Source organism: Felis catus, chromosome D1, assembly GCF_018350175.1.
Source record: "Felis catus isolate Fca126 chromosome D1, F.catus_Fca126_mat1.0, whole genome shotgun sequence".
NCBI classification, from domain to species: Eukaryota; Metazoa; Chordata; class Mammalia; order Carnivora; family Felidae; genus Felis; species Felis catus.
The window spans coordinates 111,522,713-111,591,030 of record NC_058377.1 but is presented as its reverse complement, the minus strand read 5'-3'; the positions used below and the strand labels follow the sequence as shown (position 1 = coordinate 111,591,030).

General features: G+C 58.0%; 3 protein-coding genes across 4 annotated transcripts in view; 2 read left to right on the top strand and 1 right to left on the bottom strand.

The window, feature by feature from the left end:
• Nucleotides 1-741, top strand: part of FGF19 (fibroblast growth factor 19) — a 5,353-nt gene extending 4,612 nt beyond the window's left edge. The window contains exon 3 of the mRNA XM_003993764.3: nt 1-741. This exon is cut by the window's left edge and continues 951 nt beyond it. The gene's annotated coding sequence lies outside the window, so the exon portion shown is untranslated.
• Nucleotides 742-11,940: 11,199 nt separating this feature from the next.
• On the top strand, nt 11,941-21,565 carry LTO1 (LTO1 maturation factor of ABCE1). Of its 2 annotated transcripts, XM_023240181.2 has the most exons (6): nt 11,941-12,071; nt 13,966-14,071; nt 16,516-16,586; nt 19,423-19,540; nt 19,831-19,943; nt 20,465-21,565. In XM_023240181.2, exons 1-5 carry the CDS (start codon nt 12,022-12,024, stop codon nt 19,897-19,899), a joined length of 414 nt encoding a protein of 137 aa, XP_023095949.1. In that variant the 5' UTR covers nt 11,941-12,021; the 3' UTR covers nt 19,900-19,943; nt 20,465-21,565. The 2 variants fall into 2 exon arrangements, with proteins under 2 accessions (XP_023095949.1, XP_023095948.1); XM_023240180.2 differs by having other exon boundaries at nt 19,831-21,565.
• Nucleotides 21,566-29,148: 7,583 nt separating this feature from the next.
• Nucleotides 29,149-42,288, bottom strand: CCND1 (cyclin D1). Its single transcript, XM_011287102.4, has 5 exons — nt 41,868-42,288; nt 40,097-40,312; nt 39,407-39,566; nt 35,198-35,346; nt 29,149-32,615 (listed from the first exon to the last, which is right to left on the bottom strand). Exons 1-5 carry the CDS (start codon nt 42,063-42,065, stop codon nt 32,451-32,453), a joined length of 888 nt encoding a protein of 295 aa, XP_011285404.2. The 5' UTR covers nt 42,066-42,288; the 3' UTR covers nt 29,149-32,450.
• Between the last annotated feature and the right edge of the window lie 26,030 nt (nt 42,289-68,318).

Sequence of the window (68,318 nt, the reverse complement as noted above, 5' to 3'; positions counted from 1 at the left end):
CTACGGCTGGTTCTGGGACAGATCACCGTCACCAGACTCCTTGGCAATCTGCCCAGGGCACACTGGGAAGTCACTTGCTGCCCCCCGGACGGCCAGCGCCCTGCACGAACCCACCGCGTGCCGGGGCTCAGACTGGTTCCCCCAAGTGCACGGCCACCTGGCCACCTGCTCAGAGGGACGGGATGCGAGGACAGTGCCGGCAGCCCTTGCCGTGACGATGCGGGTTTCCACGGGATCCCGTCTGCTTGGGTCACGTGGGTTTCCCACGAGCGCCCCTCGGGTCGGAAACCCACAGGCCTACCCCCTTCCCGCTCCCACACACGATGCCGTGGCTCTGGCGTTCTCTGCCCCCTTAAGCGCCGTGGGTACGGACCAGAGAGGAGCCCACACCATCTTCTGGGGCTGCTTCCGTTTCCCCAGCCCCGTGCCGGCTCCACGTCTCGCTGTGCCACGGGACTCGACGGCCTCCCTCCTTAGGCAGACCGGCACATTTCATTCAAAGAGCCAGAGGAGGTTGGACTCGCAGCCCCGGATCTCGGCCAGTCACCTGCGGAAGCAGCCGGGGAGAGGGGGCCTTTTCCCCAGCACTTAGTTTCCCACGCGGTATTTATGAGTAATTTATTTTGTTTGATATGTACATCTCTTTATTTTCTTACTTTATTTATACCGCCCCCCAAGTTGTATTTATGACGGACGTGAGTTTTGTTTTCTACATTAAAGCACAATTTGTACCAGAAGTTACATTTCGTTAGCCACCTGGGTGTCTGTGAGGAAGAGTGAGGGGCCGGGAAGGGAAGCGATCCCGGCGCTGGGCTCAGAGGACATGCTTCGTGCGCGGGCTACGTTTAAAACTGCACTTGGTACGGGAGCTCCTGGGTCATTGTCACCGTCCCCTAAGCTGAGGCTCGGGTGGGTTGAACGATGGATTAGGTTAAACCCAGAGGTGGAGGCTGGTTGGAGCCGGCTTCCCTTCCTGCCTGGGTGCCAGCCTCCTACACGTTAGGGCAGCCACGGCATAGGAGTGTGTGTGTGTGTGTGTGTGTGTTCAGATGCCTGAAACAAGCCCCAACTAGCAGTGGCCTGACTGTGTCTCACCCGCAGCATATTGACATTCGTGGCCACAGTATTCTCTGTCGGGGGCGGGGGCTCCTGAGTGCTTAGATGACGAACAGGGACCCTGGTCTCCAGCCTCTAGATGTCAGCAGCAACCCCTCATTAGACAGCCAAAAACTGAAAGCAGTTAGCTGCAAAGTTCCCCTACTAGCCGTTCATCCTGGAGCAAATCCTCGACCTCTCTGAGCCTCGATTTCCCCACCTGTAAAATGGGACGAGGACGGGGAGAGCGGCCAGGAGAGGAACAGCCACGTGGTGGTGCCTGATGGGGACAAGGGTCCAGTTCAGTCCTTCAGCCGGGAGTTACTGGGCAGGTTATGTCGGCCGTTGCTGCCATGGAGATCGTGGTTAAAGTCTACTGACGCCTCTCACGCCCCTGGCGAAGGGCCCTCACTCTTGAACGTGACAATGTGGGCTGGACGACGCCCGCTGTGACCAGCAGGTAGCATCGTCTACCCCCTTGTTCCACAGGTGAGGGAGGACAGGACCAGCGAGGGAGGGCACTCATCCGAAGTCGCACAGCATGGCAGAAGGGCTTCGGGGTCAGGCCGTGAGCCCCCCGATGTGTCACCTCCAGGAAGTCCGGCCAACCCTCAGCCTGCATCCTGGTGTGGCCGGTGAGATGAACCATGTCTGCACCGCGGGACTGTTGGGAGAATCGAATGGAATTATGTCTGCAAGATGCCTGGTATACAGTGGGCTGCCAGCCCACAGCAGCCCTTGCCAGGACTAGAACTCGTGGCCCTGGACGATGATTTCCACTGGCTCTTAAATCTGGTTGCACGTTGAAATCACCCGGGGAAAAATACGACAGCCAGGCCCCATCCTCAGAGGTCCTGGTTGAACTGGAATGGGTGTGGCCTGGACATTAGGACTCTGTAAAGCTCCCCGGTGATTCAAATGTGCAGCCGGGAATGAGAGCCACAGGAAGACAGTTTCCATTTGATCCTTTGTGCTCTGGAGACCAATGCTTCAGGGGCAAAATGATGTGGAGTGTCCTCCCTGCAGCACAGCTGACAATGATGAGTAAATGCACAGCTTTGTAAACTAATTCACACTAGAGTGTTGATGGTTGGTACATTTTCACTGTCTCTGTGGAGGGCCGTCCATCCATACGAATGGATGACGTGGGCCCTCTGGCAGGAGACGAGGATTATTTTTCAAGGCTGCACCCTTGTACTCACCCCCACCCCCCGACCCGCCTCTGCTCCACGATTCAGGAAGGAGGGTTTGCCTTTTTGCTGCATCTCCCTTCCCTGCCTCGGACAGCGTTGTCAAAATGTAGCAAATAAACACACAGCAGCGCCCGCCGGGTTCCATTTGAATTTCAGACAAGCAACACATTTTTTAGTGTAAGTCCGTCCCACGCAGTAGGAGATATACTTACACTAAGAAACGATTCACCGTTCACCCGAAATTCGGATTTAACCGGGTGCCCTGGATCGTACCCAGCAGCCCTCGCTTTAGACCCACCGCACCGACAGGGGGTCAAATGGCGAGAGAGTCGCGGGGGCAGTTCAATTGGATAAGCCTGTCCAGGGGTGAGATCCCAGAAGCAGAATCCAGAAGACTTCTTCCTTTGGGCTGTTTCCCCACCTGTGAAGGGAGGATCCTTAGGTTATGTCACTCTTGGGGGTGACGCACCTTACTGAACGGCCCCACCTGGCTTCGGGCATGCTGCAGGGGGGGTGGGTGGTGGGGGGGGGCGGGAACTGCTCGGCTTTTGGCGTCTCCTCCCCTGGAAATGACAGATGGTCCCCAGCAGCTCCAGGCTTTTCTATCCTCCTGCAGCCTCAGCAGGGAAGACACACGTCCTGTCCCAGCAACAGCTCCTACCAGGGTCCCAGAACCTTCTGCTGTCCCGAGTTTATTTATTCCCCACCAGATCTCTGCGGCCCGGGGCCCGGGGGGCTCGTATTGGCCAGCCCTGACTCACCCTTCCCGACTGTCCTTCAAGAGAAAGGAGCCTCATGGTCTAACACGCTTAGCCCTGGCTTTACCAGTCTGATGGCCGCCGTTCCTTTCTGAGGTTCCGAGTCTTCTTCTGTTATTATTTCTTCAGAGAACCCAACTTTGCCGCCCTTTGGAGGCCAGGATGGCAACACCTTGTCCCGATTCCCCCTCCGTCTGGGCCGGGCTGTGTTTCTCCTTCATTCCAGCCTGTCTGCGGAGGAAGGCTGTTCTCCACCACTTTCCTCGTCCTCCGGCACCCCAAAATGTGACCGGATTTGGAGATGGGACCTTTAAACGAGGTGATGAAGGGGGCACCTGGGTGGCTCGGTCAGTGAAGCGTCCGACTTCGGCTCAGGTCACGATCTCACGGTTCATGCGTTCGAGCCCCCTGTCGGGCTCCGGGCTGACGGCTCGGAGCCCGGAGCCGGCTTCGGATTCTGGGTCTCCCTCTCTCTCTGCCCCTCCCCCGCTCACGCTCTGTCTCTCCCTCTCTCAAAAGTAAAGAAACGTGTAAAAAAATTAACATAAAAGGTGATTAAGTCATGGTGACCTCATGAGAAGAGAAGAGCAGGACGCACAGGGAGATCTGTCCTTGAGCTGGGGAGAGAGGCCTCCTGAGCGACCCAACCTCGGCCTTCCAGCCTCCAGAACAGAGACAACAAACGACTGTTCGAGCCTCGCCCTCTATAGCATTTTGTCCCTGGGCTCGTAGCAAACCCCTGTCTGTCTCCATGTGGTCTGTTCGTGAAGACACGGTGGGGGGGTTTGAACCCGCCCCATCTCCCCGAGAGGGAAGTCTCCCCGAGCAGGTTCCCTGCTTCCCCCCTCCACCAGGCTCACGGAAGGCCCTGGAAGGTGTTGTGCTGCATTGCAGGCAAGAGACAGAGTGCCCCGGGGCTCTGGCTCCGAGGCCTGTCTCCGGGACGTGCCCGCACGGTGAGGGCTGGAGGGACACCCAGGTGAGGCGGGCTCCTTTTTGGCCAGGTGGAGAAGGTAAACTCTATTCCTAGGGCCACGGAGGGTCACAGGGGGTCACCCGGCCCCGGGGATGCAGGTCCCTGGGAAGTGCCATCCGCCGTGGGGTGTAGAACAGAATGGGGGACCTCATCGCCGGAGTCCCCCAGGCCACGTGGGTGGGGTGCGTCTCTGTGGCAGTCAGGGCTCAGGGACAGCGGGGGGAGAGCGGGGGTTCTGGGAGCAGTCCTCACCGGCCCCAGGTCTGACACTAGCGGCTGACCCCCTGGGCCCTTCGGGGGGGCCCCATCTTCCCGCCTGTTGACTGGGGGGGTCCTCGGATTCCATTTAGAGGGGTGTGTATTTTTCTTTATTAGCCAAGGTGTGGGCAGGGCCTCACTCCCTCCGGAGGCTGTAGGGGGGAGGATCCTTCCTGCCTCCTCCAGCTTCTGGGGGGCTCCAGGCGTCCCTGGGCTGATGGCTGCGCCCCTCCGGCCTCTGCCTCTGGCTTCATGTGGGTAATCCAGAACGATCCCGTCTCAAGATCTTTACATCTGCCACGATACTTTTCCCAACTAAGGTCACATTCTTTGGTTCTGGGGGTTAAGGGGTGGACACATCGTCTTGGGGAGCATCATTCAACCCACGACCGATGGAAAGTTGAGAGGAATTGCCACGTCGGAAAGGGTACACACGTTACGTGTCTTTCCAGAGGCCGCCGGATTGCACTCTCAATTTGTCCAGGGGCAACGCTTATGCACACGTGTGCAGTCAGATCCCTCAGAACCACCGCAACTGTTTACTTTAGGAAGGACGGGGGGGCCGACGGTGAGGGCGCCAGGCCTGGAGTTTCATCCACGACCGACACCAGCGCGGGACTGGCAGGGCCCCGGCGGGGTGGGCGCGGGAGAGGCCCGAGGCAGGTTGGGGGTGGGTGGGGGTCACCTCCTTCCTCGTCAGCTGTCCAGCCCTGTGGCTCCTGGGCCCCCAGGTAGCGTGGAGGGAGCCCAGGCCCAGATGAAGCCTGGATCCAACACCGGCCCTGGATAAAGCGTCTGAGAGCTGGGGGCAGCTGGGCTCAGACCAGAGCAGGTTGATGGGAGGAGTTCTAGAGTGCTCTCCCCGGGAGACCTGGGACTCGGGGCTCCGCGATCATGCTCCTCATCGGAGCTGGGTGATGTCAGTCGGCCCAGGTTTCCTTCTCCTTATGTGATCGGAGTGCTCCCAGCTGGACAGGGGCAGTGAGTGGGTCAGGACCTGCTCTCATGGGGGCTGGGAGGCTAGAGGCTGGGGTAGGCGGTAATGGAGGGAGGCCATGTGGTCTGGGGTGGCTTTAACATCTGCCCCTTAGAAGCCACGTGGCCCCCCTGGCCCCCAGAGCCTCAGTGTCCACCCTGAGTGATACTGATAACATCCCTCCAGGGCACATTTTTTTTTTTTAATTTTTTTTCAACGTTTTTTATTTATTTTTGGGACAGAGAGAGACAGAGCATGAACGGGGGAGGGGCAGAGAGAGAGGGAGACACAGAATCGGAAACAGGCTCCAGGCTCCGAGCCATCAGCCCAGAGCCCGACGCGGGGCTCGAACTCACGGACCGCGAGATCGTGACCTGGCTGAAGTCGGACGCTTAACCGACTGCGCCACCCAGGCGCCCCTCCAGGGCACATTTTTAAGAATTACGAGTGATAACCTAAGAAGGGGTTCTGACACACAGATAAGTGGGTCCTTATCGTCATTATTGTGGCCTGGCTGGGGAAACGGAAGCTCGGGATAAGAATGTTCTAGCCCCGTAAAAGGGCCGCCGGTAGGGATTTCCCGAGCCCGGGCGGCAGGTGGCCCGGAGCCGCGCTGGGAGGCGCGGCCCGAAGCGCAACGGCGCCCCCCAGTGGCGGGTGCGCGAACGGCCCGCGCGCGGCCGACTCCGGCCTCCTGCCTGCCAGGGTCCCCGTCCACCTGCCCAGTTTCGCGGAGAACCTCTGATACTGGACCCCAGGAGGGCGCGGAGGGAGGGGAGGGCTCCTTCCCTTCTGCCACCCGCCGTTAGACATGCGCCTGGAAAATAACACATAAATATACACGTTTATAGATATAAATATTTATATTGACAAAAACGAACATATATCACGTGTATATCTATGAATATGTTTATTGCATCTCCTGCATGCCAGGCACCCATCGTCCCATCATCCCTGCGAGGCGGGGAGGGGACCAGTATTCCTCCCATTTTACAGATGAGCAAATGGAGGTGAGGCCCACTAACGCCCGGTCGGTGAGACTGAATTTCAGACGCTGAGAAAAGCTGGTTTCCTCGAGCAGCACCACACACCCGAGTAGAGGAGGAAATGGAAACAAGGGTCTGGGCTTTCCTGCTGCAGAGCTCAGAATGAGTGTGCTCAGGTTTCGGGAGCCCCAGCCTCGCCCCCCGAGGTCACTGTCCCGTTGGGAGGCAGATACTCAGGCCAGGAGATAGAAGAGCTCTCCCAGGCTGGGCAGGGGAGCGAAAGCCCAGAGAGGGGCGCTGGGGCCAGAAGGCCCCTGCAGGCCGTGCTCAAACATACCAGGCAAACAGGGCCAAGGTGACGTCTGGCCCCTCCTCCCTCCCATGGCCCCGGCGGTGGGGGGTGGGGGGGGAGGGGGCCATTCCCAGCCAGCCACCTGCCAGCTGAGCTCTTCCGCTCCTTCCTTCGACCCCACGTACGGAGCGTCTACGCTGCTCTAGACCCTTGGCAAAGTAAGCTTGCAACTTTGGCACCTGCAAAGATTCAGACGTTCGTATTTTCTTTGACACCTTCGCCGACTTTGAAAATCACAGTTTGGGAGACCCCCTCCTCCTCCTCCTTCCCCCCCCCTCCCCCCCAGCCCCGGCCCGGCTCATGCTAGACTCTGTGCAAGTGGGAAGCAGCCAGCCCTTCGGGGCGGAAGCCACTGAGATGTCAGGGTGTGTCTGTCACTCAGCACAACCGAGCCCCGTGCTGACACAAGGGTGCGCGGGAGAGGTCGGTCCCCTCTCGGCGGAAGTAAATACCGCTGCCGGATCTTTGTGCCACTTTGCCCCCGATTGTCTCTGCCTCTCCATACGCGTATGACTCTCCCTCTGAGACCGGCCGGCCTTGGAGGACTTCTGGAGAGTGGGAGGGGCCTGCCTGCCCAGACTCTCCTTGTCTCCTCCTTGCATTTGGAAGCACTGGACGTGTCCCCGTGGATCCCAGAGCAGTCAGGAAGATGGAGGGATTCGGAGCTGGGGGGCCTGGGTGGTGAGCTCGGACCCAAATCTCGGAGCGGGGCCCCAGGGGTGGAGGCTGACCCCTGCCGGCCAGGGCCCTTCTGTAGGGCGTGAGTGCTCGGGGACGCCTCTCGGTCGCGGGTCACAGCACCAGACCCCCAGTCTCTCTGCATGTCTCTTGGCTTGTAGCTGTCAGAGGCTCCGAGCGGGCAGGTAGAAAACGGCCCTTCGGGCTGGGAACGCACACGGGTGCAGCCGCTGGAGAGGACAGTGTGGGGTTTCGGCAAAAAGCTAAAAATAGAACTAGCGCGTGATCCAGTTATGGCGCTGCTGGATATTTACCCCTCGAAATACAAAACCGCTCATGCAAAGGGGTACGTGCGCCCCCATGTTTATAGCAGCATTACTTACGATAGCCAAATCATGGAAGCAGCCCAAGTGTCCACTGGCTGAGGAATGGGTAAAGACGCGGTCTGTATACACGATGGAATCGAAAAGAATGAAATCTTGCCATTTGCAACGGCATGGATGCAGCTAGAGAGTATAATGCTAAGCGAAACGAGTCAGACAAAGGCAAATACCGTATGATTTCATTCATATGTGGAATTTAAGAAACAAAACAAATGAGCAAAGAGGCAAATCAAGAAACAGACTCCTCATTATAGAGAATAAACTGATGGTCACCAGAGGGAGGTGGGTGGGGGGCATGGGGGAAACAGGTGACGGGGCATTAAGAGTACACTCATCATGGGGGGGGGGGCGCCTGGGTGGCTCAGGGGGGGAGGGGGGGGTGCCTGGGTGGCTCAGTCAGTTAAGCGTCAGAATCTTGATTTTGGCTCAGGTCATGATCTCACGGTTTGTGGGTTCGAGCCCCGTGTAGGGTTCCATGCCGTCAGCGGAGCCTGCTTGGGATTCTCTTTCCCTCTCTCTCTCTCTGCTTCTCCCCCCACTGTCAAAAAATAAATAAGCTTAAAAACAAAAACAAAAACAAATAGAGTCCACTTATCATGACGGGCACTGAGTAATGAATGTATAGAATTGCTGAATCACTATATTGTATACGTGAAAATTATATAACGCTTTATATGAACTATACCAGAATAAAAATAAAAACTTAATAAAAAAATAGTGGGTTAAAAGCAAGAAGAAAAAAGAAAACGGTCCTTCTGAGCAGGCTCCCGCGTTTTCTCTTTTGGGGAAGGAACAGAGGGGAATTAGCCGAAGAGCCTGCCAGGGACCCAAAGCGTGGATTCTGTCTCCTGTCCCAGGGGTCAAACTGGGATCTGAAAGCCTCCAAAATGCCTCTTTTTCCAATCGTGTCTTCCTTTATTTTTGATGAATAAAGAACGAGAGGGAGATTTACTTCCTGGAAGTCGTCGCCTAAGTGACTTCCTTTTAAGAATTTGAAACTGCTTTTTTTTTTCCTTCTGATTATACAAGGCACATTTGCTCCACCACGAAAAGAAAAATCAAACACAGAAACACATCAAGGAGAAGATAAAGATTACTCATCATCTCATCAACCCATTAGCCAGAAATGAGCACTCCAGCTCTGTAGCTAAGGACAGAATTAATCTGTAACGCGATAAGGACCCTAGGCTTGCAGGTTATTATTATTATTATTTTAAAGTTTGTTTATGTATTTTGAGAGAGAGAGCGCTAGTGGGGGAGAGGCACAGAGAGAGGGAGAGAGAGAGAATCCCAGGCAGGCTCTGCCGTGTCAGCACTGTTAGTGCACAGAGCCCAACACGGGGCTCAAACCCACAAACCACGAGACCGTGACCTGAGCCGAAATCAAGATTCTGACGCTTAACCGACTGAGCCACCCAGGCGCCCCTGCAGATTTTGAAACATATATTGAAACTGGCCGAGAGGCCTGAAGTTTTTTTGTTTTTTTGTTTTTTGTTTTTTACTGCCTTGGGAACAAATGACACATTTTGTTTTTATCTCGCTTTTTTTTTTTTTTTTTTTTTTGTCCTAACAAAATGGATGTGTTTCCAGGTTAACAACTGTAAATCTGCACGTTCAGGTTCATTTTGCTTAGTTTTGCAGGCTGGCGAATGTTTTGCTGCAGATATAGGTAAAATTAAAAAAAAAAAATCAATTCCAGTAAGCGAATACTTTTCAATGAACTTGGATGAATTTCGTTTTTCTCTTTACTTATATTGACTTGGTTCCGTTTGAACCTGAACAAGAATACGTGAAACATTACAATTTTTTGAAGTGTGTTTTACTTGTTAATACGGTGGATTCCCAGGAGTTGATTATACTATCCCCTTGATACTCTTGTTATAAATTAAATATTTAATAATAGTGTTTTGAAGCCATTAGAATTAATATAATCAAGGCAAGAAAGTTCTAAACCTTTGAAAACCTTTTTAGTTTTCATTATACCTAAACAAATTTATGAATTCTTATTCCATTCAATTAAATGGAGAAATTTCAGTTCCTAAGAGCTACCCAAACAAATATCACGTTTTCTAAAAAACTCAAAAACGTAACAGGGAGAAATATTAATTCAGAGTATTTCTACCTACTTTTTAATGGGTTCAGGTGTTGAAAAGGACATCAAATTTGAAACATTTAAGAATTTTGAGGGGCACCTGGGTGGCTCAGTCAGCTAAGCATCCGACTTTGGCTCAGGTCATGATCTCATGGTTCCTGGGTTCCAGCCCTGTGTCAGGTTCTGTGCTGACAACTCAGAGCCTGGAGCCTGCTTCGGATTCTGTGTCTCCCTCTCTCTCTGCTCCTCCCCAGCTCACTCTCTGTCTCTCTCACAAAAATAAATAAACATTTAAAAAGATTTTTAAAAATCAGCTGAAGCTAATCCTTATTAAAAAGAAGAATTTTGAAGTAAATTATATTTGTACTTGAAAATTGCCTTTTTCTACCTTTGAGGCCATGTTTTAAAAGTCTTGTCCTTGTTTGGAAATGAAGCTACTTGTGAACAAGTACTGAAAATCCAAGATAACAGGGGTGCCTGGGTGGCTCAGTGGGGTAAGTGTTTGACTCTTAATTTTGGCTCAGGTCAGGATCTCACAGTTCGTGGGTTCAAGCCCCGCATCGGAGCCTGCTTGGGATTCTCTGTCTCTCTGTCTCTCTCTCTCAAAAATAAATAAGTCAACATTAAAAAAAAAGAAGAAAATAAAATCTAAGACGACATAACCAATCTCTGACCCTTTAACGTTAAAACAGTCGGGGTTCAAGACAGTATTTTAGGAACATAACCATGGAACACAGTGGGGGAAGATCTCTCCAAAGTTGTTTTTTTTCTTTTTTTTCCCCCAAACAATAGTTTGAATCAAATTGCGTTGTTTCTGTAGCACATATAATCTTTCAAAGCTGTATAAAATTATTTAAAAGTTTGAAATTAAGATTCATACCGTTCTGTATACGACTTTATGTCCACAGATCTTATCCTGTAATCGGTCTCTTCCTCATCACATATTCTTTTCCCATGGCAAAAAATATAGTTTATTTTATAGTTTATTTTTTTTTTCAGCTGATGAGGTTTATGTTCAAAAAACCTATTTTGTGTATGTAACAATGAAAGAACCACTTCCTTATTTGGGACATATTTGTAATATAAGGTTTTATTACTCATTAATAGGCAGGGAGAAGGATATGAAATTGATATGTGTATTGCCATTTTCACCTGAAAATTCAAAGAAAATAATGTAACAAAATTAGCAAAAATTAACTGGTGGCCAGAGTGCTGGGAGAGTGGATTCATTTGCTTGCTTGTTTTGTCCCTTTTCCTACATCCCAAATGTTTTGTGGTTTTATTTGCTGATAAAAACAAACAAACAAACCTAAAAATGAAAAGATATTTAAAGAACAAACTCATTTCATCTTCTGAAAATCATATTTCATGGGGCTCTCTTAATGCTCTTAATTAAGACTTATGTTCACTGTGCAACCACGGACACTCAGAAAAAAATATAAAAGAGGATATTTTAAAACTACTGTCATTCCAAAATCTAAATCTAGTCACTGTGAACATTTTGGTGGTGTGCTTTCATTCTTTTTAAAAGGAGAATTGCTTAATGTAATTAGAACTGGAGGATACGTGGAATTCTTTTTCCCCGTGAACCTCAGGAGCATCTTCCATGACCTCACTTTTGCTTCCAACATTATTTCTGGCGGCCGCTGGAGTCGTCACGGTGCTGCGGGGAACATCAGCGCGCGTCCTGGAGGCGAAGTGACAAGGTCTCGGGCACAGACCCCCCCGTTCTCCACACTGCCTGACCCGTGGGTTCCGCCCTCAAGCCCTGGGCCCGTTGCTTATCCATTTCAGTAAGCTCTTTACAAACAAGAAACGTGATTCCCTTAGGCATGACGTTCATGAAACACACACCTCTGGATTGTTCCTTAGCTTTTAACGCTATCGCCACTTTGGGCATGCACGGATTTGCATTCTCACGGAGTGAAATATACTGCTTTTCCCTTTAGGATTTCCTCCACGGCTCTGGCGTACAAACTGCAACTCCGCGCTCACCTGGAGCCGCGTCCCACCCAGAACGCGAAGCCTTGTGTCGCGAAGGGGCCGCTGGACCTCGCCGGCCCCGGCCCCGCCCCCCCGCGGCCGGCGCGCATGCGTCCTGGCGCCCCGGGCGCCGGCTGGGCCCTCCCGCGTGCCGTCCTTACCCGGCCTGCCCCGCGCCGCCGTCCCCGGAAGTGGCCTCGCCTCCGCGGCGGCGGCGGCGGTGAGTGGGCGCCCGGGGCGCGCGGGTGGCGGCCGCCGCGCGAGGGGGCAGGGCGGGCCGGGCGCGCCGCCATGGCCGGGAGTCAGGACGTGTTCGACGCCATCGTGATGGCGGACGAGAGGTGGGTGGCGGGGCCGGGCCGGCGCCCGTTCTCGGCCGCGGAGGCTGCGCGGGCCTGCCGGGCCGCGGGCGTCGGGGGGAGCGCGGTGGGGCCGCGAAGGCCGCGGACGCCTGTGGGGCCGAGAGGCTGTGGCTGCCCCTTCCCCGCTCGGCCGCGCGCCACGTGCCCAGCTGCTGCCCCAGACCCGCCTCCCGCTCCGGGGCGGCCCCGAGCATCTGCTCGGCCTGCTGACTGCCTTCCTCCGGGGACGCCCCGTACTTGGGTGGGACGGGCCTTTGCCATCTGGGCGCTGCCCCCTTTCCTTGTTCCGTGGTGGCGGGACATACGGCCGCATTCATGGGCACGCTGATAAATGTGTCAGACGTCATCCCTTTGCCTCCAGAGCCCCCGGGGGAGTGCCGAGGGCTGTGACGGCGGGGACCTGTGCGGCTTTGTGGCCGGCCCACCGGAGACATCAGTAGACCTCAGCCCCGAAAGAGAGCGGACATTGAACAATCAGCCGCTGACATTTATTTAGAGCTTTCTGTGAACCCGGCACTGAGCTAAGTGTTGCATCCGCGTGTTGTTTTAGCCCTACTTGTGAGTCAGGCCCTGTAACTCCCCCTGCGTCGCAGAGGCGGCGAGGGCACTCCCCGCGGTCGCACAGCCAGTAAGTGGGAGCTGTACGTTGCCTCATCGGGGGCTCCAGCAAACTTACTTTGTTCTTGGTGATCGCAGGTTAGGATCGTACCAGTTCCGCTGTTGAGCCCTCAGAGTCAGAGCCTTGACTGTGTTCCAGGCGCCGCTGCGGTGGCACATTTTGCGGTGATCTGATGGCATTTCTCTCTCCCAATGTACTGGGTTGTGATGGGAAGCCCTGTGTATAATCGTAGGGTGTTTTGAAGCAACTGAGCTGATAGACCCACAGAACTCACCTGGCCGCAGACGAGCGGCACCTCGGAGGTTTCAAAAAAGTAGATTCCTGGGCCTTATTCCAGATTTCCCAAATTATCGGCGGCGGTGGGGGCCAAGGCTCTTGAATTTGTATCTTTAAAAATTTCCTGCGGGGGCGCCCGGGTGGCTCAGTTGGTGAAGTGTCCGACTTCGGCTCAGGTCACGATCTCGCGGTTTGTGGGTTCGATCCCCGCGTCGGGCTCTGTGCTGACAGCTCGGAGCCTTGGAGCCTGCTTCCGATTCCGTGTCTCCCTCTCTCTCTGCCCCTCCCCACCTTGTGCTCTGCCTCTCTCTCTCTCTCTCTCTCTCTCTCTCTCTCTCGTTTCTGTCTCTCTCAAAAAAAAATAAATAAGCATTAAAATTTTTTTCCCTCTGTTTCTGGTATCTTCCCAGGTTTGGGAATCACAAATTTACCCACACCCTCCCCCCCCCCCCCGCCCCCACACGTAGAAGAGGCAAATTGGGTTTCAAGAGGGGCAGTGACTTGCAGCGAAAGACCGACCAACTTAGGATTGGAACCTAAGTTTTCTTTTTGTACTATTTTAAACAGTTGCTTTTTCTTTTCTTTTCTTTTCTTTTCTTTCTCTGCTTTCTTTTCATTTTTTCTTTTTTTTAAAGATTATTTATTTATTTATTTATTTTGAGAGAGACAGTGAGCAGGGGAAGGGCCGAGAGAGAGGGAGAAAGCAAATCTCAAGCAGGCTGTACGCTGTCAGTGGGAAGCCCACCTCAGGACTCGAACTCGGGCATCACGACCCGAGCTGAAATCAAGAGTCGGATGGCTAATCGACTGAGCCACCCGGGCGCCCCTGGGACCTCAGCTTTCCGACTTACGTTCCACATTGTCTCTATTATACAGTGTCTCGCCTTGCTGAGTCTGGGTAACGTGGGAGAGAAGGATTTGTCCGGGAAAAACACTCTCCCTCCTGGTTGTTTGATCAAGCTGGTCTCTCCCTTACAGGTTTCATGGGGAAGGATATCAGGAAGGCTACGAAGAAGGCAGTAGCTTGGGTATAATTGAAGGAAGACGGTACGGCACGTTACATGGAGCCAAAATTGGGTCCGAGGTAAGCGAGAGCCCCCCATTGAGAAATGAGCCCTTTTCGTGTAGTTTATAATTCGCTTTGATGATCCATGTGATAGAGCCAGAGCATCAAGCCTCCCTAAACAGCAGCGGTCTAGACGGTGCGGATAGAGAAATGTTCTCTGTACGGAGCGACAGAGCAGACTGCTGTACAAGGACGCCTGGTCCCCTTGCGCCCTGCGGGTACCGCGGCTCGTACAGGTTGAAGTTTTGTGGCGGCCCCGGGTCGGGCAAGTCTGCTGGTGCCGTTGTTGCAACAGCATCTGCTCACTCCACGTCTCCGCGTCACACTTGGGTACTTCTTGCAAGGTTTCAAAGCTGTTCGTTATTTTCTTTTAGGTTTTTAAGGTTTATTTATTTAGAGAGAGACAGCGTGGGTGGGGGAGGGGCAGAGAGAAACGGAGAGCGAGAATCCCACGCAGGCTCCGCACTGTCAGCACGGAGCCGGACGTGGGGCCGGACGTCACAAAACTGAGACCGTGACCTGAGCCGAGATCAAGAGTCCGATGCTTAACCGACCGAGCCACCCAGGCGCCCCTCAAAGCTTTTCATTATTGTTATTTTCGTTTTGGTGATCTGTGGTCCGTGGTTATGCCTTGCTGAACCTCAGGTGTTGGTTAGCATTTTTTAGCAATAAAGTATTTTTAATTAGGGTATGTACATTGTTTTTTTTGTTTTTTTTTAAGGCAAAATCAATTGCCCACGTAATACAGTACAGCGTGCTGTAAGCATAACTTTCAAGTGCACTGGGAAAGCAAAGCATCGTCTGTTGCGGCGGTCTGGAACCGAACCTGCAGGGTCTCCGAGGTGTGCCTTTATAAGGAGAATGAAACTGCCGCCTGAGGAATGAGGAGACAAGTCCTCGGTCACCTCTGTTTATGCCGGAGTAGCCCGTAGTGGCGCCCTGTGTCTTAAGCCAGCTGAATCCTCACCTTGTGTCCTATGACAGCATTCCATTTCCATTCCCCTTGAAAGTCCATGAAGTGTCCATAGTTTTCCTTCTGCCCTTCGTGGCGGATGACCGGCTCTAAATGGCCAAGCCAGTGGCAGTCGTGACTGCGTTAGATGTCTGTTGCGGTAAAGCTGATCCCCACAGGCGGTGTGGGCCGCAGACAACACATGCTCATCATGTTACGCGCATTCTGAGGGTCGGGAGTCCAGGAGCAGCGGGACTGGGTGCTTCTTGCTCTAGGCCGCATGGCGCTGGGGTCAGGGTATCAGCCAGGCCTACAGCCATGTGAAGGCTCGACTGGGGCCGGGAGCCCCCCTTCCAGGATGGCTCGCTCACACCGCTGTGCCGGCCACGTGGACCTCCCCATAGGCTGCTCGAGTGTCCTGGTGACGCTTGGCGCGAGCGATCTGAGACAGCAAGGCAGAAGCGATGCTGTCTGTCACGCCTAAATTCAAATTTTTTTTTTTCAACTTTTTTTATTTATTTATTTTTTGGGACAGAGAGAGACAGAGCATGAACGGGGGAGGGGCAGAGAGAGAGGGAGACACAGAATCGGACACGGGCTCCAGGCTCCGAGCAGTCAGCACAGAGCCCGACGCGGGGCTCGAACTCACGGACTGCGAGATCGTGACCTGGCTGAAGTCGGACGCTTAACCGACTGCGCCACCCAGGCACCCCTGTGCTGTCTTAATCTGATTATGAAATCGTCAATTTGGCCTGACTTTTTTTTTTTTTTTTAACATTTTTTATTTATTTTTGAGACAGAGAGAGACAGCATGAACGGGGGAGGGGCAGAGAGAGAGGGAGACACAGAATCGGAAACGGGCTCCAGGCTCTGAGCCATCAGCCCAGAGCCCGACGCGGGGCTCGAACTCCCGGACCGCGAGATCGTGACCTGGCCGAAGTCGGACGCCCAACCGACTGCGCCACCCAGGCGCCCCTTTTTGGTTTGTTTTTAATGTTTATTTTTGAGAGAGAGAGAGAGAGCACAAGAAGGAGAGGGACAGAGAGAGAGGGAGACACAGAATCGGAAACAGGCTCCAGGCTCCGAGCCATCAGCCCAGAGCCCGACGCGGGGCTGGAACTCACGGACCGCGAGATCGTGACCCGGCTGAAGTCGGACGCTCAACCGACTGCGCCACCCAGGCGCCCCGTCACACCTAAATTCAGAAGCCGTGTGCTGCCTTCTCTTCCGCGTTCTCCTAGCTGCGTGGGCCGGCCTGCTGCGGTTACAGGGGACCACACGGGACGCGCCTCCCAGGGCGCGGGGCCCGCGGGGCCTTCTTGCGAGGCTGCCACCGCACTGATGGCTCGGCCTCTTGACTTCCGTTGCGTGAGGCCCAGCAGGTGCTTCCAGAACCTGTGGCGCAAGAAGCACCACTGCCCTCCGTCCCCCCCTTGAGCTCTGAGAGCTTGAAGATGAGATCGAGCGTAGCTGATTCATCTCACTCTTAAATGTTTTTATAAATTCACAGATTGGGTGCTATCAGGGGTTTGCTTTCGCCTGGCGATGTCTCCTGCACAGTTGTGCCACCGAGAAAGACAGGTAAAGTTGAAGATTTCTTTCTTTTCCAGCACGTGGACCAGGAGTCCTGGTTCCGTAGCTCACTATGACTTTGGACAGTTAATGCGTCCGTCTCCTCACCTCCAAAGTGGAAAAACAATCGGGCCAGACTTGAATGTTGTCGCAATATTTACAGGGAATGGTAAATAGAGAGTGCGGGCCCTGTTTTTGGGGTTCGATGAGCAAGGTTCCGATTACTTCTGAGGAGTTTTTGGCGCCCTCTGCCTTTTCCTGGAATCTTAGATACCCGGCCAGTAAGATAATGTTCAAATTGATGACATCTTCTTGTTCATCTTTCCCCTGGGCTTCTGATAAGCTCTGTAGGACGTTCTTGGTGTGAACGGGGCTCAGGAATGGTGACTGTGTTGTCGTTAGCTTTTTAATGCAGCTGCTAGGTCTGCTTGTGTGATAAGGCATTGAGTATGTTTGACCTGAGTCTGGTACTTGGAGGCACCTAGTAAATGTTGGCCGTGTTTTGTATCGTTCGTACTCTTCTTAAACTCTCCCTACTGTGTGCTACCTGCTCAAGCCCCCGCGGCCCCGGTGCACATCTGTCTTTGCCCTAAGCTGGAAATGAGCCTTAAGGCAAAAGGCACACGTGGCCTGGCCGTCCTCCTGCTCGCGGGCCCCTGCGTCATGCTGTTGTCTGGTGGCTTTGCCTGGCCTGCGAGGGGCCCTAGGACAGTGGATAACAGAGCAGGGAGGGTGGCATTCCCCTGTCGGAGCGACTCACTGTCTTATTTGAAATAACTTTGAACTTGTAGAATTTGGGCCGCCTCCGTATCCGAATGTGAGGAGAGGAATGCCGGCGGCTGACTGTGGGTGATGCCGAGATCGCCCGCGATGGGCTGCCTCCATTGAGTCCCCATGAGTAGCCCAGGGTGGACCGGATGTGGAGTTAGCCCGGGGCATCTCGCCGGGGGTTGGGGCCGGGGGGGGGGGGGGGGGGGGCGGGCAGGGGTGGTCCTCTGAGAACTGCGGGAGCAGTCAGGGAGCGAGCGGTCGGCGTCTTGTGACACCCCTGGGCGGCAGTCCCAGCTGAGCTTGGCTCTCTGGGTCTGGTCCACGAGAGGACAGGATGGGGAGAGGCAGTGCTTGGCGCTCTCCATCAGTCTCCCCTTCTCTCCAGCTCCGGCGCGTGCTGGCTTCCGGAGGAGAGCCGCGCTGTGTGGAGGGGTCCCACAGCCAGCGCCTGCCGCCCCCGCCCCCCATGGGGGCTCCTAAGTCCTTCCTTTTTGTTTTCTTAAAGTTTATTTATTTTGGGAGTGAGAGATTGAGCCTGAGCGTGGAGGGGAGGGGCAGAGAGAGAAGGAGAATCCCAAGCAGGCTCCGCACCGTCAGCGCAGAGCCCGGTGTGGGGCTCGAACTCACAAACTTTGAGGTCATGACCTGAGCCGAAATTGAGAGTGGGACGCTTAACCCACCGAGCCACCCAGGCGCCCCTAGTTTCTTCAAGCCGTGCACGCAGCCCCTTGTCAGGAGAAAGCCCTGCAGCCCCCTCGCTGCCGCCCCTGCTGCACCAGCACAGCCGGAGGGGCTCTTTGAAACACAGTCTAAAAGCCTTTCTCACCGAGCTGTGGTTCCCAGGTTTTTGCACTAAAAAGAAATTTTTTTAGTTTATTTTTGAGAGAGAAACAGAGCATGAGTGGGGGAGGGGCAGAGGGAGGGGGAGACACAGGATCCGAAGCGGGATCCAAGCTCTGAGCTGTCGGCACAGAGCCCGATGCGGGGCTTGAACCCTTGAATCGCGAGATTATGACCTGAGCCGAAGTTGGGTACTCGACCCACTGAGCCACTCAGGCGCCCCCACAGGTTTTTGCATTTTTATGTCAGTATGATTTTAAAAAATTAAAAAAAAATTTTTTTTAACGTTTTATTTATTTTTGAGAGAGAGAGAGAGAGAGGGAGGCAGAACATGAGAGGGAGGCCCAGAATCCGAAGCAGGCTCTATCTAGGCTCCGAGCCATCAGCACAGAGCCCGACGCAGGGCTTGAAGCCACGAACCACAAGACCATGACCTGAGCCCAGGTCGGACGCTCAACTGAGCGCCCCAGGCTCGGTACAGGTTTTAAATGGTTGTTTAAATGTGCACACGTGTGAACAGTCCCCCCCAGCCCCTGGGGGTGGGCCCCGGCCTCCAGGGTCCGGGGGAAGCGGAGAGACTTAACCCTTGCAGGGTCCCTCCGTCCTGGGTACTGAGCTTTACGGAGATGACTGTGCTCCAGAAAGCCTGTGATGTGGCCGGCAGGTGTGCGTGTTGCAGACGAGGATGCCGAGGCTCAGAGACATCCCACAGCCGCCCCGCCTCCCAGCAGAGCTTTGTCTCGCCGGGAGAGGGGACCGAACCCGGACCCCTGACCCTGATTCCTGCCCTTGGGGGGAGGGGCTTGCCGGTTTACCTGCCGCCCAACTCGCCAGGGCTGTGAGCGCGAACGTGTCGAGGTCCCGAAAATCCCAGGCCCCAGAGCAGGCTGGGTCGTGCCCCGGCACTCTTTTCTTGTCCGGCTTTGTCTGTCCCCGCGTCTGTGACCTAGAGAAGCCGTGGTTGCTGTGGTCGTGGCGGGCGCTTGCTCCCTGGCCGGGAGACCGGTCTCTCCGGAGCGTCGTACACCCCGATGGCGAGTGTGGGGTGTGGGCGAGAGCACGTGGCTAGGTAAATAACTATTATTGAGTGTAGCGAGAAATTAACCATCTGGCTTCTGAACCCAGGCACGCTTCCCACGCCCACCGCTTTCAAGTACGCGATCGGCAAAGCTGCTACACAAGCGGAGCCCGTTATGTAAGAGGGACTAAAAGTCTTTATTTCTGTGCTTTACAGCAAGAAGATGAAAGCCTTAGAATCGTTGATCGGAATGATTCAGAAGTTCCCTTACGATGACCCTACCTATGATAAACTTCACGAAGACTTAGACAGAATTAGAGGGAAATTCAAACAGGTGTGTCCCCTGCACGTCTCTCTTCGATTCGGAAGTGCGTTTCTCCGGCGGCTGGTGCGTGGTCTCGGGGCTCGCGTCGCTCGTGGTCTGGGGGCTGCGTGCGCCCTGCAAGTGGCATTTCTGCATCTCCGTGTAAGAAAAGGGAAGACGGCCTGGAGAACGGGGTTAGGACTTCCTTAGGGGGTGGGGTCGTGGAGTCGAGAAGCCGCAGGTAGAAAGTTTTGTTCTGATTTGTGAGTGAAAATACGTAAGGTTTTAAAAAATACATCCTTTTTCTTTTGTGTTTTCAGCTTTGTTCACTACTGAATGTGCAGCCGGACTTTAAAATTAGTGCGGAAGGTTCTGGACTTTCATTTTGAGGATGACAGATGAACAAAGACGAAACATCAAGGAACAGATGTCCGTATGTTAAGTGTTTAAAAATGTGATTCAAGGCAAAACAATGATGGAGTATTCATTGTTCTGGGGGGAGGGATCCAGTTCGGCCGGTGAAAGGGCTTCCTTCTCCCCGGGGGCCTCCTGTGTCGCCTCGGTGCCCCCCCCACCCCCCGCGGTTACTCTACACAGGCCCGGCCTTTGTCGGGTCCTGTCCACGCTGCGGTCTGAGTGGGTCCCCCCCCCCCCCCCCGGCCTCAGGAGGCCTCTCCCTTGCGGTGCAGGGTCCGCTGGCCTTGCGGCCCCCTCCAGTGGACGGGCCCGGCCGGTTCTAGACTGGGGGTGGCCCTGGCTGCAATTTCCCCCCCGAGCCTGAAATCAGCACTCAGAACAACAGGTCTTCAACAGCTGAGAGCACCATGGCTGGCCTGATGGGAGATGGTGGCGGCGTGCCCAGGACGGTGCCCTTCGTTGACCCGTAAGATGCGCCAGCGCCGGGTGATGTGCTCCCCTGTTCCGGTTAATCCCTGCAGTGTTCCCACTTCACAGATGTGGAGACCGAGACCCGCGGGGACTGCCCGGTCCAAGGGCGCCCGGCAAGCAGAGCTGGGGCTCCGTCCTGCGCCCGCCTGTCACCACCGTCTGGTGCTGCCTGCCCTGGAACGCGCCTTCGCAGCCATGGAGCAGGGTCGCTGCTCTCGGGCCCGGTGTGCCCAGGGCCCCGCTGGGGAGTCCACCACGACCGGCTGACGTGGGCACCTGGCTTGGAGCGGGTTCCGAGGGAGCCTGGACACGCTCTTCGCACGGCCTCTCTCCGCATCGGGCTGGGACTTGGCAGCGTTGAGCGTGGGTAAGGGGAAGATACTTCAAGGACTAGATGTCAGGCCACTGTCGTGCGTACGCAGAAAGTTTGGGAGCCTTACGTTGAGGACGCTGTGTTTTCTTGTGCTACGAGTTCCTTTGCCTTCTGCCCGTACCTGGCGGGCATCCGAATACACCGTGAGGTCTGGATTGCTGGAGCAGGTGACGCAAGGTCGTGGCTCCTGGGCGTCCCTCTGCCCGTGCGTCTGCTCACCCCCGGGGGGTGGGGGGCAGGGTTGCCGGCAGGTCCCGCCTGCTCCTGTCCGCGGCAGTGCGGCCGAAAGTGACTCGTGAGATTGATAAGCGGTAACCGCGAATCGTCCCGGTTTTTAAATACGTTCCAGAGCGTCTTAGCGACGGCTGTCGTGCCGCCCGGGCCGGTGGTCGTGAGAGCCTGCCGGGAGACCCGAGGCCGGGGGCCTCGAAGGAGCGGGGCGCTGGGTGTTTTCTTTCCTCTGGTTCCGTTGCCCTGGCGAGTGTGCTGAGGACGAGAGAGGTGGCTTCAGCTGGCGAAGGTGGACACTCGGGCTCGAGCCTGGCACGCTGTCGCAGGCGGGGGCGTCACCGCGCATGTCTCTGTCTCCGCCCCAGCCGGCTTCGGGGGCGCTCGCGTGCTCGTGCACCGCCTCACGGCCGGACCCTGCGGCCACCGACACCGACCGTGGGCGTCCCTCGCCGGTGGGACGGGGGGCTCTGGTGGTTTTCCCTGGGGGACTGTTTTCTGAGCGTTCTGTTTTGATAACGTATTACTGTTACAAGCGGAGAGCACAATAAATAGATTGCAAAGCAGAAGGCCTTCTGGTACTGTTTGTAATGTGACATCTAGCAACTTAACTACTTTCTGGTATTTGGGATTTAGGTACAAAAGCAGGCAGGCATGCAGTCGGCCCGGGCGCAGCTTCCTGTTGTGTTTCCGTCCACGCGCCTCCATAAAACACGGAGACGTGGTTCTTGGGAGAGAGTAGTGCCCCGTGATGTTCGGGGAAGGGTCAGCTCCCGCCGCCCCGGGCCCGGCCACCTGTCCGCACTTACTACTGTTCCCTCCTGTCCAGACCCGCCGTGTCCCTCTCTGTGTCAGCCTCTCCCGCCACGGGTGTTAGCGTGGGCCAAAGGCGGCCTTTCCCTCTTCCCTCTCCGCACGGGAGGCCGAGCTGCCTCCCCCGTTTCCTCCAGAGGCTCTGGACCCGGGCTGCCCCCGTGCCCGCCCAGCTCCTTCACAGACAACTGGACCCGGTGTCTAGGAACCCTTGGCCGCCTCGGACACTCCTTGATCGTGGCCCAAACCCAGGCCACCTTGACGCTTGCGCTCCGTGCCGGGGGAGGTCATCTGCAGCGACTGGTTCAGGCGTGCGCGTGGCTCCCTTCGGCCGATGAGACGCGAGTGGAAGTCTTCTGGGGGCTCCTGGGAAAGGTTATAGCACTCCAGAGAGAACATATCTGTTTTGGAAGCTGTCCCACGGGACTGCTTGTCCCGTGGACGTGACCCACCCCTGGAACCACTGCAGGAGACTTGCACCTGGCTATGGACGAAAGCACACCTGGGCGTGGCGTGGCAGGAGCCGGCGAGGACCCGGCCCCGGTGGCACCGAGCAGCTGCCGGCCAGCCCCTGAGCCCCATTGCTTCTGGACTTGACGTTACGTGAGCTGACGAATGTCCCCGAGTTCAAGGCTGTTGGGGTTGGGTTTCCGTTCACAGGCAAGGTTTCCTGCTTGTGTTCCCCCGTCCCATCCGATCCTGTCCTGGGCACCTAGTTCTCTCGGATGTTAACCTTTGTCCGTGTTGGCCTTGAGTTTGGGAGCTGTCCGGCTTGGGTGTTGTTTCTTTCTGGTGGGTTCATTGTTTCCCCAAGGCTTTGGCCTGCTCCCTCTTTCCTGTTGGAAACCCCCAGCGTGTTTTGTGCCACTATTAGCCCACTGGGGCCACCATGACAGACACCGTGGACTGAGGCTCAGCCAATAGACATGTCCTGTCCCCCCCATCCTGGATGCTGGAGCCCGAGGTCCAGGCGTGGGCAGGACCAGGCCTCCGGAGGCCTCTGTCCTTGTGTGTGGCCGGCCGTCCTCTCCGTGTCCTCACAGGGCCGTCCCTCCGTGCGTGTCGGTGTCCTGATCCCCTCTTCTTACAAGGACCCCGGTCACACGGGATCAGGGCCCACCCTTGCCTTAAGGTGAGCATGTTACCATAATCACCTCTGTGAAGGCCCATCTCCAGATACAGACCCTCTGTGAGGTGCTGGGGGTCAGGGCATCAACGTCAGAAATTCTGGGGACACCATTCAGCCCATAGCAGCCACCCGCACGGCTGCTGGGTAAGACTGCTGACTCAGGACTTGGGAGAGAAGAAGGCGTTTCACCTGGAGCTGCTTCATCGAATTCTGGAATGTGAGTGCTCGGGACCTAGGGCAATGCCTGCTGCCTAAAAGAGCACCACTTTTCACTTCTTACTTATGTCGTATTCATCTCACTTTTTCTCTCCCCAGGGGTGAGGAAAGAATTCAGAGACGCTCAGGGAGCCTGTCAGTGGGGTGGGGTGTTCAGTATAAGGGAACGGGAAGGTGGGCAGGGAAGGCTTCCTGGAGGAGGTGTCCTTCATCCCACTGCTTTTGTGAGTTTTCATCGGACCTCAGCACCATAGAGAATCTCCCGCTGTACTTGTGAACGGCAATGGAATACGGAGGTAACCAAAAACGAATCAGCCTGAAGGTCATCCTCCTTCCTAGATCAGTCCCAGTCCTGGATGAATGAAGTGGGCAGCTGGTCTCTGACTCAGGAAACTCAAGTCACCAAGCAAGTACTGTTGACCAGAGAAGAGTGGGCGCGGTGTTCATTTCCTTACAGGGTACGAGTCCCACAGTTGAGGGCCCTGCCACGAAAGGGTCAGTGGCTTGTCTGAGTTGACTAAGTGGCCCCGCTGGGGCTTTGCAGATTCATTGTCCGAATAGGAAGTTCACTCCTAACTTCGGGGGCTTCTAACTCTCTTCTTCGTGCCTGATTAAAGCCTCCCCCCCCCACCTCCCCCCCCCCCCCCACCAGCATCAAGGTGCTTGCCCGTTTGTCCCTTGGGGACCCCTGTGGAGACCGCACTTTGGCCGCGTCTCTTCGGGCGCCGTAGCAGATCAGCGGGGCCTTGGGTGGCGGGTCCAGAGGTTCTGTCGTGGGTGATTCCCGAACGTGACCTTGTTTGCGCTGCTCAAGAGTGATGGGCCGGGGAGCGCTCGCTGAACCCAAGGCTCAGTGACAGGTTGGCTCCGTCTTTCCCGCCAGGATTCAGCGAGCATGTGCCGTAGCAGTGGGGGAGTGCCCCCGGAATGGCGGGGTGCTCGCTGAACCTGCCCCCCGGTTTGCGAGCTCTGACTCGTCTGTCGTGGGTTGAATTGTGTCCCCCGCAAAGAGCTGTGCTGCAGTGCTCGCCCCGGGTACCTGTGGATGCAGCCTGATTTGGAAGTAGGGTGTCGGCAGGTGCGATTAAGGCACGAGGGGGGATGGGTCGCACCCAAGTGACCGGCCTCAACGAGGAGCGGGTACTCACAGGGAGGAGATGCCGTGTGAGGCAGACACGCAGGCGGGGCCGAGGTCGCAGCCGTAAGCCGGAGAAGGCCAGGAGTGCCAGCAGCCACCGGAGGCAGGGAGAGAGCATGGGCCGTCCCGCACCTTGGTTTCAGACCTCCAGCCTCCACAGCTCAGCCCCAGCATTTACATCGGCAACACATTAGATCCAGGAAAGGCAGAAAACGTATGGACACTGCTGTGGGTAAGAATCCTTGAAAACCAAATGACAGGATGCCCATATCAGACTGACTTAAACAGTAAAGGACAGCGATGGTCTCCTGGAACAAAAGGGCTCTCACTGGCTTCAGGAAAGGCTTGATCCAGCAGCTTGTCCGGAGAGCTGGTACCTTCTTTCTGGTTTCCCATAAGACCTGCTTCAAGCTTAGATGCCACCCCAAGGCCCGCAGCAGCTCCCACAGGGTGGTGGGAGAGCCGTCCCAGTGCCCAGGGTCCCGTGGAGGACAGGGGAGGGCTCCCTTTTTCAGAAGCCCCAGGAAACCTCTGTCCCTGTGTCGTTGGCTCTGTTAGACTCCGCATTTACCCTCGAGCCTGCCACCGTTCAACACCACCGCCCCTGGGTGGGGGCGGGCAGATGTGCTGTTGGGTTTGAGCCCATCCGGGCCTGTCCTGGAGCTGGGGATGGGGTCATTCTCACCCACGCCACAGAGCGGAAGGACCGGCACCGGGCGGGGGGATTGGGGCTGGCGCGAAGAACGGGAACTGTCCCCTCTATGAGCCCAAAGACGAAGTGAGTGTGGCCTTGCTGCTGCTACCCAGAGAGCCACCGTTGGGTTTGGGGGTCGGGGTGATGATGGCCTCTACTGGGCACTGACTGTGTCGGGCGCCGTGCTAAGTACCTCACACACTTGGGCCACCTGGCCCTCACCTCCTGAAAGCACCGAACTGAGGTTACTGAGCTCCAGGTCCGGGCTGGGCCAGGCCTCAGATGCCAAGCAGGGTGCGGAGCCCACCCTGCCCTCCGTCCAGCGTCCGTTCTCCTGGACACGCTTCTTCCTGTTTTCCAGGTGAGAAAGTTGAAGCTCAGAGAGGGAAGGTTGCAGAGCTGAGATCCAGCCCCCAGGCCTTTTACGCCCAGACACGCGTGCTCACGGACGCACGCGCGCGCGTGTGTGAGCGTGCTCTCTAGACCGCTGTGGGTCACCTCGCACGTCCGCTGCCTGGAGGAGGGCAGCCTGGCTCGCCGGCCGGGACGCCGCCCTGACTCGGGACCACGGACGGAAGCCTGGCACGTGGGTGGACCTGACCTCGGCCGCTGGGCCTCCCGGCGGAGCTGAGCTCCAAGCTCACGCGCTGGCCGTCACGCGAAGCTTCGTGCGTTTTCTTCAGGCCCGCTTTTGAAGACTGTGCCCTTCTCTGCAAGGTGGCCGAGCCAACGGACAGGAGTGCGGACTTCGGACACACGATCTGGCCCCTGGGCCTGACTTGGTCAGTTCCTGGCTGTGTGATCCAGGCCCCGTCGCTTCCCCTCTCCGGGCCCTGGTCTCGTCTACAACAGGAGGCTGAAAATCGCCACCCTCGGCCCCTGTGCAGGCCACTGCCTGTCGGGGCCCACGAGGCCCGGCTGGCACGCGGCCGCGCTCATTCATTTACCGTCGTCCGCGCCCGCTTCTGCCCAGGGGCGTAGTCGAGAGGGACGGAGGACATGTGGCCGGGGGAGCCGCAGCCACTGGCTCTGGCCCTTTGTGTGGACTCTGCCCACGCTTGGCCCCCAAGATGGAGAAGCTTGTAGCTGTGGGAACGCAGGGCCCGCTCACCAGTGGTTTCAAGACCTGGGAAGGCTGTAAGGCGGGCCCAGTGCCTGGTCTGCAGCTCGCGCTTGGGGCGTCTGAGCCGTTACCCTCCCGTGCTGGACGGAGAAGGAACCCCTCGGAGGGCCGGGGTCTGAGGCGCGCAGTGATCCCCCTGCTTGGCCCACTGGCTCTTAAGAAGACTGAGACGTTGGCCTGTCTGCGCTGCCTACAGCTGAAAATTAAAAGGATTAACGGACGCGGCCGCCTTTGAGAGGCTCGAGGCCCACCGAAGCCCCTTTAGGAGGGCTTCATATTTCTCCCCCCCCCCCCAACCTCCTTGTGGGCCCCTGGGAGTGGTGGTGACAATGCCCCCGGATGTGGGCCTCAAGGCCCTCGGCCCGGAGCTGCCCGCCCACCGTCGGCCAGCTATTGTCTGCCGGGCCGCAGTGTGGCTCGGGGCCGGGGGGCCGGTGGGCCAGGGGACTGTGGGAACGGATTAGAGGCCCTGGGTCCGAGTCCCCCTCTGCATAAACTCCTGATCAAAGGCATTCCTGGGATGACAGAGCCCTGTGTGCCGCAGAGGCCTGTCCAGCCCGCGGGGCGTGTGCTTCACGCAGCCAGCTACCCGGACACGTGTGGGAGCCCACGCCGCGAGCGGCCTGCCGTGTGACCGTCGTCCCCCCGCCAAACACAGAGCCAAGGCGCGGGGACAGCGAGGCTTCCAGGAGGCCCCCGGCACCATGGGCTCGGATGGGTCCCGGGAGCCTGAGGTGTGGCCGTAGTTCCCGGGGGCCCGGCAGTGCCCACCTCTGCAGACCCGGCCAGCTGCTTGCCCCCCGGGGCCCCTGGGGCCGCTCCTCGTGACACAGGGGTTTGCCCATGGTGCCCGGGTTTGGCCAGAGCCGTCCCTCTGCAGCGCACGACACAAGCTGGGGTCGGCCCGCGGGCCCGGCCTGTTGCCCCTTCTGTCCTGTTCCCACTTCCGCTTCTGAGCACCCCCGTCTGCCAGGCTGGGAATAGGGCGGCAGAGAAGGGACAGCGAGGTGTCCGTCCTCAAGGACTCCTAGCCCGGAGTGGGGAACACTCAGGTGTCGTGACTCCTGGACCTTCCAGGGCCACCTGCCGGGGGCAGGGGTGGCAGTGCCTGCAGGGGGGCCTTGAAGGGGAGCGGAGGGGAGGGCACTTCAGGCGCAGAGCTGGAGGCAGGAGATAGTCTGGTGTGTCTGTAGTCCCCGGGGGTGGAGACTCGGGTTGGAGCTTCTGAGGCTGGGGGAACGTAGGTCGGGGGGGAGACTTGAGGGGGGGAGTGGGGCGTGAGTCCGGGAGAGGTGAGGTGAGGAGGGAGAGGTGGGGTGAGGGGAGAGGCGGTGTGGGGTGGGAGGGGTGAGCGGAAGTGAGGTGGGTCAGGTGGGGAGAGGGGGAAAGAGGGTAGACAGGGGTGAAGGAGGAGAGGTGGCTCGGGTCTCGGGCCCTTGGACCAAGCTGGAAGGAGCTAGAAGCCCCCAAAGGTCTGGGCCCAGGTGGTCAGGAGGCAGTGAGCCCAGCGAGGAGGGTCTTTCCGGCTGGGGAGAGGGGGCAGCACGGAGCCTTCGCCTCAGAGGCCCCTCGAAGGCCAGCTTCTACCTGGGATACAGGCAGGGGACAGGCCCTCACTGTCCCCCCACCCTCCTCCCCGAGGAGCCACGGGCACTTTGGCAGGGAAGGCCTACAGAGTCCTTTCTCGGGGTCTTCAGAGACCGGAGGCAGGGTGGGGGAGGTGGCAGACTCCTCCACCTGCTGCCCCTGCCCTGCACAGGGGCTTGGGCTCCCCTCCCCCACTTGCTGGATTTCTGCTGGAACCTGATGCCGTGAGGTTGTTACCCCTGCCCCCCGAAACCGCTCCTCAGGACACACCTGGCTGGTCCCCGGGGCTGGGCGCCTATGATGGGGCACATCCGGACACTTGCAGGGCGCCGCCCCGGCTCTGACCCCCTCCCGGAGTGCGTGTGGCATGGGCTGTATGTCCGCCGTCAGGCCTGGGGCCGCTGTGGGGAGCGCAGTCACCCTGGTCCCGCCACCCCCCGCCTGCTCCCGGCTGCTCCAGTGCCTGGAGCACCAACTAGCGGATCTGGAGGCTCCCCGCTGGGGTGAGGGGCACCCTCAGGGGCGGGGCTGGTATACAGCAGGAGCCTCATAAAGGCCACGGCGAACTGATCTGATAAGAAGCGCTATCCTTGGCACGTGAACCAGCTTCCCTCCTGAGCGGTCATGCACCCGACCGCCCCGGGGTGGGTGACACGTTGGGGACCCCAGACTCTGAGAAGAGACCCGCGCCCCATGGCGGGGGCCCAAGGCCCGCTGACGCCTCCCCAGTCCGCTCCCCGCCTCCACCTGGGCTGGAAACGAGGCCGGCCACGTGCGTCCGAAGCCGAGGCGGACGTCACAGGTGTCCGCTGGGCCTCCCAGGTCACTAGGTCCGTGTGAAAGGCCACCGGCCTGCGGCCCAAACACGCGCGCTGTGCTCTTCTCCCTGAGCTGGGGGCGCCTCAGGACCGTGATTCACCAAAAGCAAACACCGGTTTGCGCCAGAGGAGGGTTAGTGAATGCTGGCTTGTTTATTTTCCTATCTGCAGATAGCCTGGGAGGGGGCTGGCGGAGCGTGGGCCGGGAACCAGTCCCGAGCCGCCTGCAAAGACACTGACCAGCCGCTCTCCAGGGCTCCACCCTGGGGTCCCAGCGGCCCCTCCCACCGCATGCCCCCGTCTGGACTTCCTTCCTCCCAGCCGAGAGCATCACTTACTCCCTCTGGGTCACCGGGGGACCTCTGGCAATGTTGGGTTCTGGCTGTGACACCTGGGGACTGTCCCGCCATCTGTTGGGAAGAGGGCAGGGACACGGCTAAATACCGCACAGTGCACAGGGCGGCCCCACCCCCACGACAGAGGAGGACCTGACCCCAGATGTGGACGGCTCCAAGGTGCGAACCCCCACGCCCAGTCCGGGAAGCGGCCGCTTGGGCACCTGTTTGTCAGCACCGGGCCCCCCCCGGCCCTGGCTCCCTGCCCACCCCAGGAAACAGACAGACACGGCACCGGGGTTTTACCAATTTTATTTCTAGACTTTTCACGTTTGTCTTTTGTTTTCTGCTGGCAACGTGCCGGTTACACGTCTGTGCTGGGAAACGCCGCAGGGTGCCACCGAAATACGCACAGACCACAGCTGCCCACCCGCCAAGAGACCCTCACAGACTTGCTGGTCACAGGACAGACTCCGCTGTGCTCCCCGGACCGGCCACGGCCTTTGAGCACACACGACGTTCACACCCCCCCCACCAGGACAGACCGTCCCTCAAGGGCCCCGTTTGGTTCAGACACAGAGATGCCGCAGCCAGAAGGGTTGAGGTAAGCGGAGGCAGTGCTCCTGCAGGGGCGGGGCGGGGCGGGGCGGGTTCGGGGCCTGCCAATGGCCTGGGAGCACACAGGCTGACCCCGCTGGGGCAGGGGCCGCAGATGGTGCAAATCCTTGGAGTCGAGCAGCGTGCCAGGCGACACGGGAATACGGCACCGTTAGCTGGCCTCACTGAGGCTTGGAGTCCTTTGACGTTAGCATCACGCTGTACTGAAGAGAGCAACACACAGAAAACGCGGGTACAGAATGACAGATGCCACACGGCCGGAGCTGTAACCCGGTCCCGAAGCCGCTCTGAGCGTCCAGAATGACGGAGCCCCGCAGCACAGCACCACGCGGCACGTCAGGACACACTCGTCACAATAATTATAATAATGCAACTTTCATAGCTACACGCAAAGAACGACACGGCTGTAAAAACCACAGTGGTGGTACGTCCCAGGTCAGGAGGACAGCCCAGCATCACAGGCGCAGGGAGGAGGAGGCGGACGTGACCCGGGCCTCGGGGATGCCGGGCTGCGCGCACGAACGCGGCCCGGAGCCCATCCCGCCGGGCCCGTTTGGGGATCCCGTCCGCGTGTCTGTTCGCCGAAGCAGGAGGCCGCGGGCCAGACGGGGCCTGACCGCCTGGTCTACACATGGCTAAGAGAAGCATGAGGTATCGTGAAACAGGAACCTTTTTGGAATAGAGCAGTAATCACATTAAGTCAAAATTGATCACATAAAAAAAAAAAATCTACCAAAAAAAAAGGCATCCTTAATACATTTTTCTATGAGAAAATTAAAACTAGAACATGGCAGTATATGACATCGTAAAACAAAACAAAACAAACTGATCCTCCAATAGCAGCAAAACAATGTGAAAGAGACACAGAAAAGCAACGTGAATCTGTTTCCAAACCGGGTGCTGGGAAGTCATCGGTAGCAGCGAATCGGGAAGCGGAGCAGCAGCCTGCCCGTCGCGTGGTCCCGCCCTCAGCCCTCCGCGCACACGCACCTCGCGCCCTCGCCAAGCACCAGCCCTGTGCTCTCGCTACCTCCCGACACTCCCTACGCAGTCGTTACAAAAAAGGTACACAGCCAAGATGTGCAAATTGTCTACGGGTTGCTAACCTTTCTTAAAAGGAGGGGACGAGGGGACAAGAATGTGGGGGGGGGGGCTGAACTGGTTTCGAGTACCCTAATTTTCCGCCTAACTGATGCCTCTCGGATCGGGTTCCCGCCCTGGGAACCAAACGGCACAATCCGTGCTGTGTTTTTTTTCCTCAGGACTTTTGTTCTCTCTCCTATAAAAAAGGACCTAACGGTTGTACACTGTGTGAAACCCATAACACCAAAGGCAGAAAGTTGTGTGTGTGTGTGTGTGTGTGTGTGTGTGTGTTTAAATCAAGGGGAGATTACATTACTTTATAAATCATACTGGCCTTACGAACATCCTCTGCAATAAATATTCTTTTTAGCCTTAACTATAAATTATATATTTTAGTGTTTCAAAACCTCCCTAACCCTTAAACTACACCTTCTCGAGGTAAACCTTTAAAGGCCCCTACTCTCAAACACCAGTTGGCACCAAAGGATTCCTAAACTTACACTACCCTACAGAGAAAGAAACGCATCATCCTGGCAACGTAAGAATGCACTTCTTGACTGGAAGCTCGCCTTCGAGAACACCCCCTCTCGCTAACTCCACAGTGACATGCACTTGCCTCGCAATCCCGTCTGCACCCAAGTACGTGAATATTCCCAAACCATTCCATTAAGAAACCGCCCCCCCCCTCCACACACAACATAAACAGAGAGATTCGTTGAAAGTGCTTTGAAATGGAATGGTTCTAGAATATCGAGAAGGAAAGAATGGTTCTAGAGCACTGGAGAGGGAAAATGGTTCTAGAACGTCAAACAGGAAAAAGAGTTCTAGAACATTGAAGAGGAGAAGTGGTTCTAGAATATTGAAGAGGGAAAATGGTTCTAGAATATTGAGAAGGGGGGGTGGGGGAAGGGAGCCGTGGATTTCACCTGGATGTGAGCAGGCTGTGGGTCTGTGGGGTGAGAAACCGGCATCTCCTAAACAGGCCACTACAAAAATATGAAGATTATAAAAATAGAATATATTACGTCGCGGTGGCGGGTTCTCTGTTACAGTAGCGCAGGCCAGGAGTCGGAGCTGGATTTCTGTGGCCGCCACGCCGGCCGGTGCCCGGCCACCCGCCCCGGGTCGGGCCACAGGCGGAGGGCGGGTCAGCACGCGGCCGTGCTGAGCTCTACGCTACGCTAACCGAGGTCACGCCAGCCACTGACCGGTGAGGAGGTTACGCGCCTACCTACGGGATAAAATGAACGCGCACAAATGACTTACTCATAAAGTGACTACATGCCCAAGCAAGCGGGTTGTGGGACGCCTAGAACCGCCTTAAAGCTGTGCTCCTTCAGAACAGCACACGAACACGTTTGCCACCTACGACCCTCTTCCGCTTCAGAAATGGTTTCTTGGCTTTTCTCTCGTTTTTTACCGTGTTTTCATGCTTTTTTTTTTTTTTTTTTGCCGCCGTTTTGTTTTAAACACAGAAAGAATCAAATCTAATCCTCCCCTGCAGACTTGTTCCTTGTGTTAATGCCTATCCTTACGACACAGAGACACAAACACGTTCGCATACGACCTAGTTGATTATGGGGTATAAGGTTCTCTATTTCTGTAGCACAGCCTCCCCCCACCCCCTCCCCCCAGCTCAGGGTTATGCAAATACTATTTTTTTTCTCTCCTTTTTTTTTTTCTTTTCTTTTTTTTTTTTTTTTTTAAAGACAGCTTCTCGGATACTTTTTCTTTCTTTTGCTTATGTCAGAGACGGAAGGGAGAAAGAGCAAAGGAAAAAAACCGACAGTAAAGGAGAAGGAAGCTTTTCCTTCTGGTCGTGACCGGTCCTGGCGAGGAGCGGTCCTGTCCAGGGAGCACCCGGGGCCGGCCCCTCCCGCGCCACGCACGCGCGCCCTCAAATGTTCACGTCTCGAACGTCGGTGGGTGTGCAGGCCAGGTCGGCCTCCTCCTCCTCCTCCTCCTCCGCCGCCGCCTTGGGGTCTAGGCTCTGCTGCTGGGCCTGGCGCAGGCTGGACTCCAGCAGGGCCTCGATCTGCTCCTGGCACGCCCTCAGACAGTCCTGGCCAGACGGGAGACAGGGAGACGGGGTGCTCAGAAGGGGGCCTGTGGTCAAGGCCCTCCTGCAAACGCCAAGCCCTGGACCGCCGTGTGAAAGTGAGGCTAATCTAAAGCACTGCCTCCCTGCAGTCGGGTGGGGCCGCTGCCCGAACCCCAGGACCCACGGGCATGGGCTCTGCTTGGCCCCCGGCTGCCCCGGCCTGAGGAGCCCCCGTGCTGCCCGGGCTGCGGAGACCCCACTCGGGTCCGAAGGCCCCGGAGGCCACAGGGCTGCCGGCTGTCTCCCGTGCCCACCTGGTGCCTCCCTGGCCTGTCTCGAGCCCCCCGTCTCCACCCCAGGACCCTGGCCCCCCGCTGGAATCCCTCTGCCAGGCTCTCATCCTGGCTCCCTGTTCCCACCAGCCCGAACTCAGCGCTATTTGACCCAGGACAGAGAGGCCCTCTGAGCCCTGCTTTTGGGACTTAACCTCTGCCGTGTCAGCCCCTGCGGTGAACCCAGCCTTCCGAGATGAATGGCTGTCAAAAGCGTTAGGCCGTGCATGACTGAGAATGAGCGTTGGGTGGCCCCGGGGGGACTCGGACCCTCTATCCCCCTCTGTCCTCACCCGCTTGGCCTGCACCCTGGGAGACACGCTGGCCTGGCCCAGCGTGCACCCCCGCAATCCCGCGGCCCTCCTCTGCCAGCAATCGCCCCGAGTTCTCGATGCCCAAGAAGTGATCTTGGGGAGTCCAGGGCTTCTCGTGGTCTCATGGTGGCCAGTCTCCCCGCAGCTCAAAAGTGCAGGTGTCAGGCTTTGTCCCAACCCTGGGATGCCACACTGGGGCTTCTTTTCTAGAACCAGGTAGTCTCTGGTCCAGCCCGGAAGACAGATCCGAGCCTTTCCCCAGAGGAACAGGTGAACCGCGGGCCCACCTGGGGAGGGGGCTGCGAAACGGGTGTCCAGTGCCCCAGAGAAGGGGATCCAGGCCAGCAAAGCTTCCCAGTGAACCCTGGGGGACCTGCCACGTTTACAGAGCCATACGCTTCCGCGCGGAGGGCTCTCCTACACCACCGGTTCGGTATTTGTCGTGGCTGGTGAGGAAAGCGGTGTAGGTGCAAAAAGCCAGTTTTACGGATGAGGAACCTGAGGCTCGAGAGGCCTGGTGTTGGACTCAGGGCAGAGGGGTGCAGGGAGGGACTTGTTTCCTCCTCGCAGCCAGCAGCCTCGGCCCAGAAGAGCCGCCTCTGGCAGCCGGGAGCCAGCTCGGAGCAAGGGCAGACGCGGCTCATGCCCCAGGAATACGCAGGGCCCCGCCCGCCACCCAGTGTTTTCCAGATGTTTGTCGCCGGGTGACCAGACTAGCGAATTGCAGCCTCAACCGATTTCTCCCCCGCCCTCAGCTGAGATCTTGTTTCAGATCTAACTGACACGATCTCTATGCAAATAAGGGGTCGTGCAGTGATTTCCTACAACTGTCTGTGCCCAGCACCGTCTGTGGGGTCTCTCTCTGAAGGGGAGAGGCAGGGGTCATCTTTCCAGGACACCCCATCCCTCTGGGGGGCCCAGGAAGCACTGAGACTGAGGGAGCCCCCCCCCCAACCCCCCACTGCCTCCGGGAGCCGCCTGCTCCCAACAGGGAGATGAGCAAGCATGCCGCCTCCTCCAGGCAGCCGGCAGTGCTGGGCAGCGGACGGGCAAGCTTCTGCCCCGCAGCCTGGCTTTTCTTCCCCGAATCATGCGGGGAGGTGGCAGCCGCTAGGGCCCACGACGGAGCCTCCAGGCACTCGAGGGTGGGCCACCAGAAGGCAGCCCGCGTCCGAGCCAGACCCGGACCGGGGTCAGGGCGGTCACTGGCTCCCATAAGGCACGCCCAGCAGGGCCGAGGGCTGACCTGTCATCCTCGCTGGTCTAATCTGGTAAAGGCCACAAACCCTTGTAATTGTTATTTTCACTCTTTCTTTTAAGACAAAAACGGAATCGGGAATAAAACAATGGCATTTGTAAGCAGGAAGGACACCACGGACTCCGGCTGGGGCTGTAATAGCAGCAGGCACTCAGGAAGGGCCGTAAAACACAAGGTTGTCTCCACGGGCCTTTGTTGCGTCTGGAGACCTCACAGGAGCCCTTTGAAAGCCTCCATTTATGAGCCATCCGCATTGTTGCGCAGACAAAGCTGGACGGGGCCACAGCTCCACATGCCATTAGGACACGGATCATTGACGGGCCTGCCTTGTGGCCCCGCTCCCTGGACGGCTCACCGGGAGGGGTTTATGGCTCCTGCCTGCTCCTGGGAAACCTGAGGACCCTCCTGGCCTGCCAGCAAGTACTGCGAGATGCTTCTCCTTCCAAAGGAGCCCCGGGAGGGTGGGGTGAGGCCGGCACCCGGTCAGCCTGGGGCCAGGGCTCTGTATGACCAGGTCCCTTGCGTCTGAACACAGGGTACCCCCCGCCCTCCCCCATCACGTTTGGGGGCCTTGGCACGAGCCATGGCATTTCCCATCAAGGAACTGGCTTTGGACCCCCGGGTACTAGAAGTTTCTAGTACCCGGTTGCTGAGCAGGCCAGCCAAGCCAGCGTAGGAGCGGCGCAACCGATCGCTTACCGCGTCACACTTGATCACTTTGGAGAGGAACCGGGTGAGGCGCGGATAGGACAGGAAGCTGTTGGAGCTCCCCAGGGGCAGGCCTTGCACCGCCGCCAGCACGCTCCCCGCTGCCACCATGGAAGGCGGGTTGGAAATGAACTTCACGTCTGCAGAAGAAAGGGAGAGAGGCGAGGGGCTGTGAGCGGGCGGCGGCGGGGCGGGGGGCCTCCCCGGGACCCCGTGGTCCCACCAGCCCTGCATCAGGGTGCGGAGGCCGGGAGAGCACAAGCCGGGCCTGCATTTGCACCCAGCTGGAGCTGGGACACTGGCAGAGAACAAACCGCAAAGGCCTGCGGGGAGGGGCGTCGCTATACTGGAGCCCTGGGAACGTGTTGCTTATTCACATTCTAAAAGGTGACAAACCTACAAGGGAGAAGGCATGCTGCGGGGCCACAGGGACTGGAGACGGCCCGCCAGGCCTCCAGGGACCCAGCCTGTACTCTCGGAGGGGTGCACCTGTCTCACCTTCCCCAGGGCAGCCCTCTGGGCATGTGCAGGGGGCAGTGGTCAGTGGTCCTGCAGTGGTGGCCTTGGATGCTTATCCTCTGTTTATCCCCCTCCTGGGAGGTGGGGTTACCTCATTACTCCACCCGCCAGTCGCCAGCACGCTGTCCCCTCTGCCCCAGGAACAGCTCAGTGAGGGCGGAACCCCTGCCTTTGCTCCGAGGGTGAGGCCAGCACTCGCCACACTTGTTACGGAAAGGTGGGAAAGCAGGAAGGATGTTTAAGCAGCCACGTGGTGCCCCGTGGGCTGTGTTCTGTGACACAGAGCCAGGAATTCTTGGTGGGGGAGGCCACCGAGTTCCGAATCTCGATCGGGGGCTCGGCCCCTTTGCCTCATCTTACACGCATAGGGCACAGGACCCGGCTGGGTGAGCTGAGCGTGAAAGGAGGGGACCTCGTGGGCCAGGGTGCTTGTCCCCAGCAGCCTAGCTGAGGCTTCGTCCTGGGAGGAGACATCAGGCTGTACCGTTGCCAGCAAAGCAGGCTGGGGAAGAAAGGAGCCACCCTGGAGGGGGAACAGAGTCCGCTGCCGGGCACCGTGGAAACTTGAAAAAGAAATACCTAACAAGGCCCGCCCCCCTCTTTCCCTCTTTAAATGGGAGCATTTCCAGGGCGCCTGGATGGCTCAGTCGGTTAAGCGTCCGACTTTGGCCTAGGTCATGATCTTGCAATTTGTGAATCTGTGAGCCCCACGTCAGGCTCTGTGCCAACAGCTCGAAGCCTGGAGCCTGCTTCCGATTCTGCGTCTCCCTCTCTCTCTGCCCCTCCCCTGCTCATGCTGTCTCTCTCTGTGTCTCAAAAACAAATAAATGTTAAAAAAAAGTTTTAAAGAAACAAATATATTAAATAAACGGGAGCATTTCCACCCAGTCTGTGAGCGGAGAGCCATGAACGAAAAGGTTGTCATTGAGGCACTCAGGGCTGCAGGAGCACCTGGGTGGATCAGTCGGTTAAGCATCGACTTCGGCTCAGGTCGTGATCTCCCAGTTCCCAAGTTCGAGCCCTGCATCGGGCTTTCTGCTGTCAGCAGTGGAGCCTGCTTGGGATCCCCTGTCCCCCCCGCTGTCTCCCCCTCCCCTGCTCACATGCATGCTCTCAAAAATAAACATTAAAAAAAAGTTGCTGCAGTCCCAGCAACAATTCAGTTGGAGCTCGAGACTCCCGTCCAAGACGGATGGTGTAACGGGGGGAGGGCTCGCTCCTGAAGCCCACGTCCCCACTGAAGCGTATGTGTGCCTTTGCGGTGTGGGGCTTATGTGTGTAGATAAGGAATATGTGTGTGTGTGTGTGTGTGTGTGTGTGCACGTACGTAGGTAAGGAACAACCTGACTCTATATCGTCCAACACTTCGACTCGGCGCCCAGTGCAAAGAGCCTGGGGCCGCTGCCAGAGCAGCCGCTGGGGCTGTGCGGGTTTGCTGACCCTTGCTCAGACCCATCCGTTAGACTCGATTTTCCTGTCCGCTTCCAGCAGCACCTGTAGTTTCTTTACCCAGCCCACTGCGATTCCCCGGAAGGCTCCAGTGCACACGCAGGCATATACGTTAACAGAAAACCCACCGCGGTGTGGGGGATACATGCACATCTGCAGATACGTGGGAGGCCCAGTTTGCAGGCACACAGAGCACGGAGAGCAGAGACCCCCACCCCCCCCATGACACCGTTCAGCGGGACCCTGGCCCCGTCGCGGACAAAAACATCTTTGGGGGCCTTTGCTTACACTTCCCCCTCACGCCAGTCTGTTTCTGCTTCTGAGCTGCCATCGCGTTACTCGAGAGAGTGGTCCCCTCATGACCAAGGGCCTGGCTGCGCCTCGGCTATGTCGCAACCGTGCAGGTGAGGATTTGGACCGAGAATCTTTCCAAGGAGGGACGTGGATGGGCAGGTGACCCTCTCCTCCCCCGGCCGCCTGTCTCCCGCGGTGGGGGGCGGGGGGGGGCCCCGCCCTGGAGGTACTGCATGTGAAAAGCTGTCGCAGCCAGCCAGCCATCGCTGCACCTTCCCTCCGGGTGGACCCCAGGCACCGGGGCCTGGGATGCCCCCTGCAGGCCCCGGGTTGGGGGCAGGGGGGGGTGGTGGTGCTTGCTGGGCACGGTCTCAGAGGCCCCGCGTGCTTACGCACGGCGGCCCGCGGCAGCTGGACAGCCAGCACCAAAGCGCGTTTACAGCCTCTGCACCAGGCTCGCTCGCCTCACTGCCAGCGCCCCACGAGGGCTCCACACCCCACTTCCGCGGGGTTCTGGGAGAGGGGAAACTCCAGGCTGCCCCAGCCATCCTGGGGGGGGAGGGTGTACAAGAACCGTTCCTTGCACGATCTCCAGGAAACTTTGCCATTTCTCCGAACCACTTTCAGCTCCTTAAAAGGCTGCCTGGAAGTCTCCGGAGGCCTCTCTCTTCTGAGGCGCCCCAGCCAGAGAACGCCTCCCTGCCTGCTTGAGGGGCTGGCCCCCGGAGGCCGAGGGGACGGCCCGCGGGAGGCTCCCTACCCCTGCCAGAGGGCTGGAGCCACCACCCCGCAGATCCGTCAGGGCCCACGGTGTGCCCCCCCACTCCCCTTGCTTGGAAGGGCTCAGAGGAGGGGTTCGTGCCTTGTGCAGGAGGACGAGCAGGGTGGAGAAGCCGGCAGACTCTCGCCTGCCCTGGAAATCCCAGCCACCAGAGCACCCGGACAGCGGGAGGGTGCCGGGAGATGTCGGAACAGGGGCTCTACCGCTCCCGGGCAGGGAGTGAAAGAGGCCAACCTGCCCCCCTTTGATACTGCGTGGCCCACAGACTGGGGGAGCCCCACACGATGTCTGAGGCCTGACCCGGGGCGGAGGTGGCCCAGTGTGGAGCTGGCTGGGATGAGGACGTGGGTCCCCAGGCAGGGTTCTCCAGGTCTGCTGGGCCCAGTCCACGTGATCAGAGGGAGAAAGAAAGGGGTCGGCGTCAGGGTCAGGGCCCGGGGGAGACAAGGCAACACCGGGCGCGCGTCTGCCTGCCCTGACTTCTGAAAGGCTGGCTGTCCCAGGGCCCGGGCCAGGGCAGTGTCAGGCAGGGGCCTCCAGGGACCATCCAGAGCCCTGCCAGCAGGGGAGAAGACAGGCCCCCTGCTGCCAACCGTGGCGGCCCAAGCCCGGCCGATCTGAAGCCCCTCCCAGGGCTCAGCTGAGCCCAGCCGGCCCGAGGCACCCCTGGCGGGGCCTCTGGCGGCCAAGCTGTGCTGCTGGCCGCCCCCGCACGAGGGCTGCTGCTGGCCGCCCAGAGCACGTGGTGCCGGCACCGCGGGCCGGCACTCCCCACCCCTGTAGGCGCCCCTGGCAGGTGGCCCAGCCCGGGAGAGGCCAGAAGGGGGCCCCTTGAGGACATGGGGAAGGACTGGTGTGTGTGTGTGTGTGTGTGTGTGTGTGTGTGTGTGTTGGGGGGGGGCGGGAGGACGGGAGTGGGGAGGCAGGCCGGGCAGCCGAGGTCAACCTCTCTCAGCATGGAGTGGCCGCGGCCTGGCCACCCACCCACACCCATCCCCGAGGCGCTGCGTGGTGGCCGTGGCCAGCCTCCGCTGCCCGACCCCAGGAGGGCACCCCCCCCAGCCCATCTAGCCCCAGCGCACAGCCCGAGGAAGGAAGAGGAGCCCCTGTGAGAGGCACCCCGGGAGACCGGGGCCAGCAGGACCCAGCTGCCCTACCTGTGGCACAGAGGGCGACGAAGGTCTGCGCGTGCTTCCGGATGATCTGTTTGTTCTCCTCGGCCACGGGCATTTTGGAGAGGAAGTGCTCGATGAAATCGTGCGGGGTCATCGCGGCCAGGTTCCACTTGAGCTTGTTCACCAGGACCAGCTCCATTTGCTGTGAACGTGGGGTGACCCAGGGTAAAGAGGGGTGCAGGGGCAGCCCCTGCCCCTCCCCTCCGTGGGGCACGGCCCAGGAGAGAAGGGATAAGGGATGCTGGGGGCCCAGGAGGTGGGGGAGAGCAGGCCATCCCCAAAGAGGTCCCCAAAGAGAAAGTGACGTGGAAAAAAAGGCCCACTGTTCCCAGGTCGGGCCCAAAAATGACCCCCACCTGGAACGCAAGACCTGGTAGCCAGCGCGGGCCGCCAGCGTCGTCGCCGCTAGAGGGCGCGCGCCGCCCACTTTTCGGCCGCGCTAGGGGAGCAGACGAGTGGGAGTCGGAGCGACCGCGAGCTGTGGGGCGCCGCAGCTGGGGGGCGGCGGGGGTCCCGCCCGCTCCTCGAGGGGGGCCCCGCCGAGCGGCCGCCCGCCCAAGGGGCATAGGGAGTGTCGGCGGCCCGCGGGGCCTCCTGCCCTCTGCACCTCCCCCACCCCCGGGGTCCTGGGGGTCCTGGGGCTTCGGTGGGCGGTGGGGGGTCCCAGGTTACCAGCAGCTCGTCGGGCCGGATGGAGTTGTCAGTGTAGATGCACAGCTTCTCGGCCGTCAGGGGAATGGTCTCCTTCATCTTGGAGGCCACGAACATGCAGGTGGCCCCCAGCAGCTGCAGGCGGCTCTTTTTCACGGGCTCCAGCGACAGGAAGCGGTCCAGGTAGTTCATGGCCAGCGGGAAGACCTCTTCCTCGCACTTCTGCTCCTCACAGACCTGCCGGGGCACGGGGGCCGTGACCGCCGCCGCCGGGCCCCCTCCGCGGAGACCCCGCGGTCCCCCCCCCAACCCCCACTGGGCTCGCGCTGGGGCTACGGGTCGTCCCGAGCGCGCGGCGGGTCGGGGCAGGGGGCGGCAGAAGCGGCGGCTGCCGCGCCTCCTCCCCGGCGTGTCCCCAGTGCCCACCCTCCCCGAAACTGAAAGGGAAAGTCCCAGCGAGGCTGGCACGGTGGGGGCGGGTGTGGGCACGGCTGGCGGCGTGCGCCGCGCGCGGGCGGCCGGCCCCGGGGACCCCGGCCCGCGTGGGTGCTCCGGCGACCGCCGGGCCGGGGCTCGCTCCAAATGGGGTGCGGGGCCGCGGGGCGGGCCGCGGGGCCGGGCGCCGCGCTCACAGCGCCTGCGAGACACAAAGGTGGCGTCCCAGGCCGCCGCGCCGCATTTCCCCAGACGTCATCTTTTCAAAAAATATTTAAAAATATTAAAAAAATAACTGAGTACATAAAAAACCCCTGAAAATGACCCTCGGGCGGCCCTTTACACAGGCCGGGGGTTTAGAACTCGTTGCAGACTCCGGGGAGAGCCCCAGGAATTCAAACTCGGTGGCCCCCCCTTCCCCCTGGGCGCGGGCGCCGTTTCCCTCTCGCAAGGGCACCACGCCGCACTTTCAAAAATTATTTTAAAATATCTGCGGGTCCCCCGGGCGCCCACCGGAGACCTGAAAATGTGCCCCGGGCCGCCGGCTTGCTCCAGGCAGGTCCCCCAAGCCGAGACCCCTGCAGACCGGGGTCAATCCCCAGCGTCTTGGGGGCCACGCGACCTTGCAGCTCGGCGTGCTCTCCGGCCCAGGCTGGCCGTGCGGGGCGCCCCGGGACTCGCAGCTTGAACAAAGGGGCCCCTCTTCCCGAGCGGGGTCCCCCCCAAGCTGCCCGCGCTCCGTCCCCGCGCCCCTCCCTCCGGTTCCCGGCGGCCGCGCGGCCCCTCGCGGCGGCCCCAGCGCCTCGCCGGCCGCTCCCCGCCCCCACCCTGCCCCCAATTATTAATAAACACTTTTGCTTTGCAATAAAAGAACAAAGATGGCGCATAATACTGGCACGAGCGGCCCTTGCATACGTGTCCGTGGATATTAATTTAAAAATCAAATCTATGCCCCCTCCCCCTGGAGCAGGCGGCTCGCGGCCGTGCAGGCAGAGAGGAGGCGAGGGGGCTCGGGCGCAGGCAGGGGCCACAAAGGGCGCCCAGGCCGCCGGCCCGCACCCTCCAGCCAACTGGGGTGCCCCTGGCATTGGCTTTCCCCGAAGGGGACCCCTCCCCGACCGCTCCACCCCCACCCCCCGCCAGGATAGGGAATCTCAATCGACCCCACCCCCACCTCCTCCCCGTTCAAAAAATACCCACAATATCTATATATTGTGAAAATGCGGTTCCTAGCAACACCCCGGCAAACTTCAAAGTTGAGGTGGGAGAGAAGGGAGGGAGACGAGCGGCAAAGAAATGTGGGTTTGGGCAACAAGTTGCAGGAAAGGTCCTAAGAAAGCGGCCCGAAGCCCCGCACCTCCAGCATCCAGGTGGCCACGATCTTCCGCATGGACGGCAGGATCTCCTTCTGCACACACTTGAAGTAGGACACCGAGGGCGCGCAGGTCTCCTCCGCCTTGAGCATGGCCCGCAGCACCCGGTCGTTGAGGAGGTTGGCATCGGGGTACGCCCGGCGGATGGTCTCCACCTCGCAGCATAAGAGTTGGTGTGCCATGGCTGGGGCTCTGCTGGGCGGCCTGGGGACGGCGGTGGGTCCCGGGTCGGTCCGCGCTCGGCTTTAGCTCCCGCTGTCCCGCGCTCCCTCGAGCTCGTCTGCCCCTCGCCGGAGCGCGCGGACGCTGCTGCTCGCTGCTACTGCGCCGACAGCCCTCTGGAGGCTCCAGGACTTTGCAACTTCCAACAAAACTCCCCTGTAGTCCGTGTGACGTTACTGTTGTTAAGCAGAGATCAAAGCCGGGCAGAGAATGGGAGCGGGCGGGGGGGAGGGGGGGCGGGCGCAGGGGGAGGGGGCGCGGGCTCCGAGCGCCGGGGAGCGGAGAGGGGCAGAGCCCAAAAGCCATCCCGGAGGCGCCGCGCCTGCCCCGCGGCGGAGTTGCCCCCGAAGCCTGGTTTTCATAGAAATGCAAATCGCCCGAGGCTGCCTTTCTCCCCGCCGGGGAAGAGGGGTGCAAGGGTGTCTGCCCTCCCCGTGTGGGTCCCCTGGGATTTGGGGAGTGGGTGGAGGTGGCTTTGCAGGGGGCACAACGGGGGGGGGGGCGGGCCACACGCAGCCAGGGGAGAGCGCATGGAGGGGGGGGACTCTGGGGCCCGGCGACACCCTATACACGAGCCGGGAGAATGGGCGCATTTCCGAAAACGCCACGAGGGCACCCACGGACGGACAGGCGGCCAAGGAATCTCGGCGTCTGCATCTTCTTTCATTTTCATTAACACGTGTAAATTTCAGGAACCATTTAGCATTCAGGGACGCGGAGCAGAGTCCGCGACCCTGGTGGAGGCTTCATTCCCGCGCCAGGGGGGGTCGTTGCAAATGCCCGAAGGGGTATCCCTAAACCCTAAAGGGATTTCAGCCTAGCATGAGCTCGCTCAAAAAATAAAATAAATAAAATAAATGCCCGAAAATTCCAGCAGCAGCCCAAGATGGTGGCCAGCATTTCCTTCATCCTGTCCTCCTCGCCTGGGGGATCCGCGAGTTGGCTCCCTACCTTGACCAGTACATCCTTTTAGGGATCCCCAATCTCCCCAGCCCCCCACCCCCGTCCCGGCAATTTAACAGCTAGAAAAACACCCTGGACGGAAGGCTGCGAAAACAAGTTGTCTCTGTCCTGCCTCATTTTTTAATTAAAAATAAATTAAATCGCTGGAAATATTAGTCGCGTCTCTGTGACAAGACCACCGGAAGCTTCCTAATCGGTTTTGCTGGGGGGTGTGGACACCTCTGCACCTTTTACAATCAGCCCCGGGCTGCATTCGTGAGCCTGTGGGGGGATGGCAGGGGCTGGCAAAAATTAGAACAATTCCAAGTTACAGAAATGGGTGTACTGATCTGGTTTTAAACAAAATCTATACGTATTTGTGGTTATACCAGAGGGAACCCAATGTTATCGCTAAACTAAGAGATATACAAAAGAACACAGAAAAGTGGTCTTAAAAAAGTTTTTAAGATTTAGTCTTCTTCGGTTGCTTTTTTTTTTTTTTTTTTTTTAATAAAAGGACATTTTGCCCTGTCTTAACTTTTAAAAAAAGTTTTTACACTACCTGCCCCCACTTAAGAAAACTGTTCATTTACTTCCCTCTGGACATAGTGGAGCGTCATCAAACCGTCGTATCCTCTTAGCAGTAAAGGCTCAAAAAATACGGATGAAAAAGCCCCCTCCCCTTCGCCAAGGGCACACGCAGCAAGACAGGACCCCCCCCCCCCCCTTTCCAGGGCTGATTCTTCCCGCTCCCCCTCCCCCGCCGGGTATTAGGGTTACGAATATTCCGGCCGGGTCCAGGAGGGTAATTACCCCCGGCTCACGCCTCGTAAGCGGTGGGTGGCCCGAGCGGGGAGCGCCCACCGCCGTGTCCCCCTCCCCGGGCACCCACGCTCGCCTTGGCCCCGGGCACGCCGGTGCCTCGCAGCAGCAGCCCGCGCACGAGGGCGGCCCGACTGCTTTTTCATTCATAAAATCCCGACCGGGCGGCTGCCCCGATGATTTATGGGGCTGCGCGCTCTCACCCGGCCGCTTCTGCCCCGGGGGGCGAGGGGACCGAGCCCCGCGAGCGCCTCGGTCCGGTCCGGCCCGGGGCGGCGGGCGACGGCGAGGGGCAGCGGGTCATAAAGAGGCTCGCCCACTACGGCTAAACGGGCTCCGGGTCCGGGAGGGAGCTTCCCCCTAACCCGGGAGAAAGACAGAGGAAACTGGAATTAGCATGAGCCAATGGGGGCGCGGCGCTGTTACTAGGCGGACCGGGCAGATCTCGACTAGGAACTTCGTTGATTTCCCCGCTCAGGGACGGGCGCAAAAGTGCAAGCCCGGCCGGCGAGCGTGAAGAGCCGTCCAGGAACCCGCGGGGGAGGCGCAGGAATTTGGGGCCTGGCGGGGAACGCCAGCGGCCCAGCCCCCACCCCGGGGAGCCCAGAAACGCGTCCCTGGGGCTGCAGAGGGGGCCGACAGCTCCGGGCCCTTAAGGGCGGCCGCTTCTAGGAGAGCCGAGGGCGCATTTTTATTTTGTGTGTGTGTGTGTGTGTGTGTGTGTGTGTGTGTGTGTGTCCCAAAGAGAAAAGCAACTTAAAAAAAAAAAAAACAAACTTTTCTGTTGCAGTTTAATTTTGCACTGCCTTTAAAAAAACCCCACCACGAAGCAGGAACTGCGAGTCCTGGGCTCATTTAAAGTGCTCTGCGTTTATTTCTCGGTGACTATTTGGAGACAAAGGGCCAGCGGCTCAATCGGGAAGGCACTACGTTGGTTGGAAGGAAAATCCCAAAGTAACCGAAATCACCTTCCCGCTTTCCTGGCCCCCTCGCTCACCACCCCCAGGGGAGACGGCGGCCGCGGTGGATCTTCGGCCCCGAGAGGGCGAATTCCGCCGGCCGGCGCGTTTGCCACCGTCCCTGGCTGTGGGAACCTTCATTCAGGCGGGGGAAGGGAGCGCGTTCATTCAGGAACCGGCCCGCCGCGGCGCCGACCCCTGGACGCACTGCGGCTGCGCGCCGGCCCGCGGTCGGGCTTTGGGGAGGGGGGTGCGAGGCCCAGTGGAGCTCTTCCCCCGGCCTCGACCTCCCGCAGCCACCCACCCCACACAGGACCCGAGCTGGCGCACCCAGGTGGGGTCACCTGCAGCCGCATACCTGGCGGCAACTTGAAAGGACCTGGCTCCAGCTCCGCGAGTTTTCCATTGTTAAGCCCTTAAGTCGCTCTGGAAAACGCTTCCGAATGCTGGCCACGGGGTCCCCCGGCGCGGGGGCTCCCCTTCCCCCACCCTGCTCGCCTCGGGCGCGCCCGGAGGTCCACGTGCCTGCCGCAGTAGCTCCGCCTGGGCTCTGCGGTGCCCACCCGGGCGCTGCAAAGCTGTGGGGCGTGCCGGGACGAACTCCGGCTCCGGCGCCCACCTGGGAACGGTCCCACGTTGGGAACGGGAGCAGCCGCACCTCCCACCGTTCCAAGCCGCCCATGTGCGTTTCCGCCCCTGAGAGTTAATTCCAGCCACACACGGACTAACCCCCTACCCGAGTCCCGGTCGTCCGCCTGGCGGGATGCGGGGACGGGGCACTCCGCTCCCAGCTCTGAGGGCTGTGGGCACGATGTGCCCGGAGTTAAAGAGCAAACCCCAACAGGTGTGGGGGTGGTGGCTCACAACGCCCCCGGTTTCCCTAGGAAGAAGGTGCAGTCGTAGGGGTGAAAGAAGAATCCAACGCCTTGAACTTCGTCCCTCAAAACGCATCGCCTGGTGTCCTGAGCTATTGTATGAAACCCCAAAGTTCGCTAGGAATTCCCTGGACTCTTGGCTCAGGCCCCTGGCCGGTCTCTAGCCAAGTGTCGCGGAGTGGGAGCCCAGCCCGAGCAGATAATCACCTCCAACCGAGGTAAAGAAATCGGTTGGGGGGCGGGGGTAATGACCTAGGAGGCCAAGATGTGTCCGCGTGTCCCGGGCCCGGCAGGGCCAAGGCCTACCCGAGGTGGAGCAGACCCCGCCCCTGACCAGGGCGCGGAGCGCCGCTGCGGAGACTCGCGGGGGCGCCGCGGAAGCAAGAGGGGTGGCTCATCCGCGCCGGACCTTCCCGGACGAGGACCCGCACTGATACCCTTGTGGACTCCCGCGTGCTCCCGCCCCACCCGGGAAGGGCTGGACGCCCCCTCATTCACCTTGGAGGACTTGTCACTCGCTCCCCAACCCCGCGCTTTCCCGGAGACCGTGTTGGGGGAGGACCCCACATCCTCGTGCCTGCTTCTTTGTGCCCTTGGGATGCCCCAAAGCGTTCCCAGCCTTCGCTTTGGCCTTGGGGGTGGGTGGAGGGATGGCCGGGGTCTTTATTATGGGGAACCTCCGAGTTCTGGGGCTCCAGACACTTGCCAGGAGGGGAAAGGGAGGGACAATTTTTTTTCCAGGTGCGCAATTGGGGTTGCACACCCAACGCCCAGCACCCCTGCTCTTGGGTCCCTTGGCCTCGCGCCGTGAGGGCCGGGGGCGGATCGCGGGTCTGGACCCTCTGGGGAGTTCTGGGCATGCGGAGTCCGAGGGGCCCAAAGGGCCGCGGTCTAACACCAAACCCCGCCGGGGTGCGTGCGCGGGGTTCGACCTACTCCCGCGAGTCCTGGGCGATCGGCGGGGGGCCGGGGTGCGGTCCGATTGGGGAGAGATGGGAGGCGAGAGCGCGCGCCCGGGAACCTGGGCCTTGGCTCCGGAGCAGCTCAGGGCCGCGCCGCGCATTCCGCACATTCCCGCCCGGCCTCGGTTCCGCCGCCACGTGGTTGCTCTGCGCGCCGCGCTTACCGTAGGGCTTGGAGAAGGCGCGCATCCGCGGCCCCGGAGCGCGTGCAGACCTCCCAGGGTGCGGGGCGCGGAGGCCAGTTCCAGCCACCCTACCCAGCAGCCCTCGCCTCTCTCTCCTCTGCATAGATCGCTTTTTTGTTGTTTGTTGTTTTTTGTGTTTCTAAACGTAACAAGAGTTGTACTGCTGGAGTGATGACATACTCATTTGTAAAGGCGGGCCGGAAGAGTCTCAGGCCCCACTGCTATTTGTAATTGGGTGACTGTCCATCTGAGGAACACGACCGAACCAGACGAGTGAGTGCCTTCCCAGCGGTGACAAAGCTCGGCAGAGGAGCTGTGGCTTCGGATAGTTTTCTCCTCCTTTTCCTTCTTCAAACTCAGTGGGTGGCTCAGTCGATTGGGAAGCTGGGAGGAGCTTAGCCCATAGGGAAAAGCCCAGTAAGCCGGCTATAACTATTTTTTTTTTTTTGTAAAGTCCTTAAGGGTCTTTTTCTGAGGATCGGTTCCAGATAAAGAGTCCAGCGCATGCCTGGATCCTGAGCAGCAGACCTTGACGGGCAGGATGCCTGCCTCTGCCTCCTGGGTCCCACTGGAACCCATAGGACTGGGGCTAGGCTGAGGTCCCTCCCCCCTGCTGGGAGGGGTGAGAGGGCTCCAGATAGCGCCACCTCTCCCAATCCCCAGTGGACAGATGGCTCTCCCCACAATCACCAAAAGGGGGGATGGGGGTGGGAGGGAAAGGCTGTCCCCCTCCCCCCCCCAAAATGTGAGGCATGCCCATTTTTGCCTAGGACCTACTGCAAGGTTTGGAGAGCCATCCTTCACTCAGTTACCTGTCCTCATTCCTCGCTTCTCCTGCAAGGTACCCCACCCCCAAGCTCATTGCTATCGTGCATTTCACCTTCCAAACCTCAGAAACACACTTGGTGGGTGGGGAAACTGAGGCACCTTATCCAGCCTCATGCGGCCGGCAGCGTGTCTGTGCCCTTAGCCTGCACCTCCCTCGGTGTCGTGGGCACCGTCAGAACAATTTCAGGGGCCTTTGAAGCCGATAAGGATAATAATCTACCTTTTCAAGAATTCACGCAAAGCCCAGCCCTGTTTTCAAGGTATCAGGAAGTTTGCAGCCACGTTTGCGAAGCGGCCAAGCCCGTCACCCACATGCATCTGCCAGGAGCCGTGCGGTCTTGGGGAAACCCCTGTCTTCATGTGTAAAATGGGGTATGGCCTCACTCTTCCCAAGGCCACGGAGCAGAGCGATTAAGGTAATATGTGTGAAGTACTGAGCAGCCCGGCCTGGCCTGGTGTATGTCAAGGCCTGTTAAATGTATTCATTCATGCATTTGTTCTTGTGCAGAAGGAAGGCCATGTGATGCGTGGTGTATGTGGAATTGATTAAACATCTCCGTTTACATTCAGAAAGAGGATGTAAAAACGACTCTCTAGTCTGTAAGCTTGCTTTTACTTGCTGAGTTCTCCTGAGCTGGCCGTGGACAGGAGACCTAAATCCTAGAATGCATTTTTAAATTAAAGAGAAGTCGAGCCGTGTTAATCTTCCCTCCTTCCTTCTCACCCTGGCAAAGGAGTAGACAAGCTTACTTAAAAAGGAAGCGCGTCCATCAGGGGCACAATCGGCCATACAAGAACGAAGGATATAAAGTGGGGGGGGGGGCGGTTCTGCTGGGTCCAAGAGGGCCGGTCCCGCAAGGCACTGCTCAGGTCTCTGGATGAACAGGGCTTGTGCCTGACATCCCTTTGCGTAAAAAGATCCCCTCTCTACTCAAGGGGAAGCGGGGAGGCAATCACAAGTGACATTGGCCAAAGGCGTGGGTCAAAGTGACGTGGCTAGAAGCCGAGAGGCACAAGTGTAACAAACCGGGAGGCTGACCGTGTCAGCCCACGGCCGGGGCACCGCCTGCCCAAGGGGAGGATGGAGAGGGTCAAGGAGCCTGGCTTAAACATTTAAGTGTAGTTGGAGCTTCTAGAGGAGAGAGGGCCCCTGGGCCTGCCCGCCTGGCGGGAGGGGGGGGTGGGATTCCTGTGCCCCCAGGACCCTGGGTATCTATTGCCCTTTGCGCCTTTGGACTGAGCTGCCTGTTTTCCTTCTGACCCAGAGACAAGGCTGGAAGGACCAGCTGGAGGGCTCTCAGGCAAGATGCGACGTTAGATGCAGCGACAGCTGACGTCCCGCCAGCTCCCAGGGCCTTCCCGGCTCCCTTCCCTCTCCTGCTCCAGTACTGAGCATGTAGGACACCCTCAGCAAGGAGCACTTGCCCGGGAGGTGTCTGTCCTTGACCCAGAGGGATGCGCTGACCTTTAGTCCTCACGCTGGGGGCGGGGGACCGACTCCTGGGCAGCCTCGTGACTTGGGAGCCTGTAGGGAGAGGTGGGAGATGCGGAGACGTGGAGTGAGTGGCTGGCTCCTAAGTCCGTGGCGGGGAGGGTGGTGTGGGGATTAGGACCCTGAGCCGGGTGTGGCATAAAGACCTCGGTATTACATCCAGCCCCATGGTGTTTCCTTAGCCGACCATCCACAGAATATTTACCAATACCAGAGAGAAGGGGTGGGGTAGGGTGGGCCAGCTGAGTCCTCAGCCTCTACCTTCAGCCTCAACCCTCCCTTGGCCTTGGAGAGACCGCTGTTACAAAGGGCCACCCACCGGGGGCCTTAAAGTGACGGACATTTGTTCCGTCACGGCCTGGAGGCCAGTGTCCCAAATCAAGAAGCAAGGCCACGCTCCCCCCAGAAGCTCTGGGGGAGGCTCCTTCCTGCCTCTTTCAGCCTCTGGGGGCTTCAGGTGTCCCTGGGCTGGTGGCTGAACCCCTCCAGCCTCTGCCTCTGTCTTCCTGTGGCCACTCTTCTGTGTTCTCTCTTCCTCTCTTATAAGGACACTTCCTTGGATTTAGGACCCACACGGATAACCCGAGATGATAGCATCTCAAGATCCTTCACTTGGTTACATCTGCAAAGACCTTTTTTTTTTTTTTTCCAAATAAGGTCAGATTCGCAGGCTCTGGTGGTGGGGAGGTAGACATGTCTTTTTGGGGGGCACCGTTTAACCCGCTAGGGCTGGGGAGAGGGAGAAACAGGGGGTGTGCTTTGTGGCCGCTTAGAATAGACAGTCACATCCTTGTGTTTGCCAAGGACTTGGTCTGAGTCAGGCCTTCTTAACTGTTTGGGGGCAGGGAGACAGACCTCAAACATGACTGAGTCACAGTCTCTGTCCTCCAGGGGCTTTCCATGGACACCTGAGATATAGTGCCTGGAAATTGCTTCTGAGTGAGAGTTCATGGCCAAATTGGCAGGTGCCTTCGGCAGGCCACCACTGTCCTCTCCGGACATAGAAGTACTGAGCATTCTGATTCCATTAGCATTCGGACGGGGGCGAAGAGAAAGGCTTCACCCAAGAATGAGGAAGGGCACAGAATGAACAGGCAAGGAGGCAGGAGAGAATGTTCTAGATGTTTGAACAGCTCAGAGGAAACCCTAAGGGAGAAAAGCGCAGGGTATTCTCTTCCCTCAAAAGCAAAGAGTCTCGGGGGCCTGGGTGGCTCGACTGGTTGGGCGTCCGACTTCGGCTCAGGTCACGATCTCGCGGTCTGTGGGTTTGAGCCCCAACTCGGGCTCTGTGCTGACAGCTCAGAGCCTGGAGCCTGCTTCGGATTCTGTGTCTCCCTCTCTGTCTCTCCCCTGCTTGTGCTCTGTCTCTCTCTCTCTGTCTCCAAAATAAACATTAAAAAAAAAATTACCCCCTTTACCCCCATTTTACAGATGAGGAAATCGAGGCCGGCAGGCTCATGTGGCCATGGCGGAGCTGGGATGCCTCCTGGCTCTGTCTGACTCTAAAATCCAGGAGAAAGAGGCACATCACAGAGCACCTAGAATCGCGAGGTTCACTTTTTTTAAAAACAGCTTTATTGAGATATAATTTACATAGTGTAAAGTTCACTCATTTAAAGTGTACAAGCCAGTGGTTTTCAGTCTATTCCCAGAGTTGTGCAGCCATCACCAAGAACTCATCATAGGACATTTTCATCACCCCCCAAAGAAGCCTTGTGCCCACGTGGTGGTCCTTGGGTTTTTCCCTCACCCCCCCCCCCGTCAGAATCATGCCCTCCTGAGTGCCCATGAGCAAGGTTTTGTGTGGTTTCTTGTGCCTCTTGTGTAGCGGGGCTCATCCTGAGTGCACCTCCGGTTGGGGGTCGGTTCTCGGGCGTTAGCTCTCTGGGACCCAGGAGACCCGAGACAGACCTGGACACTTCGAGAGAGGATCTCTCAACCATTTGCTGCCTCCTGCCTCACCCTTGTCCCTGCTTCCATATTTCTTCCTTTTCCTTCTGCAGGGAGCTCAGAGTGTCTGGAACCACAGGCATTTATAAGGAATGTTTTTGGCTGTGACTTAAGAGCCTCTGTAGGATCAACTCCTAAGTAGCCGTGCGTCCTAAGTAGCCGTGCGTCCTATGTAGCCGTGCGTCCTATGTAGCCGTGCGTCCTAAGTAGCCGTGCGTCCTATGTAGCCGTGCGTCCTAAGTAGCCGTGCGTCCTATGTAGCCGTGCGTCCTAAGTAGCCGTGCGTCCTATGTAGCCGTGCGTCCTAAGTAGCCGTGCGTCCTATGTAGCCGTGCGTCCTAAGTAGCCATGCGTCCTATGTAGCCGTGCGTCCTAAGTAGCCGTGTGTCCTAAGTAGCCATGTGTCCATCCATGCCCTGTGAAGCTGGAGGGGAGGGTAGACGTTGCCAGGAACCCTGGCACAGGTGTCTACGGTGCCTTGGCTCTGATTCTCACCGACTCAACCCGCACCTTTAGCGTCCCAGATGTAACCCAGGGGGTCAACCTGAAAAAGAGAAAATAATCTTAGGGGCCTCTGTTCAGAACAGGCACCATCCCCACTGTCAAGGAGCGTGGATAAGTGGACCTACCCACAGGGGCCGCGTGAGTCCCGTAACAGGGCAGTGGCTGATGGCGGGGGAGCAGGAAGGAAGAAACCAGGGAACCTCCTGCGAACTCGCCCGAGGGTGATTGCGGGTGTGTATGAGTTACCTACTGCTGTGTAACGAATCAGCCCAGCACCCAGCAACGTACAACAGCTGGCACTTTCTCGAGCAGTGGCTGAAGGTCAGGAAGCCGGGAGACGCCTGGTCAAGCGGCCTGGCTCCAGGTGCCTCGTGAGGCTGCAGTGAGGTGTCCGCGGGGCTGCCTCACCTCCTGGTCCTCACACACGGCTCGGAAACAGAGACAGCCCAAATCAGAGGCTGCAGCCTTTCACGGCCTCGTCGGAAAGGTGGAATGCTATCGCTCTGCCACATGCTGTTGGTCACGTAGACCGGTCCTGGAGCACTGTGGGGGGGGGGGGGGGGGCGCTGCACAGGGACGTGAATGACGCAGGAGGCCATTCCGGAGGCTCGTGGAACCGGGTGGGGTTTCCAGGTTGAGGAAGTGCGGGCATAGGGGCACAGGTGGGGACAGAGCCGTGGGCGCAGTGGGAGACGTTGAGTTGTGCCTGGTCTAGGTGCGGCTTAAGCTGATTGTTTCCCGCACGAATCCCACAACTTTGTCCTTGTCAGGTGCACATGCAAGTGCGGGGCTGTGTCTGTTCTGTCCCTGAAGTCACGGGGTCTGGTGACAGGGCCCGGGCCGAGGCAGTCATCCACAGAGTCGTGGTGGGGACGGTACAGAGTCCTCGCGGGGCAGGACGTGGGGCGTGTCTTACTTCCCCCCGTTCCTGCCTGTTTTCTGCCTCTGGGTTTCCTTTTCTACCTAAATCCGTCAGCGCTGGTGTTTGTTGATTGCCACAGAACCCGACGAGCCGGGCACCAGCACTGAGAGCGCTCGCGTCCGGCGGGACCCGCGGCTCCCCTGCCACATATGAGCCTGTGAGAGTCACCCTTGAGGCGAGCTCGTGTCCGATAACCGGGGGAGGGAGGGGACAGAACTTCTGGTGTATTCGGAGGATGAGAGAACATTAAGGGGAAAAAGCAAGATACAAACATATCCAGGCATCACTAGCTCAACTGTAGGACAGACACAGCTGGTTCGAAGGACGTAGGACGAGACAGGAGGAGCTGAGACTTGAGGGGGGAGGGGGGATGGGAACGATGTTTTCCCCTTCCGTCTATATTTTAGTTTAGTTTTATGTTCTTTTTTGTTTTTCTGTTTAGATAGCGCATGACTTTTGTTTGTTTATTTATTTGAAAGAGAGAGGACGCAAGTGAGGGAGGGGCAGAGAGAGAGAGAGAGAGAGAGAGAGAATCCCACAAAGGGGAGAGAGAGAGAGAGAGAGAGAGAGGAGTGGAGCTCACCCAAAGCAGGGCTTGTGTTTTACTCGAAGCGGGGCTCGAGCTCTCCCGACGTGGGACTCGAACTCACGAACCGTGAGATCATGACCCGAGCCCCGCAGGTGCCCTTATTTTTATATTCTATGTGTTTTCCATCCACTGTATTCTCTTATGAACAAATATTATTTTAGAAACGAGAAAAAGGAATCCAACCAGAAACAACTCCAAAGATACTCGGGTGTTTTCCAGCAAACCCCCCCCCACCGATCCCCCCGTGGTTGTCCCTGAACCAGACCCTGTAGTTCATCAGGCAGTAACCACATGGGGATCCTTTCCATGTCGGATGAGCGGCCCCGGCCCCAGTCATCAGCTCGGGAGAATCCTAAATTCTCAGGACAAATTCTTCCAGCGGACGAAGGAGCAGGAGGCTGGTGTTAGGTAGAGTTTAGTCGGCCCCAGGGTAGGCACTTCGTAAATGCGAGGCCAGGCCTTCCCAGCACCGGGTGGTGACCACTTAGGAGCCGGGGAGGCCTGGACTCTGCCTCCTAGGATGCCAGGCGTGGGCCGACAGCGGGAGGGGTGCAAACGGGAACCACCAGATGCAGCCTAAAATGTGCCACGCTCTCTCTCTCCTCTTTGGCCACCTGGGCTGGGGCCGAAAGAGCGGCCATCTTTCCTGAGTAAACTTAAAAAAAAAATGGGGCTCCTGGGGGGCTCCGTCGGTTGAACGTCTCACTCTTGGTTTCAGCTCAGGTCACGACCTCACGGTTCGTGAGTTCAAAGCCCTGCATCGGGCCCTGTGCTGACAGTGCAGAGCCTGCTTGGGATTCTGTCTCTCTCTCTCTCTCTCTCTCTGCCTCCCTCCCCTGCTTGTGCGCGCTCTCTCTCTCTCTCTCTCTCTCTCTCTCAAAATAAGTAAAAACTAAAACCGAAACAGAGCACCCACAACGCCGCTTTCATTAGCGCCCCCCAAGAGCGAAACACTTAGGTATTAAGTCCAACAGGACACGTACAAGATGTACCCGGCGAAACGCACGGAGCTCTGATGAGCGAAATCAAAGATCTGACCAGATGAGGGGAGATTCCCGTCCACGCCTGGGAAGACCACCGGTCAAGCTATCGGCTCTTCCCAGCTTGGTGTGCAGGTTCGAAGCAGTTACGATCCGGCTCCCGGCGCGTTATTCTGCGGACGTTGGCACACCGATGCTACAACTTCCTTGGAGACGCGAAAGACGCACCACAGCCAGCTCAGTGCTGAAGCCAGAAGGCCCATGTTCCTCAACTTCAAGACTGACCATAAAGCCGGCTCGTAGAGTAGAGCCCCGGTTGTGACCATCGTCCCCGGGTCTGTGTACCTGCTCCCTTCCCCCACCCGCCCTGCCTGCCGCCCTTGAGCACTCTGCCTCATGATGTCACTCCCCGGCGGGTGCCCTCGGCAGCTGCCCAACCCCCTCCCCCGCCCAGAAGATGTTCTACAATCACCAGCCCGGCCCTCCCAGGAGCCCACGGAAGGGAGAGCCCCCCACGAGCCTGGCCTCCAGGGAAGACCTCTCCTGGGAGCCTTTGGAGTCTGGAAAAGCGAGCTCTGGGCTTTGACACAGAGGCGGGCTGAGGCCTGGGGATCTGTCTGCCAAGGAGGCTCTCGGAAATCCCAAGAGCCCAGGGGCTCCTGGCTTTCGGGGTCCCCTTGACGACGTGCCCCGCACCGGAGCACCAGGGCCCCAGGATGGTCCCAGGCCGACCTTGGCGGGGCGGGGGAGGCGTTGCTGGCCCCCGTCCGGGGCCCTCCGCGTGGGCGTTTGTCGTGGGACCCCGGCTTGCGAGGCACAAACCCTCGTCGCAAGAGTGCGGGGAGGAAAGTACCGGGAGGCTGCCCGGGAACTTTGCAAAATTGGGAAAGTGAGCATGTTCCCTGTAGCAGAGCGCGTTGGGCCGTCCCCTCGCCCCTGATTAAGGGGAACTGGTGTTTGTGGGGGCGTTCAGCAAGAGGCCTCTGATTGGGAGACAATTTTGTGGCTTTGGCCTGTAATTTGGATTCGAGGGATTGGGCACAGTTAATGTGATAAACTTGCAAACCTCCGCCTGGGACCAGACGCCGCCCGCACAGGGGGGCCATCAAAGCTGGCGGTGCAAAGGCTCTGCTCCTGGGGCCGCGGCCGGCCGGGGAGGCTGGGCCCTCTCATGGCTGGCTTTGAAAATCCGGGAAGACGAGCCATCGGTCTCGTTCACCGCCGAGATGGAAATGCACGCCGCCGTCGGCTTTCGTTTCTGTTAGATGTGGGTGTTCGAGATTATCCGCGTCCTCAACTATAAACTTTTTGAGGCAGACGGGAACCATCCTTAGCCCACCCGGGGGCCTGGCACGCTCTCGGGCTTCGCACAGCTATGCTGGACCAGAGAAGGGAGGAAGGAAGGGTTAGAAGATGTGTGTTTGGCTTGAAGAGCGATGGCCACGGGCCCGTCCAGGTCGGGTGTTTGCCCCAAGAGATCTTCCTGATGGCCAGGGTCATCCTAATGTCACCAGGAACACAAGGGCTCTTTGTGGCTAGTGACCACATCAGTACATTTCTCCTGCTTCCTAAATCACCGAGGTTGGGCCACGGAGAAGACAGACAGACGCTAAGCGTCTGTGTGCGCGTGTGTTAAATGTTGCGGGTAAATTGGGAAGAGGGCAGAGATGGTTGGGGAGGCGGACGGAGAGACGGATGGGAGTGGGGAGAGGGAGGGGGGTGGGGGTGGGGTGGAGGAGTCAGTAGCCACCTGTGGGACCCCCTCGCTGTCCCTTCAGGCTCCCCGGACCTGCATTCCCCACCGTCGCCCTCGAGAACATGCGTTCTACACTGGCACCTGTATAGTTTCCGATGGTCTGGTTTTATACCTGTGTGTCTTTGGTTCGGCTCCCCCTGCCTCCCGTGTGACCAAAGTGGGGTCAATTCCCGGCTCCCCTCCATCTGGCCGGGGGAAGGGCAGGAATTTTCCAGCAGGCACCCTTACCAGGACACAGAAGGCAGACAAACCAGCAGCCCAGGAGACTCCAACAGACGCGACTGAGTTTCTACGGTGCAACTTTCTGGTCCCGACTCAAAGTCAGATCTAATCAGGGGCCGGTCGGTTAGCTGAGCTGACACTATCGATGGGGAAGCAGGCTCCGTTTCTTCCCCTTCCTAAAGGTTAACAAAGATACGCAAACATCTAGGGCTAAGTATACCTTCCGGTGTGACTTTAGCAGGGCATGTGATTTTTGATAACATCTCTGGACCCGATGATAATGGAGTCCAAGTTGGTTTTCCCAGTTAAACGGGGACCCTGAGCGATGGCAACCAGGGGAGCGGGGCTCCAGTGATGAACCACCACGCTCTCCTGCCCAACTCTGCACAGTGACTTCAAGAAGAAATAGAAAGAGCCTGCTCATCTACCTGGCCAACCAGAGGGGGCCTACCATTTACTAACTACAGCTGAACTGGGTAAGCTTTCCTACGCTGGGGTAAATTCAGGTGGCTTCAAAGTTTGCACTCTTAGAAATAACATCCTTGTACAAAACACGTCTCTTTTGCTCAGTCTGATTTCCAGCAGTCTCGTGAGACTGCCCTGTGAGGCGTTCATAAAGTTACCGTAAAAAGATCGGGAGATCAGGGGCGCCTGGGTGACTCAGTCGGTCGGTTAAGCATCCGACTTCGGCCCAGGTCATGATCTCACGGCTTGTGGGTTTGAGCCTCGAGTGGGGCTTTGTGCTGACAGCTCAGAGCCCGGAGCCTGCTTCTGCTTCTGTGTCTCCCTCTCTCTCTCTGCACCTCTCCTACTTGGGCTTGGTGTCTCTCTCTCTCAAAAATAAATAAACATTAAAAAAAATTAAAAAAAAAGATTCTGAGATCAAATTCATTGAGTCAATCCCACCTGCTCTCGGAGATTCTCAGTGCACGTTGTGCGAAAAGGCACTGAGAAGTCCTGCAGCACAGAGGCATGCTTGCTGGTGACCAGGACACCTTTTGTGTCACATCTGTGGACATCCTTCGCCAGGCTTCCAAAAGTCTTGCTTGGGAAACACTACCTCGGAGCATATTTTCAAAAGTCACGTAAAAGAGTACAAATGGCTTGTCTTTTCTCCTCAGTGGGACGAAAAGGGCGGTCAGAGTACTCGCCGGACAGAAGCAGATTGTGGTGGGCACTGTCGGTGTGTGTGTGTGGGGGCGGCGCTGATTTCCTGCGGCTCCCTCACCCCAGGGCCCTACCACTTTGTTTCTTTTCGGCTGGATTAACAGCCGCGATCGTGACACTTCCATATTGTTCAGCGTTGTTTAATTGCCGGTGAAGAAGCTTTGCAGTTTTCCACATGCCTGTTTGTTATCTGAATCTTCTGGTGTAGAATTTGTATTTCCTTCTTCTTTGACCGCTTATTGAGTTGAGACTGGATATCGATCTCGTATATTTTATTTATTTATTTATTTAATTTTTTTTTCAACGTTTTTTATTTATTTTTGGGACAGAGAGAGACAGAGCATGAACGTGGGAGGGGCAGAGAGAGAGGGAGACACAGAATGTGAAGCAGGCTCCAGGCTCCGAGCCATCAGCCCAGAGCCTGACGCGGGGCTCGAACTCACGGACCGCAAGATCGTGACCTGGCTGAAGTCGGACGCTTAACCGACTGCGCCACCCAGGCGCCCCTCGATCTCGTATATTTTATAGTGACGGTTCCTTCATAGACCTGGAGGGTTCACCATATTTATCTATGTTTATTCCTCACGTTCCACACCCTTGCTGTAACTCTTTTTTTGCATTTCATCACTCAAAAATACGGTTATAGAAGAAGCTCATTTTTTAAATTTAATTTACATCCAAGTTAGTTAGCATCTAGTGCAACAATGATTTCAGGAGTAGATTCCTTAGTGCCCCTGACCCACTTAGCCCATCCCCCCCCCCACACCCCCTCCAGTAACCCTCTGTTCTCCATATTTATGAGTCTCTTATGCTTTGTCCCCTCCCTGTTTTTATATTATTTTTGTTTCCCTTCCCTTATGTTCATCTGTTCTGTGTCTTAAAGTCCTCATATGAGTGAAGTCATATATTTGTCTTTCTCTGACTAATTTCACTTAGCGTAATACCCTCCAGTTCCATCCACGTAGTTGCGAATGGCAAGATTTCATTCTTTTTGATTGCCGAGTAATACTCCATTGTATCTATATACCACACCTTTATCCATTCATCCATCGATGACATTTGGGCTCTTTCCATACTTTGGCTGTTGTTGATAGGGCTGCTGTAACCATGGGAGTGCGTGTGTCCCTTCGAAATAGCACACCTGTATCCCGTGGATAAATGCCTAGTAGTGTAATTGCTGGGTCATAGGGTAGTTCTATTTTTAGTTTTTGGTGGACCCTCCACACTGTTTTCCAGAGTGGCCTCACCAGCTTGCATTCCCACCAACAACGCAAAAGAGATCCTCTCCGCATCCTCGCCAACATCTGTCATTGCCTGAGTTGCTCATGTGATGAGCCATTCTGGCCCGTGTCAGGTGGTGTCTCACTGTGGTTTTGATGTGTATTTTCCTGATGATGAGTGATGTGGAGCATGTTTTCATGTGTCGGTCGGCCATCTGGATGTCTTCTTTGGAGAAGTGTCTGTTCATGTCTTTTGCCCATTTCTTTTCTGGATTATTTTTTGGATGTTGAGTTTGATAACTTCTTTATAGATTTTGGATACTAACCCTTCATCTGTCATTTGCAAATACCTTCTCCCATTCCGTCGGTTGCCTTTCAGTTTTGCTGATTGTTTCCTTCGCTGTGCAGAAGCTTTTGATTTTGATGAGGTCCCAATAGTTCATTTTTGTTTCTGTTTCCCTTGCTTCCGGAGACGTGTTGAGTAAGAAGTTGCTGCGGCCGAGGTCAAAGAGGTTTTTGCCTGCTTTCTCCTCGAGGATTTTGATGGCTTCCTGTCTTACACTTAGGACTTTCATCCATTTTGAGTTTATTTTTGTGCCTGGTGTAAGAAAGTGGTCCGGGTTCATTCTTCTGCGTGTCGCTGTCCAGTTTTCCCAGCACCACTTGCTGAAGAGACCGCCTTTATTCCATTGGATATTCCTTCCTGCTTTGTCAAAGATGAGTTGGCCATACGTTTGTGGGTCCACTTCTGGGTTCTCTATTCTGTTCCGTGGACCTGAGTGTCTGTTCTTGTGCCAGGACCATACTGTCTTGATGATGACAGCTTTGTGATACGGCTTGAAGTCGGAGAAGCTCATTTTTAAAAAACATATTCAAGCCCTTCCGTCTTGTCTCCAATGAAATACTTCTATTTCTTTTCTCAGAATTTGCTTCTTTTACATGGATGGGAAAAACGCTATTCTGTGTTCCTTTAAGCTTGTTAGAATAAATCTGAGAAAATAAAATATTCCCGACATACAAGTAGTACATGTTCATAATGGAAAACAAAAATAAGAAAAAAGAGAGAGCGAGAGAGCGAGAGAGCACTTGTAATATCACCGCCCAGATCCATTGGCCATACTTTTTTGTAGCTCTTCTCAGACTTTTCTCAGGGCTTATATACGAGTGTAGAAATCTTTCAAACTTTAATAATTTCTTCCAGTGAGCACACCCATGTACGTGCATGTACACACATGTTTACACGTGCACGAGCACACACCTGTGCGTGCACACACCCTTCTCCCTCCCGCTGCTTCAAGGGGAATTTTGGAATTTCAAGGGCAATTGTGGATCTCACCACGAATGGATCGTATTCCTAAAAGTACCGGTGAAAAAGCTCCGGGCTTTCGTAAATCGGATGGTGTGCAGGGCAACGGGCTCGTTGGGCAGAGAAGCCCCGACTCGTGGTTTTTGCCGATTGATCTCTGGGGTGTAAACTGACCCCCCACCCCAAACCCTGCCGAGTTCAAGCTCTGAATGACCTTCACGAGGGCTTGTGAATTTCCTGGATTTTTTTAGCCATCAGCTCTCACCTGTCGGCAGGGACGGGCTCATCACCGTTACTGTTTCTTCTCTCTGTTTCCTGTTTCCCTCTTCGTAGGCTCTTATCATGGCCGTTGAATAAGCGTTTTGCGTTCCCCGCGTAAACAGATACGCAGTTACTTGATTTTTAATTGCTCTCGAAACCTCTTCTATGTTACATGCACATTCTAGTTGCGTGATATGCCCGTAAGGCACGGTTGATACACTTTTTTTTTTTTTTTTTTTTTTACGTGCCATCATCTTCCCGAATTGGTTTATGAGGCTCTGGTTTTAGGAAAGGGTTGAAACGGCTCAAGGGAGGGCGGGTGAGGCTCAGGTCTGCATCGGGGTGGGAACGGCAGCCGGAACCACGGGCGGCTGGACCTGGTAGGCGAGACGGGGGCTTTGTTGAGAGGGGGGCATTCTGAGAGCGGAAAGACCCTTGCCCTGTCCCCCTACGGCACCCAGGAAAGCGGCAGGCGCCCGACAGGTTGGCTCTGAAGGCCAGGCTCGGGGTTGGGGAAGGGGGTCTGGGGTGGGACTCAGGTCATCGGAGCCCCGTGTCCATACCGGGCGTGGCAGGATAGAGCTCCCCGTCAGACGACCAGCGAGGCCAGCTTGCGGGTGACCCAGATGGCCCAAAGGTCAGGAGCTTCCGTCCCATCCCAGGATTGTGTAAGGGGATCACCCCGGCTTGACCTGTTCAGCCAGGACTTGGCCCGGGACCCCACATTCCTGGTGGTGCCGCCATTTTACATCTGCCCCGGCCACCTGTGTGTCCAGACTCCTGACACCGCCCCCCACCTCCCCACCTGCAGCCTCCCCGTTGGGGCGGGTCCTCCTCCCATCCCTCCAGCTCCAGCAAAAAGTTGGCGGTCAACCCTGGCCCACGTTTCCACTCACACCCACGTCTAGGCCAGCGGCAAGGCCTTTCCGCCTCGCTGCCCAAGTCGGTCTAGACCCTGGCCACCCCTCACCCCTCCCTTGCCGTTCTTCTCCGTGAGCCGCCATGGCCTCTGGGCCGGATCATGGTGATGTCCCCCCCCCCCCCCCCAGCCATGGCTCCTCGGTCGCCGAGTCAGGCTGCGTCCCGCTGTGGGAACAGAATCACCACCCTCGCTGTCGGAGACAGCGAAGCCTTCTCGCTCGTTTGTCGAGTGGGTCAGCGAGGGGCTCAGCTCCGGGCCGTCCCAGGGGCCCAGGCACGACTGTCTCAGACGAGGTGGCGGGTCACGGAGCCAGAGGGGGCACGTAGCTGACCAAGCGTGCTCTGGCTTTGAAAGTGCCCGTTGGGGAGGGACACTGCTTTTGCAGATGCTTTACTGGTCTTCAAGTGCAGTCCTGTCCTGTGCTGGAGGGAGACAGGGCTGGAGCATTCGCGGCTGGCTCCAATCCCCCTGCAGCCTCTGCAAGCGGTTCCCCATGTCGCTCAGAGGAAAGCCAGGGTCCTCCAATGCCCCCAGGTCCTGTCCTTCTTCACCCTTCCTGCTCTCCCTGTCCTTCCCCACTGTGATTTCCTGTGGCCCAGCCTCCTGGCAGGTCTCCCGGCACATCAGACAGGCCCCTGCCTCAGGACCTTTGCACTGGCTGCTCCCCCAGCTCTCAGCACAGCTGGCTCTCTCATGGACTTGAACTCTCCAGATGTGACCTTCTCAGTGCAGCCTTCCCTGCCCAGAGCACCCCTCTGCCCAGCATGTGCCGCCCCCTTGCCTCTTCTTTTCTCTGGGATGCCTTGCTTTTTGACATGCTCTGCAAGTCGCTTATTTGTGTGTGCACTTGGATGTGAGCTCTGCGGGGCGGGACCCGGGTCCATCCAGGGCCCCCCTGGTCCCCTCCTGTATCCCAGAGCCGTGACTGGCTCCGGGGAGTCGTTCTCTGCCTGCCTGCTGGAGGGACGAATGCACTGAGTACTGAGTACTGAGTACTGAGTACATCAGGGATTTTACTAAGTGATACATTTCACGTGTGTCTTCAAGAAGTAGCCCCGCCTCGAATATCATTCCTGAGACTGGATTTCTTGCCCCCGTGGGTTCGAAGTGAGACCCGCGTTTGATGTGGAGGGAACTCGTGGCCCAGAAAGGAATGCTGGGGAGCAGCTGGAGAGTGCCAAGGCTTGCGAGCCAGGAGATGAGGGAAGGCCACGCGGGGCCCACGGAGAGCCCTGGGCTGGGCTGTCACGAGCCTGCTGGTCCTCAGGACGGGGGACATTTTAAAGCTCGAGGGTCCGCTGGACGGCCGCCTTCTCGCCGCGTGCTCACACGGCGGAGAGAGAGAGCGAGCGAGCTCTCGTCCCCCTCTTATGAGGGTGCGAATCCTGTCTCGGGGCCCTCCCACCTTCGTGATCTCACCTGACCTTAACCGCCGCCCACAGACCCAGCTCCAAGCACCACACATGGAGGGGGGGGGGATGGACTTCAACGCAGGGATTTCAGGGGGACACAGACTCTCAGTCCACAGCAGTCCACTTGAGCTCACGTGGCTCAGTGGTACTGGGAGGTCCCCTCCTCACCCAGGGGCTCCGTTCTGGGCTACGGATGGGAGACATGCGGAGACAGACCACCCAGCAGTTGAGGGCTGGCAGTGTTAGGTGCCCCCCAAGTGCCTCCTGGCCCCTCGGGAATTTGGTTATCATCTCGTGGCTTCTGCAGACCAGCATCGAGGCATCTTCGAATCTGGGAAGCCAGCCTGTCCGTCTGTCCTCCTGTAAGTGGCGAGGCGGGGCCTCCCCAGGCGCAGGTCAAAAATCACGGTTCAGGAACTGAAAATAAGGTGGTGAACAGTAATGTAGAAGGCTTTGCACGGAGCAAGACTTAAAACAAGAAAAAAGAGAAAGAAACAAAAAACCAGCTCGTAAAAATCTGTTTTAAACACCTCAGCGGGAGTCATTGCTTTAAAATACTCGCATTGTTCCTAAGTTCAATAAAAACTTTATTGACTTAATTATTGCCACCCCCCACCCACCACACACACACTCTTATTTTTGCTCTCAATACAAATATCTAAACGACTCTTTCGGACGTTCCCAAATCAAGCCTTTCATCTTCCCGGGGCAAATGTCACCTGCCGATTCGCCAACGGGCTTGTTTCTGGTCAACGGACCGCAGCACTCGATGATGCTCGGCAGAGTTTCTGTGTGTGCCCCGCTTCCAGGCCCTCTGGAAGAGGCTCGGGCAGAAATTCAAATAAGGCTTTTTATTTATTTGGTTTTTTAATTGATCGAGGGTATGTGTCGCGGGGGAGCCGAGAGGGGAGACAGCAAGCTTCTTCTTCGTCCTGTCTTACGGCTTGCATTGCTTCGAAGGTTGCAAGGCAGGGGGAGCTTGGTGTGGCCGTCCCGGGGGGCCTCCCCACTCTACGGCTGGACCTGGGACCTCAGGGGGGCGTGTGCATGTCTGCTGCCCTCTCTCAGCCCGCTCGGGGTCCCTTCTGATGCCCCCAGCCCTTCTCCCCCTCTCCCGTGCCACCTGCCGCAGTCCCCGGCAACCCGGGTCAGGCCCTCGCCTCAGAGCTACCCAGCATCTCCTCCAGCAAGTGGGGGACCATTTGCTTTCCCTGCCTGGAGTTTTGGCCAAGTGGGGACGGGCTCCCGTGCAGACCATCACAAAACAACGGGCCACGATCAAGAGGTAGAGGCCGTGCTTGGTGGAGAGGGCAGGTCGGTTTGGGGGGATGAGGATATCCTGTGAGTGTCGTCAGAACCTTCGGGAGGGTCAGAGTTCCTTGGGGGGAGGGTGGGAAGGGCACGGTAGGTAGAGTAGGAGGCATGACCTCGAGGGGTGGGCTGAGCCGGAGCTGGGAAGGGGGGGGGCACCAGGCCAGGGAGCTTGGGTTTCTTTCAGGGATGTTGAGGGGATGCCCAGCGTTCTGGGGCGAACTTCTTACGGGGTGAACGGGGCTGAAGACAGGAAGTCCTGTGGGGGGGGGCGGGGAGGGATTCTGACTCTGCAATAGAAGGCCGGGCTCCTGGGCCCGTTTGGCCTGGCCCCCTCTCTGAATCCTCATGGGAAGATCCCTCTCCTCAAACAGTAAAACGAGAACTTTCTTGAGGAGAGGAGTGTCGGGGCACCCGGGTGGCTCAGTCGGTTAAGCAATCAGCTCTTGATCTCAGCTCAGGTCTGGATCTCAGGGTCATGAGTTCAAGCCCTGCATTGGGTTCAAGCTCTGTGCTGGGTGTGGAGCCTACCTGAGATGAGATAAGATAAGATAAGACAAGACAAGACAAGTCAAGACAAGACAAGATAAAAAAATAGGGGCACCTGGGTGGCTCAGTCGGTCAAGCGTCTGACCTCGGCGCGGGTCACGATCTCACGGTCCGTGGGTTCGAGCCCCACGTGGGGCTCTGTGCCGACGGCTGGGAGCCTGGAGCCTGCTTGGGATTCTGGGTCTCCCTGTCTCCCTGCCCCTCCCCCGCCCTCTCTCCCGACAATAAACAAACATTAAAAAATTTAAAAGAAAGGAGAGGAGCGTCTCATTGGCTCTGTGTCCTTCCCCAGGAGGGACTGTCTCTGCGTATCCAGCTGGCCTCTGTTAGCCGCCGTCGGTTCCGGGGACCCCACGTTGCCAACGCATCGTGCCACTGTCACGATGCTAAAGTAAAGCAGAGCCCTGTCCCGTGCAGGCACCTTTCCGTGCCCGGTGTCTTTCCAGCTGGCCAAGTGCCCCCTGAGCGCCAAGGCGTGAGGCCGTGGCCTCCCTGACATGACCACCCGCGAACACGGTGGCGGCGGCACAGCCCTTCCGGGTCAGGGGTCCCTCACCTGGGGTCTGTGGACTTGGAGGGGATCTTCGTTTCCGCCAACCCCCGGCTGCTCGTGGGTATTTTGAAGGCGGGCGGCGGTGACGCGGCGGAGTGTCTTTGCGGCCGATAGAAACCGCGGACGGCTTCACCCCACGGCGGCTGCAGATGCCTTGAGATGTTGTTTTTGCTCGGCACCCCTCGAAACCATACAAGTTGCTCGACCTGCTGCTGGGTTTTATTCGAGGTGTCGGCAAAGCGGAGCAGTTTCTAGATCACGCGTTAGTTGGGAGAACAGTCTTTGGTTGGCTGCCTTGGGTGCGGTTCGCTTCGTCATCCCGCACGTTTTGTGTTCGGCATTTACCGGCAACGTTCTGAGCTTTCCAGAGAATTCAACGCTGCCCAAGAGTCCACGCTGCAGAAAAAGGCTCGGAGCCCCTGCCCTGGTTATCTCTTGGCTCCTCACTAAGGAGTGAGACGTGTAGACCTGAGCCCTGGAGTCAGAAGCCTTCCAGGTGATTCTGTGTGGGTGTGAGTGCGGAGGAGGACATGATCGCTAGAATGAACACAACATTTAAAAACGCTGTGGAGGGGCGCCTGGGGGGCTCCGTCTGTTCAGCGTCCGATTTCGGCTCAGGTCACGATCTCGCAGTCCGTGAGTTCGAGCCCCGCGTCGGGCTCTGTGCTGACATCTCGGAGCCTGGAGCCTGCTTCCGATTCTCTCTCTCCCCACCTCCTCTGCCCCTACCCCTCTCTCTCTCTCTCTCTCTCTCAAAAATAAATAAACATCTTTTAAAAATGTCATGGAGAGACATGAATAGCCCACGCACCTGAGAATACACCCCAGGCCATTTGCTCATGGCAGACAGGGGACAGGTTCACCTGGGCCTTGCCAATTGGGCCACCTCATCCTCATCCGCCTATCCAGACGTTTCCTATCCTTCAAAGCTCTGCTGGGCCTCGCCTCCTTCAGGAAGGCTGCCTGGAGTCGTGGCCAGGCCCAGCTCCCATGGTGGAGGGATGCCCAGGGCCCTGCCCACTCACTGCTGGTCCCGCCGGAGGCTCACGGAGGGTGGCGGGTCTCCCCACCCCCACCGGCTGTCCTGGCCGGTGAACCCTTGGGAAGGGATCCTGCTCGGAGGGAGTCCCAGCGCCCACCCCTCTGCCGGATGCAGGCAGTGCAGGAATACCCTGGCGACAGGTTCGGGAAGAGACCGCCCATCGTCCCGGGAGAGTGGGGAAAGCCAGGAAACAATGGGTCTCTGGGCACTTGCTTACCAGGCTGTGCGGGCTCCGCCTCCCTCTCCACCGGTGTTGCCGGGCCCCTCGGCCTCACTCACCGTCGCTGAGCCGGTCACGTCCAGTGACCGTGGGAAGTGTCTAGTGGCTATGAGCAAGGACAGGGCGTCCCACTATGAATACCCCGGAACCCCCAGATCTCCCTGAGGCCCCCCAGACCCTGTGAGGTTCCCCCAGAACCCCCGGACTTCTGTGGTCCCCCAGATTCTCTTGACCCACCCAGACCCCTCGAGGACCCCAGGTCCCAGATGCCCCCCAAGACCCTCAGGGCCCCCCCCCCCGGCCCCCTGCCTGGGCAGGTGGTTAGGGTCGGCCTGGCTGGGGGACCCTTCCCATCCATGAACCCCCCAGCCAGGGGCTTCTCCAGCCAAGCGGGGCTTCCCCGGCCAAGCGGGGCTTCCCTCCGCCTTCAGCCACGTCCTCTGGTGGTCGGCACTTTTTCTGGGCCAGTGCAGAGCAGAAACGCGGCAGGGAATCTGGGGCCCCACGAGCTGGCTTTGAACTTGAGCCCCGTCCCTCCCGCACTGTTGCCAGCTCTCTGGGCCTCACTTCTCCACCCGTGGAAGTGGCCAAAGGTGGTGAGCCCACAGTGTGTGAGCCTCAAGGGCTGAGCTCAGGACAGGTGCATCCGTGTCTCCCCTGTGAGCACCGGCGTCCTGCCTCTGGGAAAGGCCGGGGACGCGGACACCAGTAGAGAGATCTGTCGGAGCCAGAGCTGTTCTGCTCCCAGGTCCCCTCTTTCTGTTCCCTTCTAGGGCGGCGGGCAGAGAACTCACAGCTTCCCTGCCGCCCTGGGTGTCCAAGTAGGTTTCTTTTTGTTTTTAACATTTATTTATTTTTGAGAGACAGAGTACAAGCAGGGGAAGGGCAGAGAGAGAGGGAGACACAGAATCCAAAGCAGGCTCCAGGCTCCGAGCTGTCAGCACAGAGCCCGACGCGGGGCTCGAACCCATGAACCGCGAGATCATGACCTGAGCCAAAGTCAGACTCTTAACTGACTGAGCCGCCCAGGCTCCCCTACGTGGGTTTCTTGTTAAAATGTTCATTTTTCACAAATTGTACCATCAGAGAGGAAACTCCCAAAGAATGGAGGAGGAGGGGGAGGAGGAGGAAGAGGAGGAGGGAAGAGGGGGAGGGGAGGAGCAGGAGGAGCTGTGTTTACACTCTAGAAAACCACCACTTGCAGAAAGCAACCTTCCCACCACGGTGGCCGGAGCGCGCTTCTGATTTCGGACGCAGACGAATCCACCGACCTAACGGGCACCTTCCCTTGAACCGCCCCCACCCTCACTCGCCCTGCCCGAATCACTCTTCAGGCAGTTGGGGGTCTGTGTGGGCTGCGGTCCCAGATTCTCAGAACCAAGTTTTGAGGCGTGGGCTAGCAGAGCAAGACCTTTGGAGTCAGGGGGCCCCCGGTGTGCGTTTCACAGCTCGCAGCGGATTCCCGTGGGTCCTGAGATCTGTGGTGCTCTCGTGGGCCACGTGGGCCGCGTCTTGTCTGACAGTCCTGATTCCTCGCCGTTGCCTACCCAGAAACCCCAGGCGCACGCTGTCTGGGAGGGCCGGCCGGGCGTGGTCCCCCATCACGAAGGCGACGGTGGCACGTACACACGGGCTCCGACTTCTTGCTCTGCCCTCGGAGTCAGGGCACGGAGGCCAGGGGGACAACGGCTCTGAGCCCAGACGCTTCCACCTCATTCTCTGCCTGGTCTCTGGTCCCTGAGTTTAAAACCCGGGCAGTTGCCTCAGTTGGCCGCGTCGCGGTTAAGACGTGACCTCCAACGTTTGCCCATTTCGCCCCCAGATGTTTCCTGGTTTGAAGGGGCTTGAAGGGGCTCTGCCCCCGCTCACTGCTTCTCAGCTCCCAGCGTAGGACTTACAGGTAGGCCCGGGCATCAGGCATCACCAAGCGCCCCTGGTTAAGGTGGTTGGTGCAGAGTAACCCCTGAGAGCAGAGCCCCCCGATGGGATTTTGGTGTTCGATCACTCCCCACGGCGATGAGGATCCCGTTCCTTGGCAGGGGGGCCGGGACCAGGGCGTGATGATCCCGGACCACGACCTCCAAGGCTGTCACCTGTGTTACCCAGGGTCGGGGGGAGGTGCGTTGGGCTGTGTGGGCAGGCGGTGGCTCTCGAATAGTGTGGAGTGGACTGCCCCCTGATAATGGCTCCTACGAGCCTTGGGACAGGAAGCCACAGGTTTAGAGCGGCCGACGGACAATTCCAGTCACCCTGGGGAAGCCC

What these genes read in the sequence shown, in the direction of transcription:
- LTO1 (XM_023240181.2), top strand. Translation starts at nt 12,022, where the DNA reads ATGGCCGGGAGTCAGGACGTGTTCGACGCCATCGTGATGGCGGACGAG. An exon ending in ATCGTGATGGCGGACGAGAG is followed by an intron (nt 12,072 to 13,965) that starts GTGGGTGGCGGG and finishes TCTCCCTTACAG; the next exon opens with GTTTCATGGGGAAGGATATC. An exon ending in TGTGCCACCGAGAAAGACAG is followed by an intron (nt 16,587 to 19,422) that starts GTAAAGTTGAAG and finishes TGTGCTTTACAG; the next exon opens with CAAGAAGATGAAAGCCTTAG.
- CCND1 (XM_011287102.4), bottom strand. Translation starts at nt 42,065, where the DNA reads ATGGCACACCAACTCTTATGCTGCGAGGTGGAGACCATCCGCCGGGCG. An exon ending in TCCGGCCCGACGAGCTGCTG is followed by an intron (nt 39,567 to 40,096) that starts GTAACCTGGGAC and finishes CCACGTTCACAG; the next exon opens with CAAATGGAGCTGGTCCTGGT. An exon ending in AAGTGATCAAGTGTGACGCG is followed by an intron (nt 32,616 to 35,197) that starts GTAAGCGATCGG and finishes CCGTCTGGCCAG; the next exon opens with GACTGTCTGAGGGCGTGCCA.